We start from the raw sequence: 70,944 nt of genomic DNA, 5'->3' as shown, positions 1-70,944 counted from the left end.
ACTTCATTAAACTAGAAATCACAAAGAGAATACTATCATCACGTCAAAATATTCAGTATTACCATTGATCAAGTAATCAGCCAACAAAGTTAAAAGGAAAAAAATAAAAATAAGAAAGAAGATCAGGTAAGGTTGCAATAGAACATGACACTTCTTCTTGACCATTCCAAGCAAACTAATTAAGCAAGGCTTACAAAATAATAAATGTGTGCATAAGTAAGCAAGAGAAACGGTATATAACCATTGTCATCGACATCATCAAGTTTCATCCGATCTGGATTGGTCTTGGATACAAGAGTCATGTTTAATCACATTCAAGTTATCTGCCTATTCATGAATACATTGCCTGTTTTATGTTTTCCATTCAAAGGCTTCTGTCGGTTCAAGTTTCTTGTTATTCCTTTGATAATACTCTCCTATACCTTCTATTGGAAACAAGAAAATATTTTATCATGTGTCCTGGTCACTATATATATAATTGTCTTGGTGTTACAAGGTGTAGTTTCAGAGTGCATGAAATTATCATACTTAAGTCCCACAGAAGAAAAATGACATTTTTTTTCCATGAGTGAAAAATCCCAACAAAATTCTTACACGAGCTAATAATAAGATCTATTGATCATTTCACTACTAAAACTAATATCAGAGTGATGTTGAGCACCACAAACAATCACGGTCCAAGCATTTCACCAAGTTAAATTCACTAACCAAACTCCAGTGTATGAAAACAATTTTATCAACATTTTGCATTCATGTACAAAGTCTTATGAGACAACAATTGGTCCTTCATTAAGAGTCGCTAAATCACTAGTTATTGGAAACACGCTAAAGATTTCTCAGACAACAACAAACTAGCATATAAATGAAACTAACTATTTCCTGATTAAGATAATCATCTACCCGGTGATTAAGCTTCACCAGAAGCAACTAGTCCCGATAATATAGTAGGTACAGTGTATTATTGGCATGACATATGCATAAGAGTAATATATTGTAGAACTCTCAGCTGTTACATTGAACGCTTCAAATTAATAATACTTGTGCCAATAATAAATCAACGACTGTCAACGATAATATATTATATTTGTGAACCAAATCACGCCATGGAAGAGCTTTTTTGTTTTTTGTTCGAAACCAAGAAAAAAAAAAAAATAGCTTTAGACTTGAGACGCTCCCAGCACTGCAAATCCTCGAATAACATTTAGTAAAAAAAGAAAAATGAAATTATTTGTTTGCCCCAAAAGCAAAACAAGAAAATTTCAGACAAAAGAAAAAACAATAATCAGTATAACAAGCTGTGCACATGGTGTTGAAAGACACGTTTTGTTTTGTTGTTCGTTCTTTAAAATTTGTAAACTATATATGGAAACAGACACAGAAATCAACAATTCGAATGAGTAATATGTAACTCATCAAAAAAGAGAATCATATAATATAATCCAAAGAGATATTAAAAAAGGTTGTAACTTTAGCTTACTCTGCCATATCGATGGGTGGGATCGGTTTCCACGTATCCATATTCCGATTTGGACTCATTAGTGCGTTCTCCAATATTGGTCCTGAACATGTTTGAGCTCCCAAAGACCAAAGCACCAACCTTGTTGTTGCTGTTGTTGTTGTTGTTGTCCAAGAGAGACAAGAACTGCCCACCTAGCTAACTGAACTTTTGGTGAGAGATGTTGGGACAATTCAAATTCCCAGTCTGTTAAGGATTTCAGATTCTTACGTAAAATCTTTTAGCTAGGTAAGTAAGTAAGGAACTAGTAATTAAAATTCAAAGTAGTAATAATAAAAAAATGAAAAAACGTGGTCTAAATCCGCGGCTTTCCCTCGTGATTTTCGTAGGAGAAAACACCGAAGAGGAGCCAGAAAAGCCTGGAGTAGTCAATCCTCAGCATGATCCATGCCATTTCCACAACCGCACGTGAGAAGTCGTAGTTCTTAGCAAACATTTAGATTTATCTCTGTGTTTTTGTTTTTTTTTTTTTTTTAAGGTAAAAAAGAAAAATACTAAGTGTATTTGACAAAAGTTTGAGAGTGAAAAGGTTGGTGTAGTGGTAGGAATTTTACTAATTCGGATTAACCCGATAAAGATAAGCAGAAAGAATATGTTTTTGTTTTTTTGTTTTAAGATGCTAGGAATATTAGAATGAGGGTGAGAAGCAATTGTGGGATGTGAGGAGGGACAGTTTCGGGAGCTTGTTAAGATTGAAGGAGTGCTTGGATACGGAACTTGAAGAATCTGTGGCCATGCTTTGGAGGTAACATTTGTGGATGACAAAGAGAAAAAAATAAGAAATGGGGCTCTTAAAGCAGAGAGAGAGAGAAAGAGATTTGAAAGGTAAAAAAGCAAAGGAATTTGGAAGAGAGAAGAGCAAGAATAGAAAGACAATATGGGACTGTGTTGGTGTTGGTGGAGTGGACCAAAGTGTTGAGGTTGGCTTGTCTTAAATAAAAGAGAATGAGACGGAACTGTATGACGTTTTAGTGTACAGGGGGAGGTGTGGTCCCCACAAAAGGTAGAGCTGGCGGCCTTCCCAGGGATGATGATGATTGTGATTGTATCGTCACATTACATCAATGCTTTGGGAGATGTTTTTCTTTTCCGAAAATCTTTATATATTTTTGTCGGGCATTCTGTCTATCGAGCCTATGGGTATGTTTGAATATCATTATTAAAAATTAAAAATTTATTACTAAAAATTTTATAATATAATAATTTTTAAAGGTGTGAATAGTATTATAAAATTTAATTTTAAAATTATATTTGTCAAATTTCGTACTTATGGGTCCTATAAACAATGCATATAACCTAGAGAAACGTAATTAAAAACGCAGAAAAAGTAGTACGCAAATGCCACTATAGTTACAAAGTTTTTTTTTTTTTTTCCAAATTACTGGTTTAAAGAAAAATTTTCAATTTGTTTTATTAAATGTGAATTTTGAAAATTTAACTTTTGGATTGCATATTTTTTATATTCTTAACACATAAGTCAAATTTCGTTCGAATCGGATATTATTTACTATTCAATCAATAAACTTATTTGTTATGCATAACTTTAGACTATAAAAAGTTAAAATTTAAACATGTTATTGATGATATAGTTATTTTTTTTTTATCTTTTTGAAATTTTATAAGTATGGAAAATATAATAAAAATATGCAATCCAATTTCCTTTTAAAATCATATTTTTAGTAAAAATTATAAAATCATATTTAAATTTTACAATTTTAATTAAAGTCATTTTCTTTATAAATAATTTCAACTCATATGATAATGTGCATAAAATAAATATATAACTAAGAGTGCGTGATTATCTTTCTTAAAAAAAAAAAAAAAAAAGTGCAATATTATCATTAATCTTTTATTTATATGATAGGGAGGGGAAGTAACTTTCCAACTCCATCGACATAAAAGCAGGTTTTCTTTTTGGGATTCTACTTTTCCACCTCAGTGTGTCAAGCTTGACTGTTCTGTGATGATGAGCAAACTTTGGCTGGGCTGGCTCGACCCAGCTCTGCCACGCAGTTTATGGTTTGGTTACGTGCTTCATGCGGTTTCCAAGTGCAAATGCATACGTTTAACAGTGATTACGTATTTCCATTTTTGTTTTCTTGTTTTTACTTTCATTTAAAAATTATTATAGCAAATTGTGTCCAATTCGGATTCTTGATTAAGAGTTTCATATTTTAAGAAATTATTTCAGCTGAATATCAACTGTCAACATTGCTTCAATTTGTTAACCAACAAATAGTTTCAAGTTTTATTATATTATAATCTAATTTAGAGTTACATACGTTAGGATAACTCTATAGATAAAGTTTAGTTACAAAATTTAGTATAATCTTACTCAATAAAATAAGTATTAATACGTATCTTGAAAATCTAACTGTTAAATTGCATATTTTTTACACTTTTAATATACATGTCAAATTTTGTATCAATTAGATATTATTTACTATATAACCTATCAACTTATACTTTATACATAATTTTAAATTACAAAAACTTGCAATTTAAACAATTTATTGATTATATAGCTATTGATTTTTAAATTTATATAAATTTTGCAACTAAATAGGATATAGGAATAAGACATAATCCAATGGTGGACTTGTCAAAATTCACCTCTAATAAAAAGATATTGAGTAAGGATGTAGCTAAACTTTGCCCTAAATCTATTAACTTATTTTATTTAAAATTAAATTGAGTACTTAGTCTTTTTTCTTCTTCTTCTTTTTGCCGAGAAAATTGAGTACATGTCTAGTTGTACTTAAAAAGAGTTTAGGTATAAACTAGTGATGACAATTAATGGTTTTAGCCCTGTAAGGCTTACTTCAGTGAGTTTTTATGAAGCACAGAATTAAATTTAGATACAACAAAAATCTTATCGATTAATATTTTCCTACCAATTTGGAAGAAAGTACATGTTGTGAGCGTGAAACAGTTGTTTGTTTCTTTGTTTACCAAAAAAAAAAAGGGCAACTGAGTGAGCACAATTACAAACTCTTAGTCTAGTCTTATTAAAACCAATTTTTGCTACATAAGACATCAATGAATTTTGTAGTTCAGAATTAAATTTAGGTCTAACAAAAATTTTAACAATTAAGATTTTCTTACCAATTTGGAAGCATGTACGAGTTGCATGCAATCAATTTATAAAGACAATTTACTGTTGTTTGTTTCTTCATTTTCTAAAAAACGGGTAACTAACCAATCACAATTACAATTCTTAGTTTAATTCTATTACAAACAATTCCTCCATATAAGGCTTACTTCATTGAATTTTTATGTAGCTTGAAAATAAATTCAGGTTTAACAACACTTTTAACAACTGAGATTTTCCTACCAATTCGGAAGTACTTATTGTATGCAGTCAATGTATAAGACAATTTATTGATTTGGAAGAGCGTGAAACCATTGTTTGTCTCTCTTCTTTCCATAAAACATGTACATGCTTCTATGTAGCTCGGAATTAAATTTAGGTTTGACAAAAATCTTAATATCTAAGATTTTCCTACAAATTTGGGAGCATGTACATATATGCAATCAATGCGTAAAACAACTTATTGATTTGGAATAACATAAAATGGTTGTTTATTTGTTCATTTTTTAGAAACCAGGTGATTGACCAAGCACAATTACAAACTCTTATTCTAATCCTATTACAAACAATTTTTTGCATATGAGGCTTATTTCATTGAGTTCTCATGTAGCTTGAAATTAAATTTGGGTTTAACAAAAATATTAACGAATGAGATTTTACTACCAATTGGGAAGAATGTACATGTGGTATGCAATCAATGTATAAGATAATTTATTAATTTGGAAGAGCATGAATCTAGTGTTTGTTTGTTCGTTTTCTTAGAAAACATGTAATTGCCCATGCACAATTACAAACCCTTAGTCTAATCCTATTGTAGAAAATTTTATCCATATAAGGCTTACTTCGTTCTGTTTTTATGTAGTTTGGAATTAAATTTAGGTCTGAAAAAAAAATTTTCTTAATGGCTAAGTTTTCCTACAAATTTTGAAGCATGTACATGTTATATGCAATTAATGTATAAGATAATTTATTGATTTGGAAGAGCTTGAAATAGCTTTTTGGTTTTTCATTTTCTAGAAAACGGACGATTTACCGAACACAATTACAAACCGTACTCTAATCTTTTTTTTTTTTTTTTTTGAGAGAGTTTCAACTTATGGCGTCCACTCCTGATGATAGCTCGTTATTATCAGACCAAGACACCAATCAGTTTTTAGTGTAGGCGGGGAATGAACCCCAGATCTCTTATACAACCATCAGAGACTTTACCAATTAAGCTAACTGGAACTCACAGTACTCTAATCTTATTAAAAACGGTTTTTGCCATATAAGGCTTACTTCATTGAGTAATGTAGCTTGGAATTAAATTTAGGTCTAACAAAAATCTTAACAATTGAGATATTTCTACCAATTCGAAAAGAACGTGCATGTTGTATGCAGTCAATGTATAAGATAATTTATTGATTTGGAACAGCGTGAAACCGTTTTTTGTTCTTCATTTTCCAAAAAATGGGTGATTGACCAAGCATAATTACAAACTCCTACTTTAATCTAATTATAAGCAGTTTTTTCCACATAAGACTTACTTCATTGAGCTTTTACGTAGTTCGAAATTAAATTTAGGTTCAACAAAAATCTTAACAGTTGAGGTTTTCCCACCAATTTGGAAGCATGTACATATTGTATACAATCAATGTATTAGGGAATTTTGTTGATTTGAAATAGCGAGAAATGGTTGTTTGTTTCTTCCTTTTCTAAAAAACAAGTGACTGACCAAGCACAATTACAAATTGTTATTCTAATCCAATTACAAACGATTTTCTCCACATGAGGTATACTTCATTAAGTTTTTATGTGGATAGGAATTAAATTTAGGTCTGATAAAAATCTTAATGGTTGAGATTTTCCTACCAATTTGAAAGAATGTACATTTTGTATGTAGTCAATGTAAAAGATAATTTTTTTTTTTTTGAAAACGATAATTTATTTATATGGAAGAGCATGAAACATGTTTTTGTTTTTTCGTTTTCCAAAAAACGGGTGACTGACCAAGCACAATTACAAAACTTTATTCTTTTTTATTTTAAAGATAATTACAACATGCTGCTAACCCCACAGCTCAAACATTTTCCCTCATAAACCCCCTAAGCACTTTGTGCATGGGAATATGTCAATTTAGCTACAAAGCCTTTGGCTTACAAACCTTTATTCTAATCTTATTATAAACTATTTTTTCCATACAATACTTACTTCATTGAGATTTAATGTAGTTCACAATTAAATTTAGGTTTGACAAATATCTTAAAGAATGAAATTTTCCTACCAATTTTGAAGCATTTAAGCGTGGTATGCAATCAATGTATAACAGAATTTGTTGATTTGGAATAGCGAGAAATGGTTGCTTAATTCTTCATTTTCTAGAAAACTGGTGACTGACCAAACACAATTGCAAACCTTTAGTCCAATCCAATTACAATTTCTCCATATAAGTCTTCGTTGAGTTTTTATGTAGCTTAGAATTAAATTTAGGTCAAACAAAAATTTTAACTACTGAGATTTTCCTACCAATTTGAAAGAATGTACATGTAAGCAGTCCTTTTTTTTTTTTTTTTTTTTTGCTGGGATTGTATGCAGCTATAATGTATAAGATAATTTATTAAGTTGGAAGAGTGTGAAACAATTGTTTGTTTCTTTGTTTCCTAGAAAAGGTGACTGACCTAGCTTAATGAAAAACCTACGTTTGGTACACTGAATGTGGATTACAACATGAATGGTAATCTTTATTACGAGGAATAAAATATGTTGTAATGAAATAACTAAACCTATTCATTAGTTTGGTTGTGAGTTGTAATATTAGAATAAAACTGCTGATCTATTTTAGGAAATATCTCATTCATACAATTATATTTCCTAGAAAATAATATATTTTAAATTGTAGAGAGATGAGTTATTTTTTAATGATTTTTTATTTCCATAATTGTTAGGTAGATATGGAAAGTTTATTTATTTGGAAATATATTGGTGTTGGAAATTATTACATCTACTAAGGAATAACTATTACAACCCTTTTAGAGAGGAATAGTTATTATTCATTTTAAAGAATAGTTATTCATAAGGAATAATTATTCCCTGTAATAAAAATATAACCAAACTATTGAATAACTAAACCATAGGAATAACTATTACATTACAGTACCTATTACAACATAAATGGTAATCTTTTTTACCGGGAATAAAATGGGTTGTAATGGAATAACTAAACATATTCACTAGTTTTTTTTTTTTTTTTTTTTTTTTTTTTTGAGAATCAAAGAACATATTCATTAGTTTGGTTGTGAGTTGTAACATTAGAATAAAACTTATGATCTATTTTAGGAAATATTTCATTCATACAATTATATTTCCTAAAAAATAATATATTTTAAATTTTAGAGAAATGAGTTATTTTTTGATGATTTTTTATTTCCATAAGAAAATTTATTTATTTAGAAATATATTAATGTTAGAAATTATTACATCTACTAAGGAATAGCTATTACAACACTTTTAGAGAGGAATAGTTGTTCTTTATTTTAAAGAATGGCTATTCATAAGGAATGACTATTCTCTATAATAAAAATATAACCAAACTATTGAATAACTAAACCATAAAAATAGTTGTTACATTACAATATCTATTATAGTCTACTAAACATGTCCTTAGTCTAATCTTATTACAAATGGTTTTCTCCATATAAGGCTTACGTCATTAAGTTTTTAGGTAACCTGGAATACAATTGAGATTTTTTCTACCAATTTGGAATCATGTACATGTTGTATGCAGTCAATTTATTAGTAGACTCAACAGCATGAAATTTTATCTTTTTTTTTTTTTTTTTTTTTGGGATATGCATGAAATTTTATCTAAGCCTACAAGTAAAATTTATAATTTTTTTTTTTATGAACTAAAATTTATAACTAAATTGTTAATTTATATAAGCATTAGGTATAACTTATTTTTATTGATTTATTTTGTCTAAAAAATAAGTGAGATAAAAAATACAGCTATATAAAAAAACAATAAGATTTAAAACAACTGTACCTAATAATAAAGTTACCCGAAATAAGCTTAATACAAACATGCAGGCAAAAAATAAGCCGCCCATGAGATTTGGTTTTTAGACAATAGAGAAGACTAACGGTGGGTAGCACTGGCATAGTAGCAGGAGTGCCCACATGGGCCACATCATTCACACCCAAGCATTTTTAGTAGTGGCCTAGTGGATTGACAAAACTACAAGTCTTTCTTTGTCAATTTTCTACTCAAATATATCTTGCACTTAAAAGTTGAAAGAGTCCTTCACTTATTATATTCTTATCCTCTTTTTCTTAATATTTCCTTTTATATTCGGGACCCACTCTTTTATCAAGCTAATTTTCATCTCAATGTCATTGTCTATGCCTCTGTAGAATCCATAAATTAATTAATTAATTAATTAAATTATCAAAATTATTGTAGGTATTCAAGAATTTTCGGCTTTGGCTTTGGCTTTTTGGCTTGATTGTCTTATCTTGAATTCTTTTGTCCCATATTGGAAAGATGACTTTCCTCCTTCTACCTTACTCTTTCTCATTGGTTCATGCCTTATAAGGTAGAAGGAGGAAAGTCATCTTTCCATCTTATGTGGGACAAAAGAATTCAAGGCAAGACAATTTTAATGTGGGACAAAATAATTCAAGGCAAAGCAATCAAGCCAAAAAGTCAAAGTCAAGCCAAAAATTCTTGAGTACCTATAATTAAGTGATAATTTACCGATCTTTATTTCAAGATGACTGATAGTTTGAATAGATGCAATTCAATGAAAAGATGTCTTTAAGTTCCAAAAATCAATATTTATCATTCCCAACCCCAAAAAAGAGTTAGATAAGCAGCTTATCATAGTTTCTTCTATTCCCACCCTTTATCTCTATCGTAGTAAGTTGCATAAGAACACTTGCATTAATTAGAGAGAGAGCAGTGATCGGTTGAAATCAAAGATTTCAGTGCTTGCATTAATTAGGGTTTTGTCTTTTTGATCCTTACCTTTTACAAATCTATTTTGATCTAAGAAAAGAGAGAACAAACATTCAAATTCCAATAGGAAATACGCCCAGGATATTGATTTGAAAGCAAGAGAGCAATTTGAAAGAAAGAACAATTTGAAAAAAAAAATAGTCCCTTTGATTTTTCTGTGAACGCAAAACGAGAGAGAGAGAGAACGCAAGAGAGAAGTCCGAAGGGAGCTGCCATTTTTTTCTTCCACATGTTTTTGATTTTATGCGTTACCTGCTTGACCGGTAATTGGTATTACATTAAGAATGAATAAATAAACAAAATTATACTATAGTTGACTATCTGATTTTCGTCCCATGTCCACATCAGCTTACCCCAAAAAAAAAAAAAACCAAACTGGGATGAATCAGACAATTTTTTTTTTTTGTTTAAATTTAGTACCACAAATAAATTTACAACTTTTACAGCAACTCTATGAAAGTGATAAACAATCAATTATAGTCGACCACATAAAAGAATTGTGATAAAAATTGTGAATTTATTTGTAGTACTATAATAAGGCTGAATGCATTTGACTAAAATAATAAGGTAAAGAAGTTGATTAAATTAAATGCATAAAATGAACTCCAGATAATGATTAGGGAAATAGCCAGCGGGGATTATTATATAATATACTAAGTAGTAATAATAGTACATTGTCGCAGCATGCCCCACTGAAAAAAATAATTGAACTTTTATTTCAACGTGCGATCAAATTTAGATTCATTTGCAAAAAATAATTGAAGAACTTTCAAAGAGTGATCAATTTGGATTCATTTGAATTCTGAAATTAACTCCATTATTCAAATACGACAACAAAGTATGTTCTGTTCTTTAGTAGAAATGCGCAATACGAAAGGTTAATAATAATAATAATGCACATGTTACTTATTTTGTGAATTATTGTATTATTATATTTTAAAGTAGTGCGGATCCGCAAGCTTGGGAAATCAGTCGCCACCAGAAGGCACTAGGATCCTGCTTTGAAACTGAAACACTATAATTGCCATTTGCCACCGCCACTGATCACCTCTTTCATGTTACTTTTATGGTGTGATTAATCATTCATTAGAAGAAACTTTTTAATGAAATATTAGAAAAAAAAGTGTCAAAAAAGTGAGTTGTTTTTTCATTTTTTTTATAAAATAGTTTAGCAATATATATCTTAATGGCATATATTAATAAAATCCTACTTTTTATATGCAATATAAAACTATATGGTTACACCCTTCATGGCTCCAATGATGTGCTGCCACATCAGATTTTGTTAACTTAACCAATAGATCCTTTCACGCACAATTCTATTCTGCAAACCAACTAAATAGAGTTATAAAAAATAGGTACATCCCTCGAGTTGTTTGCCGCTGCCTGCCACCGCCATGTCCTCCGACCACCGTTGACTATCTCCTCTTGCATCCTGTAGACAACATCATCGCGTTGGTGCTCCTTTGGTGGCCTTGTGATCTCTCCTAAAACGCCATCATTTCATTAGTCGACAAAAGCAAAAGCCACAAAAGTTTTCTAGACAAAAACCCAACAACCTTTCTGTGATATCCCAAACTGCGCAGATTTAATTATTTGAGTGTGTGTTATGCGGATATGTACTAAATCTCTCATCGAGTGTTTACTAAAGTGGATCTTGAGTTTATAAATGGTTACGACTAACCCTAATTGTAACTTAACTAATCCTTTTAGGTGCAAGTGTAAATGTGGCTAGAGCTTTTCTTGGGTTTTTGTAAATAGTATTAAAGCAAACCTAGTAGCAGCATATGACTCGGGGGCACTACAACACAACGTGGGCCTTGATGAGGATGTTAGGAATTTAAGTATGAGAGATTATGAAACCTCAAATTGTACTAATTGGATTGAATTGTTTGAGTGTGGGTAGTGCAAGCGTGTGCTAAGTCCCAAATTGGGTATTTATTAAATGGATATTGGATTTTGAAGTGATTACGAAAAATCCAATTGCAACTCAACTAGACAAGTTGTTTACACTTTTGCTTCAGCTTCTTTCTCTTTCTAAGGCCATTTCCCTTCTCCCTCTCTCTCTCTCTCCACTCTCAAGTCTAAAATGTAAGGGTCATGTTTTATATAATTAGTATATCCTAAAACAAAACGCATCTTATATGTAACTAAGTATTAGTTTCTAGTGTGTTTAAGAAGTATAACAAGTGATTAAACAAGTGGTATTATTGAAGACACAAGACTACTCAAGAAAAGATAAAATTGCAGATCCTGATACCTCTTTTATACCTATTGATCTATCGAGATTTAATAAACCTCAATACATAACTCGACACCTCTCGATCTATCAAGCCTCAAGTAAATTTAATATAAAATTCTGTTCTCAATCCATAATGACTTAGCTTCCTAGGGATTCGTGTACTAGGGTTTCAGTGCATAAAAAGACATATTTTACAGCTGTCATCACAAAAACAAAGAGACACACACATAACTAGATTGACTATAACATTTGTTTGCCTAGAGTTTTATGTCAAGCTACTTCTAGGTCATCCAAGCATGGATTGAAGAACTTTCCTCATCCAAGCGTGAATTAAAGAACTTTGCAAAGCTACAACAATAAAAATGGTTGTTGTGGAGTCAGTAATGGATAGGGAGATTCATGCAAAGGAGAAGTCTTCTACAAGATCAAATCCAATTGGGGATTCGAGCTGAGACTAGTATATCTCAATAGGTTCTACTATATGTAGGTACTTCGAGATAAGGCTGTAAGGTAAGATTTCTTATACTTGTAAACGCTTTTTCTTGTTAATGGATTCTTCAAGAATGGTAACTTCAAATTCACCCGGTAGAGTTTTGTTTTTAATGGTTTTTCCCATCATGATCAAATCAAACACCTGCCAAGAAAGAGGAAAACACCTGATTTGATCCTTCTTCTATATGTAGAATTCGTAGGGCTCCATTGCTTACATGTCATAGTAAGCTCAGACTTGGCCGAGCTTATCTGTTACTGTGGATGGCCAAGTTGCCACTTCATCGATAATGAGCTACCAAACACATCCAGCCAAGGTGTTATGTCATCATCTTTCTTTGAGGTGCTACATCAGCACCATGCTCATTAATATTTATCAAATTTTATTACAATGTAGCTTGCCTAACACAAGTACATGTTTCAATACTACCTATCTTGGCAAACAATTGTTAAAGCTAAGCTTAAATAAGATATTGTTTTGGTACATTAACTATAGGGGATGACACCACTAGATGTAATAATGGAACCCTGTCTTTCTTTATGGGGGAGCCAAACATATTATTGGACTAGGAGACTTTTGTAAAGTTCGATAAGATACGAGGAAAGATAGCATTAACATATGATGTTGTCATGTTGTGTATTCTGGCTTAGGGAGCTCATTTGCTCCTTCTACCTCTAGCTCCACCGATGATAGCATACTAAAATGTCGAAATTCTGCTCAAAATCAAGAGAGTTTGAGATAATAATGCTATAAATACAAATTATTTTACAACATTTTTACAAACTATTGATGTGACAAATTCGTACTGGCTCTTATCTGAGTTCATCAATAACATTATTTTTTTTTTTACTTACCAATAATCATTCACCACATTAACCATTTATAAAAATGATTCGTGGCTTTAGCATTATCCTAAAAAAAACAAAGATACATAATGTGTAGGATATAATGAAATGGACAGATGAAATGAATTTGGTCCTTAGCAAGTAGTAGAATATACTGGTGAACAACGACATGACACGCTTTTAAAAAAGTGCTGTGGCATATGAGAGATGACCACGCCCAACGGCAAAGGCCCCATGAAAAAGACTTTATTTGCGTCTTCCCACCACAATGAGGGCAACTGGGTCATGCTTTGTTGTGACAGGTTTAAACTGTTGGCTTTAATTTTTATGCCTCACTCGTTTTGACTCAATATTTATTTAGTGGGACTTGAGTTTAATAAGAGTAATTATTCGTTGGTGAATTGGTAAAAACCTTAGCAGTAAGTCTGATTGTCAAATGATTAATAATTTATCATGGTAATCATGAAGAAACAGGGAAAAAAAAATAGAGAAAGTTAATCAAACATTTTGACAATGGTAAAAAAAATATGATTGGATGGAGGAATCAAATGCAGGAAAAAAAAAATGTGAGGGGAGGAGGTGGAAAGAAATGTTTCACGTTTCATATTTCATGCCTTCATTGTAATGATGATTTTACTATATATTTATTTTAATGATATGATTTCACCACATGAAAAATACTTGTTCTATCAGATCTCTCTACAAGGGAAGCAAAAGGTTAAAAATAGTTCATTCTCACCCCAAAAAAAAAAGGGTTAAAAGTTAAAAATAGTAACAAATACATAATAAGCAAACCCACAATGAGGGATAAATTTTAATACTGGATCAAAAAAGATGCACCAGCCGGGAATCGAACCCGGGTCTGTACCGTGGCAGGGTACTATTCTACCACTAGACCACTGGTGCTTGTTGTTCATTGGCTTATTTGTAATTATATTACTCATAAAAGTTTTTTTTTTTTTCCCCCACCTTACTAAGAGTTCAAACCGGATATTAAAATAGAAAACAATAGGATTAAGATTGGTGCTTTTTTGATAACTTCTTGAGTTGACATTAATCATCATTATTATAAAATTGTGAATCAATCACTTTCATCGAAAACATGCGAATCAATAATGTTAATATTTTTTTTTTTTTTTGGGTAAAAAAAGAATAGAACAGAAACTGTTGAATTATTGGTACATTTCATTGTCAAGAAAAGAGAAACGTAAAAAAGAAAAAAAATGTTTTGAAGCTTTATCCGTTGCTAATATTCCAGATGGAATATACTTCATCATCAATGGGAATTGAGACCTTGGTTAATTTGTGCTCTCATCTTACGTAAGAATTGGAATCACACTGATTCTGGTTCCTATGTCTCAAATATAACCTAGTGGTAAACATTAACAAATCCATGTAAATAGAGTTTCGCATTAAACATAACGATTCATGAGCTCCAAGGTATACTGTTTTATAGCAGATCAATCCAAAATGGTTTCAATTTTTTATGCACTTGCAAGTTGCAAGTTGCGAGTTGCGAGTGTCCCTTACGATTGTGCATGACCACACCAGAATAGGTGGTCTCAAAGTGAAAATACCAGAATTGGATACAATCATGATTGTAATTCAACTATCAAACATTTTTGGAATCTTCTTTTCCAGTTTTCTCATGTATATACGTTCTGGAAACGATTGTAATTCAACATAACAATCTCTAAAAATTTTCTCTGTGCTAGTTATTAAGACAACTAACTACAATCATTAAAAACTAAATTTCAAAATTCAGGCAAACATCACCTGGTATATACTCAAAAAGAAGCCAACAAAACGTGGATGAAGGAAGCTGATGCTAGATTTTTGTACACCATACCAACAACAACCACAACATAGGAGGGGAGAGGGGAGGGGAAGAAAGCAAAAGAGGAATGTCTTCCCTAAACCTTAGGTGACATTGTTAGTATCTATGGTTATTCTCACTGTCTTCATTCTATGTATTTGACTGTCCCACCATATTCATTCATATATGTGTTGACTGTGCTTTCATCTCCATTCATGAATGTATTGAGAGAGAGTTGATATTATATTTGTTTTGGTTTTTCCGTCCAACGCAGTCAGTGGGAGAGTGGGGGGAATTCATCTTCATCTTTCAAATGAAAAAACTGAACTTCAACCCTACAAGCCAAACCCACAGAGTGAACTTTAGACAACACCTTAGAGGAAAAGAAAATCTATCAATTAACAGGAAATTTCTAGGAAGTTAATCTTACCTTTCTTCATTATTTCCCAGTAATGGTTTAGGACTCTGCAGTACAGGTGCTACAGAGCTTGAAGCAGAGACCAAAGGTTGTGAAGTTTCCAACTCTGGCTGACTGCTCCGTTCCGGCAAGGGTGCTCCCCAAGGCTGGGGGCAAAGAGACACAGATTCAAATTTCTCAGATGGGTGAGAGAAGCCATTTGCATGGAAAGAACCCCATTTGGAAAGATGAGGAGGTTGGTGAGAATCTGATGATCCAGACTTCCCACGGACTAGAACTGGGAACTCATCATGCGAGAGCTCATGGCAGCCTTCATCAGATGAGTTCACCTCTCGTGGAGCTGGAGCCAATCCATTGTTATAAGTATGTCTCTGCAACTGACCGTGAGCCTCTACTGCATGATTCCTTCCTTTTTCTGAAACTGGCCTGACTTTATATGAACGGCAATTCTGCTATATTATAAGCACAAGATAATTATCAGATTATAAAGCCCATGAATAAAAAGCTCAATTGGCCGTTATCCCAAATTAAATGATTCAAGAGAAAAGAAGACAAATGTTAAGAATTCCAATTTTGAGATTACATACCAGTTTTGGCAAAAATGTCCCTGTTCCTCGTGGTTTTTTCTTTTCTTCTAAACCATAAGCAGCACAGGATGAAGTGGGATGACTTACATCGTAAAATCGTGTTCCTAAAGCAACACCATTTTTGCTCATCTGAGAGTGAACATTCTTCTTGATCTGTAAGGGGTCACAAATGGTTTCCCGTGGATTCATAATCTGTAACTGAGGCGACACTGGAGGATGGGGCAATGGAGATACAGCATACCCATGGCAAAGCTGACCATATTGCAGATTCCTAAGGTGACTATCATAATCCCCACTAAGGTCCAGAAGGCATTTTAAAGCTTCTGAGCTTCCAGAAACTCGAACAATATATCTCTCTCCATTACAACAGGAGATATTAGCAACAGAGCTGGAAATGACTGAACATGTAGATGACATACCTTCATGATTAATACATGAGCAAACTGAATTTCTACCCCCTAACTTCTCTTTGACTTCAGGACATAAGGCAGAGCCCATCTCATCGTTGGTGACAGAATTCAAAGGCATGTTTTGACAAGGATTCCGATTTTCAATCTTCTCATCGTTGACGTCAGAATTTTGAGGCATGTTCAGACAAGGATTCTGATTTTCAATCTTCTCATTCTTTCTGGACAATTGTGAATTATTAAAATGACTAGCATGATAAATGTTCCCTAAAACCAAAGAACCCAAGGTGCTATCTGGAGACAAACAATTGTGTGAGTCATTTGTACTTCTTATATCCACAGTTCCAGAAGATGCAAGCTGCTTAGCATCCCCAGCAAAACGATATTTACAAAGAGCATTTCGCTCCACAGGGTGGTCCAATTCTGGGACCAGCTCAGAGGAAACCACTTCCTGTAAGTGTCTTTCTGGTCCATTTATAATTCCAGATGTGACTTCAATGCCTGATATCTTATCATCATGGAAACCAAAACCGGATTTTAGAAACGCCTTGTCTTCAGAGCATAGTACAGGGTGTAATTTTAAGGATGAAAAGTCAGAACCTATGTCAGTCCAACAATTGCTTTGATGCCTATCCAAAGTATTTGAAAAGAACTTGTTGAGCTCATTTGCTATTCTTTCTCCTGGTAACATCAGAATCCAGCCAAGCTTGCGAGCCCCATATCTAAAAGCACTACGTATTCGATAGAAATTACCTGGCACAAAACCCATGAGTGTGCTGGAACAAAGAATTCACATAGATATGGTTGACAAGGACAGCAACGCCAACATGTGGACCAACAGCGCAATAGGTTTACAACAAGCTTTAAATCATAATAATAATAAATAATAAAAAGTGAGGCTCTTGCCTTCACGCCTTTTTCATGGGTTAAGGCGCTCACCTTTCTCTACTAGGCTCTAAAGGAAAGCATCTCAATATAGGTGCCTCGCCTTAGAACCTTAGAGACGCCTAGGTGAGCGCCCAACTTTTCTTTGACTACCATGAAATACAGTTAATTGGTGTTTCACTGGCAATGATTATATTAGCAAGAGGTGGTAACATCAGTGTAAGAAGCACTGAAGTTGAAATGATTCAGGAAGTGAAAGAACTGGTGATACTTACAGCAACAAACTGTTCTTATTTTTTCAGTTCAGATTTATGGCAATGGAGAACATAATAGATATTTGTGCCAACAGCAGTAGCATTGTACAGGTCATGTACTTAACGACCATGGTGCTATTAGCAATAATTGTGCTGCCCTGATACCCATGTTTTGGGCATGAAGAATGGCAAATTCTCTAACATCAGGGTCAATAATTCCCTACCAACAATGCCAAAGAGCTCTAGCTTAAATGGCACCTCCTACTTTTTAAGAGTAAGATAGATAGGTAACAAGCTCAAGACCATATGAATACATGTGTAATTACCCAAAAAAAAAAAAAAAAAAACCTGCCTAGAAGATCAAAATCAAATGGCACCTCCTCTCCCCTAAAAACAGGGTGGAGGCTATGGGTGCGTGCCAAGGTTCCTATGTAACTTAAATATCATAAAAGAAAAATATTCCCGCCATCCTTAGCACTTTTCCCCTACAAAGATCACCATAATTTTTAACTTCCACTTTGATACATTTCAAAATCGAGAAATTTCTATTGGAGCGGGTGCTATATGAGGACAATTAGACATTCTGGATTTGCTTTTTCTTTTTTTCTAATGGTTAGAAAAACTAGTTTTAAAGTTTACTAAGAAACAGATTTCTTTTCCTCCAGAAGGCATCAAATTGATTCCAGGAGGCTATCAAAAATTCAAATACTATGTCTACTTTAATTGTGCGCAAACCATCCTATTTACACAGTACCTAATATTCTAGCTTTTGCAATTAATTTTGCTGATTATACACATGCATGTGAAAACATATGCTCATGATGAAAATGCAAACTCATTCTGTTAAGATACAACAACAACAAGCCTAAATCCCAAATTTTTTGGGTCGGCTATGGATCTTTAACAGATTAATTAGGCTTGACCACATGCAAACTCATTCTATTAAGATATTTTGTCAAAAATTTAGTTGCCTTTATACCTAAATGAAATTATTTTTTCTATACAGAAGATATTAATTTTTTTTTTTCAAATATTTGCATATTGTTGCAATCGTACATTTTTAACTTGCAGAGAACATTTCAAAATTAAAGGTTATTGTAACAATTTTTTTGTTTGATAATTCCATAGCAGGGGTGGGGAGGTTAAAGGTGACTAGAAGCAAACATAGGAGTTTCTACCAAATGGAGTTTTTGTCAGTTTGGAACAAAGAACCTTTTAGAAACAAACCTGCACATACTCTAAAAGCATCACAATAGAAGCAAGAAGAATCATACCTCTATTGACACTACGCCCAAGGTTGTTGTTTTCTTTAAGTGGATCAATAATGTTAAGATGCTTCTGGGTGAATGCTCGTGAATTCGTCTCAGACCCCTTTGGGGACACTGAGAACATCTCGGCACAGTTTCTGAGAAATTCTTCACTTAGCAATAGATCATCTCCCCCATTTTCTTGTACCTCAGCTGAAGAGAGCAAGAGGGATTAAAAAAAAAAAAAAACAATGAAGCCATCCAACATCACAAAGAGAAAGGGATGTTACTTACCTACAATATCAGGTAGAGAAGATTTACAAACTGGTCCACTTAAACTAATACAATAACTTTCCCAATCAAATCTGCTGAAGTAATCTAAAAATCTGTAAAGAACCTATTTGGGGGGGGGAAGAGAAAATAAAATTAAGTATTCAATCTAATATATGCATCTAGTAAGCAATTCAATTTTAATTTGTAAGAGCACTCACTGCTAAAGGTGCATTTAGGGAAGAATGAAATTGATGGAAAATATAAAGGACCAATGTCTCCAAAGCATAGGTTGAAAGCAAACCATGATGGGCACCAAGAATACGACTTTCATAATAGCACCAAGCTTTTATCAAAATAATGCTGCGCTTAAAGAGATGATCTTTACCAACAAGGCGATCAACCTGCATACAGGTAGCATTAGAAATGTGAAATTTCTAGAAGGCAGCACTGAGTCAACTCCATATTCCATATTGTTTAAGGAAGTTATGGAGCCATTAGAATGTAGACGTGCCATTCTCTGAATCCTTGAAGTGTGCAGACATGCACAGAAATGCATACAATGGAATGATTTCCATGGTGTTTAAAGGTATAAATCTAAGGAATGCAGCCATAAGAATGTAAACAAGCACAGCCCAATGCACACAAATAATATATATTACATACAAAATAAATTCATTTCAAATACTACTAAAAAGAAAAGAAGTTACTAATTCAAAATGTTTTTTTTATGAAATAGGATCATATATCCTGCAAGATAAAAGATACCAAGCATGGTAATCACATTTATAATTTTAAAAGGTAGCCTTACATCATACCTGTTCAAGAAAACAAAGCGTACAAAGTCCTCCTAACTGATTGAACGATATATCTACCACGATATTCTGTACAATGCATTTCACAAGCTTAACCTGCCACCATTAAACACAGATGCAATTTAATAAATATATATATATATATATATATAACAGGTAAATATTTAGTTACATAACATGTCATCCATGCAAATAACAGAACTTCTAACAAAGAATTTCAATTTCAACAATATGAGATAACAAGGCATGAAAATGCCAGCCCACATGCATAATGACATGTGAGCCAATCCACCTAAAAAAATTTAAATTCAAAAAAGACAAGTGAATAAGGTGGGGGGAACCTCAGCATCAATGCAATGGATATCCTTCACTTCAAACCGAGCAGCTTCATTATGTTCTTCTTCCCTCAGAACAGCATGAACATCAGATACCCAGGCATCCTCAACACTTGGACAACTAAGGGTAGTCAAATCAATATCTCCATCAGGAAGATATGTTTTTAGTGGAACTGATCCATATGGGAAGACCTGTAAAAATAAGCACAAATCTGGAAACTCAACTTGTAAGAACTTCAATGAAATGGAGCAACAATCCTCCAGTGTTACTTGCTCCCCTGTAGTGATATTCTAAATTTATATTACATCCATAGATTACAATATTTTTTAGTTCATCCATAAATTATAATTGAGCAATCCTAATCTTCTAATAATAGAAGGATCTGTCAGCCTTACTCAAGATACAATATTTCAGTCCAATGATGTAGGTTATCCAAATTATTAAGATCATCTTCATGAATCCCTTTGTTTAATACTAAAATAAAATACATATTTTTCTTAGTTTATATCCTAGGAGATACTACCCGCCCTTTTGTCGAATCTAATTTAACTATTACAAATCAAAGCATAACACCACTATGTACATTTAAGCCCTCCAACCTCCAATCAGAACCTGATAAACCCTGTAACTAACAAGGCTCAAAAGACAGCCACCTGTACTGAAGAAGGCAAAACAACACAGACTACACTTGAGCTAATGCACCATGTAAAAAATGATTTGGGATTCGAGGGATACCCCAGTGGTCCCAGCACCTCCTGTGGTGTCTGGGCACTGAAGTTTGTACCCACTAGCCCCCCTCCCCCCTAACAACCTAGCCAAAAAAAAAAAAAGCAAAAATATGATGTACCCCAAAACCTTAAACTATTAGGAAATTGTGAATTTAATCATTCAACAATAATTCTAACAAATACACATAGTGACTAACATACAATTATAATCATCATAGATTTAAATATAGCCTCAACTCCTGTGTCCTTAACCAACTCCTGTATTGTTTACTCATTCCAAAATTCCATTCACTGTTGAAAACTACAGGCACATTCTTTCATTCATCCTTCAGTCTGACAATTACTACTCCCATCACTTGTATCCCGCATCTAATCGTCAAAAAAAAAATGACATCTTTGACTCTATATCAATCAATTTCCAAACACAAACAGCCAAGAACCACAATCCCCACATATCACACCAACCAAGATTTATTCAGTAATAGCTTCAACACTAGCACATGGCTCAGGAATAGTAACAGTCACAGTCACAGTCACATTACTATACACATACTAAAACAACCCAAAAAAAAGACATCAACCTAGCTCAAAGACATTATGGTTGTAACCCATTACATTACAAGCAAAACCACTCTACAATGCGAGAAAAAACTGGTTGTTCTTAAACAGAATCGCAGAAACAGGAAAATAGTGAAATACCCAGATGATAAAATTGGTTGATAAACAGAAAGCAAAGCGAATTCAGCGCGTACCTCACATCCAACACGTTTCTTAATGAGACGTTGCACATATTTAATGACCTCCTTCCTCTTACGGTCGGTAGCCAAAGTGGGCTGAATTCTCCACACTATCTCCTGAGCGGTTCGCTCGGCACTGGCCCAAGACTCCGACCCAATGGAACAAGGATCAGGGTTCGACGCCGGCAATGGCGGCGGCGGCGTCGACGACGAGTAGAGTCGATCTTCGCCACATAAAACGACGCCGTTGTGCCTCGCCGAACACACTTTAAGATCACCCATCATTTTATAAAAAAAAAAAAAAAAAGCGTTTAATTTTAAACAGTATTACCACAATTACAAGAAGAAGAAGAACGAAATTTAGAAGGCCAGAAAAAGGAAGGGAAACGACGGCGTTGGCAATGGTGGGAAGTGTGTTGGGGGAGGTGAATCAAGAAGAAGAAGCATTTTCATAACTGAATGTACTTTCTTTTTTGTTTTTGTTTTTTCAGTTTTTTATGTGTTTTGGAATTTATATTAGTAGTAAAAAAAATCATCAAAATGTTGAAACAGATAGAGAGAGAAAGATAAGGAGAGAGAGAGAGAGAGAGAGAGAGAGAGAGATATGATTAATTAGAAAGAATTGTAATAAGAAAGGAAAGAAAAAAAGGGGATCTAAAACCCATGAGGATGATGGCCGGATAGGATTTTTATCTCTATCTCTAAAACCTTGTCCTACACAACACAACACAACACAGATACTACAAAAACCATCTCTTCTAACTTAAAAAAAAAAAGGCCCTCTCTCTCTCTCTCGTCACATCCCGTGTGCGAAAAACACACAACGCAAATGAATACAAAGGACAGTGTTTTTTACATACAAAAGTACACACAGTTCAGCTTAAAACTAAAAACATGGCTTAAAAGTCACAATTTCAGTTCAAAATCTCAAGACACAGTTTCAATTCAAAAAATGATTTAAAATTAAAGAATAATTTATGTATACAATGTTCAAGACACATTCAATTCAAAAAGATGGTTTGAAATTAAAGAGTAATTTATGCAAACTATGTTCAAAACACGATTTTAGTTCAGAGAATGGTTTCATATTAAAGAGTAATTTATGTGTATGATCAATGATGTGTGAAATAAGAGTGTGTACTAACAACTAGGCAAAAATAAATAATAAAAAACCTGTCCTTTTGGGGGAAAAAAAAAAAAAAAAAAGGGGGACTTTAAAAACGCTTTTTATTTTATTGCCCCTCCAAACATCGACGTTTTATTTTATTTTTTTGGATTTTTATAATTTATTACTACAACAGTGTGTAATGCGGATACAGCCAATCTAACCATGCTGGTATAGCACACTGTTTCTCAGTTCTTCTCACTGTTATTATTATATCTTTGTCTTATCTGAAAAAAATAAAAATGTCTATACTTTTTTAGAGGTTTATACTGTTTATAAAAGACTTTATAGTACTAAGTTTTTAAGGTGGGAACCAGGACCACGGTGTTATCAGTAATATTTATAAATCATAAAATCCACAAATTCAACTCTTTATTAACTCTATTCCCTTGCCTGAAAAAAAGGGGGGTGGCGAAATTGACTACACTTTTTTAGAGGGTTATACTATTATAATACAGTACTACTTTTTTAGGTGGAAACCGTAGGGTTATCACTACTCACTAGCATTTATAAATCGCAAAATCCGGTAAATTCAACTCTCTTTTTCTTTCCGTCTTGTCTGAAAAAATGGGTGGGAAAAAATGTGTACGCTTTTTTTAGATATTTACTGTTATGGTACTAATTTTTCAGGTGGGGACAGTTAATTTTCTATCACCCTTACTTTTGAGTGAGCGTGACAAAGAATTAAATAGTGGGATCGGGGTCTAGCTTGGACTTCAGAGAGTAAATACAAGAATGATTCAGAAGATTTTTGCAATAAAATCATAAGCTAGTATTTTGTTAAATCACCGTAGTTAAGTAGAATCAAAATCATGTTAACGGATACTCTTAAGGTAATTATTAATAAACTATATTAAAAAAATTTTACCATCATTTATATGGAAAATATAAAATGCGGATAGAAAAATTAATTACTTTATCATTTTTCTAAAAATAATTCTTAAACCAATGCATGAAGATATTTATTAACATTTCCCATAAATCAAATCTTGAGTTTGATTGCGTTGATCACATTTAGTTCTAAATGCTTCCCCATCAATCATGACAAATCTCCCAATGAAGTTTGCATGCATGTTCTTAATGATTATCATGAATCCTATAACAAAGATTCAGTTGAGTTCTCCATGAGACTCTTAAAGCCTTTGTCCATAACGGAATGACCTTTTCAATGTCATGTGCTCTTTCTTCATGCCCATCTCTAATATTATTCCACAACTAGTATATGAGGAAGGTGTAGTCCTTTCAGATAGTGACATGCATTAGCTTTGATTTCTTAATTCTTAGTCAGACTGACCCTTCTTTCTTTTCTTTTTAATAGTCTAAACCCATAAACAATCAGATATATGCACTACATGGTTGCCTCCAGTTGCCACAATTATTAAAGCCAATCTTCTTTTTTATTTTTTTTTATATGTTTGGTCTAACTTTTATGACTTGTCTCGACCAACTACTTAGTTTAGTGAGAGGGGCGGCTTGATGCATTGGGCAGTATGTGAAAATTAATTATCTTATTTTAGATACAAAATTTATACTAATTAATATGAACTACGTATAATTTTTTCCTTTTTTTAGAAATTTTATCGATAAAAAATGTTTGACAAAATTTTTAATACTTCTTGTGACAGATTGATAGTGGTAAGTAAAAAAGTAGTGTTAGTTGTAGACTTAGATGAAAACTAGTAAAAGTCTGCAAACTCAACTCTTATTATTATTCTTTTTTTTTAGAAGTGTAACATTCACAATATTTTTTACAACAAATCCTAGGTTTTAAGTTGCTTTTTATTTTCTATTTGAAAATATCACTATAATTATTTTTTTTGTCATCAATAACAACTTACTACTTAACATTAGTTGTAAAAATATTGTAAAAAATATTGTAGACGTTGCATTTTTCTCTCTTTTATTTGTTTTTTTTTTCTGGTAAAAAAATATTATTTTATTTACTGATTATAAATAACCTTATTGGTTAAAATTTAGAAGTTTTTTTTCCTTAGGGTCTTAGGTAACCGCATTTTTTGCTCTCACATTTAGCCGGCACTGTTTAGTGACTAAAAGGTAAAAGCACACCGGAGATGACTATGGCTATCTGCCCATTAAGGTCACGATACAATGAATTGAGCACTAAATACTTCATAGTTTCACACAGAATATATCATAGGATGAGCAAAAGTTTACGGCACTACTTATTAATGTCCATTCTCCCACTAGGGATAAAGTCATTTTTATAGTATTCTATATGGATATGGATTCAAAAAAGTCAGATTCTTTGAAAATTTCAGTGTCTGCTATGACTTTCTGTGAATGTTAACAAAGCTTCTGGGTCATAAGAGACGTATCAAATTGTGACAAGTTACCCGTCTCCAACTTGCTGCAGAAGAATATCTGATAGACCTTAAAGCCCGGTCCTAACTTAGAAATAGCTGCCGATTGTGAGTTGCATCAAAGTTGGCTTAAAACTTGACTGGAAATTGTATAGCACCCTTATCTGCTTGACAAAATCTTAGAAGCTTCAAAGCTTTAGTAAGCATCATTATGAACTACGTACAGGTAAGCAGCTTCAAAATTTTGGTTGCTTCTGTGGTGTTTTATAGTGGCCATGGAAGCATAGCTAAGTTGCTAATTAACTAGAGCATTCCCTTTGTCTATAAAGAATAGGGCAAAGCTGAATTAGAACCTGGCTTTTAAGGTTCGTGTACTATTAACCATTAAGCTGTGACCATTCCTGGAATATTAATATTATCCATCAGATAACACCAAGTTGGTGGTGTTATAAATTTATAAGAATTTTATTAACGTGTGTCCAAGGAAAGTTGTTTACCACGTGAAAATGGAAATTAATAATGGCTGAGTAATGAGACAAGGAAAGTTGTTTACCATATACACGTGGTAGACAAACGAGCCAAGATCTGAAGTGGAGAAGCTAATAGTATGTAACAATGAGCAAGTAGAGAGGGCACAATCATCATTTAATACTTGCTTACTTGCAACCTCCGTAAATACCAAATAGCATAGGGAGGGCACCGTTAATTTTTGAAGATGAAATAGGATGGATGAAAAATTTTTGGAAAGAAAATAGAAATGAAAATCTTTTTGGAGTGTGTTTAGTTGGGTGGGAAGAAAAAAAAAATGGTATTTTCTCCTTCGGATCACCAAAAAATTTTCTCCAATAAAAGAAAACGGGGAGGAAAAATGAGCTCCTAAAAATAACCCTAATATTGGACTTCACCTCCAACTTGTTGGGTTTTTTTTTTTTTTTTTTTTTTGTACTTACGTGTTGGCTTCTTTCTTTTTTTTCATTCTCTGTACTGACGTGTTGGTATCTTTCTTTTTTTTCTTTTTTTTTTCTTTGATTTTTTATTTCTATGTACAAAATAGGGATGTGCATGGGTCGGGTTGAGGAGATTTTTTTACCCAACCCACATGGGTCGGGTTGAACCCATGAGTTTGAAATTTTTTTTATTATTATTAAATTGAGTAGAAAAAAAAATATTAATATATTAAAAAAACCTAAAAATTAGTATCAATATAACTTCTTAAAAGCAAACAACACTAATGACTAAATAATAATATTAATTTATTAGAATTTGTGTGAACTAATTGACTTTTATATAGGATAGGAAGAATTGGCTATTTAAAAAAATTTATTAATTATATATATATTAAATTAATATTAGTAGGAGGAACTGAGGAAATGCTGCTCTACATCTGTTTTTTTTTTAATTATTAAATAATATATATATATATATATATATATATATATAAGTGCCCTACAATTGATTTAAAAAAATTATTAAATATAAAAATATATATTAAATATGAGTGGGTCGGGTTGGGTTTGGTGGGTTTGTAATTTTATGACCCAAACCCAACCCAACCCGTCATAAAAATTTTTTTTGTAACCCAACCCAACCCACCAAGCCTTAAAAACCGACCCAACCCGGCGGGTCGGGTTGGGTTTGGTGGGTCGGTAGGTTTTCTGCACCCCCTTATACTAAAATGTTGGCTTCTTTTCTTTCTTTTTTCTTTGATTTTGTCTGGACGCATTAGCTTTTTTTTTTTTCTTCTTCTTCTTCTTCTTTTCTTTTGGGGTGCTCATATGTTTATTTTCTCATTAATTTTGGTTTTTTTTTTTTTTTTTAGAAAATAGTTTTAGGTTAATTTCTTATGCACATTTTTTCTAAGTATAATGTATTACTTTTTGTTTTATTTAATAGGGAAGTATAATGTATTACTTTTTGTTTCATTTAATAGGGACATGATAGTAAATTTATACAAACTTTATTTTCAACTAAACAAAAAAGTTTTTCATCCCTTCACTTTTCTATCCTTCCAACCAAAACGCAAATGAGAAAAACTAAAATCTTTTTTATCTTCCCTGTAACACCCGTCTCACTTAAATTTAATTTAATTGCTTCTAGAGTGGAGTTGACAAATTATTTAATTTATTTTGGAAGTGATATTATTTTATATTATGATATTCTACCCAAAAAAAAGAAGGTAACGTGAATAGTTATTTTGTGGATTATTCATATTTAACTTTTAGTCTCCTTATCAATTAAGGAAAAGGATAAGAGATTAAAACCTATTTGGATTAGGAGTTTAAGTGTTATTGGAATTCTTTAGAGTCCTAGCCTATGTAAACAAACTTAATATGAGTTTAAGTGGGAATTAAAGTATTGAAAGCTTATTTAAGTTTTATAGGTTTCTTAAATGCTAAAGAGATAAGTTTTAGTAGGTATTAATTTCCAGCAATGTAGGAAACAGCTTTAACGTGTAAAGCTGAAAAGTAAGTTAGGGCTTCCTGCGTGAAAAAATAAATAAATAAATAAAATAAAAAATAAAAATAAAAAATAAAAAGAGAGAGAGAGAGAAAAAAGAAAACAAAAGAAATCAGTGGTTAGTGTATAAAGGATTAGGAGTAGAGAATTAGGGTTTCTCAAAATAGAAAGGATAAAAGACCGTGGCACTACTAGGGGCAGCCAGCAAATTTGTTGTATTGAGGTAAACATCTATTTATGCAAGCCTTATTGATATCGTTGGACACATATTTGATTAAGGAACCTTCATCTCTAGGCTGCTTAAAAATATTAGAATTATAATAACAGTTGCATAGGAATAGAAGTTATCATGGAAGTGTATTTTAGACATGCATTATTTTATTTGATTTTGAAACAGATCATCATATATGTACGTGGAGTAGCATCACATCCTATATAGGTTAAACACTTGTAGATGTGCTAGGGTGGTGTTCAGATGGTCTATGTGTACTTATATATAGGTAGAACAGATTTTAGTTTTGGGGAATACATTGCAATTATATACAATCTAGAATAGGTATGATGTATATTAGAAAAATTTGTTAAATTTTATATTGCCAAATCTTCATAGTGGCTAAGGAATTGTTTTATCAGAGAACTTTTTGGTCATTCAAAATCTGCCCTTATTGAGTTATTTAATCCTTATTTAGGTTCTAGTTGACATTATTTCTGACAATTAAAGTGAAGCTTAGTTTAGTAACTAGAGGTAAATAGACTTCAGAACATAACGTCTCTCAAGACGTGTCTATTTATATATATATATATATATATTGATAAAAATATATTCATATATATACATAATTGCAAAAGTGAAGTTTCAAAAACTTATACCATTATCAATGCTTTATACATACCTGAATTTTATTATTTCTGAAATGTTACTTTGAAACTGTATATGTTAAGAATGACTCAAAACCATATTTTTGAGAAAGTATTTATTCGATATATGATTGGTATTGACAATATTGTAATTAAGTAATAATATTTTCAAACGGTCAACTAGATAATCTGCCACCTTTGCCAACACAGGGTTAAGTGTTGGTCTTCAGCCGATGTAGTGTTATTGTGGTGTGGTGTAGTGTTATTGTTTGCTCTTCAGAGCCAGTGTATTGGTTTGCACTTCAGAGCCAGTGTTGCCTCTTTGAGGATAGTGTTATTGTTCCCTCTGAGAAACACCCACCGAGTGTTTAGTAGTTTATGTTTTTGTCTGACTAATGTTTTCCATATCAAACTACCGTTTTATTGTTACTGATCTTAATAAGTGGAAAAATTGTTTATTGTTATAATATATTGTTTCTACCTATTTAGTGCATATTGGCATATTAAAATGGTTATTATTTTATTTACCGATTTCAGTGTTATAGTAAAATATTTTACTCCTAATAGTTTTACAGAATTTAATATATTACTGTTAAATCTATATGCAAGTGTTTTATAAAGATTATATTTTGTCATAGATACTATTATTTTGTTTCGAGAGGAATCCTCATGTTATGTAGTCTCTTATTGAGACTCTAGCTCAGCCCCCCCTTTTCCACCCTTTCAGTGGACCTATAGATTGAAGACTTCTTTTGGAATTATGTTAGTTGATGAACTGTTTTAGTATTTTTTTTAGGATAGCGAGTTTAACAATTGTGAAACTTTTTGAGATTGTATTTGGAGACTTTATTGTTAAAGTTTTTTTTTTTTTTTTTTTTTTGTTTTTATGGATTTCATAGGAAAGATTTTAATAGGTTGAAGTTTATTTGTGGATATTTAATTATGCTATGTTCCATTATATTATTGTCGATTATTTCTAAGACAGGTTATTCATCTAAATCATTAGTATAGGTTTGGGGTGTTACACTCCCACTTTTCCCTCTCTTTATTTTCTATCCTCCTACTTTTCGATCTTCCCAACCAAACAAACCCTAAATTCCCCAACCCCAACAAGAATTTCGTCCATCTTGAAAATGACTTACGTAAGACAATGAGCATGCCCACCAAAAATTATAGTACTATTGTAGTAAAACTTATAGAGGACATATAGTTTGGTACTTAAACCTTTACACTGTGTGTCAATTTAACCCTTAACCTTTCAATTTAGTTTTATTTTTATTTTTCTAACGAAAGCCATGTGTTTTTCTAATGAAGGCCACAAGGCGTCTTAAATGACATCCTAAGTTGCATCAAAAATATTATTTTAATATTACCGTTAATCACGCCAACTTTTTCTACATGCCACTTAAACAGCATGGACTATTTTGACACAATACCAAAAGATTAATAGTAACTAACACAAAAGATTAGAAATCAAATTGTAAGGACCAAACTAGTAAAATACGCAACTTTAATAGGCTGCAAAATTGCACCACTTCTAGCCTTTCACGACCATTAAAACCATTACAGATAAAACATTTAGTTGCATTCCCAATATCCTGAAACCAATTGGAGCAAATTGAGCCGGGACACTTGTAATCTAATTTATCGATAAGACTGCTGGGCATTTCTTAACCTTTAAACATGCAATCCAACAATCAGTCTACTAACAAATTTTGCACATCAAAACAGAACTTCAGCAGCAATCTATAATGAAGAAAAAGTTAAAGTCTAATGATAATTAATGACAATATTACTCCATAAGAAACTTAAGGGTTCTGCATCAGCTGTCGCCCCTCAAAGCCTCAAAGAAATCATGTAATACTAAAATAGGTGTAAGCCACAATCACAGTCAAAAAATAGGTTCATAGCTAACGTGCAAAAAAGATGGGCAGCTGTTGATATCAAAAGCCTCAGAGCAAAGCACATTGTACTGATTCTCAAGTACGAGCAGCAACTGGTGCTCCAGCAGGGCGTGGTCCTTGACCAGGGGCACCAGGCCTTTGGTTATCCTCCTGACATAAAAAAAAAAAAAAAAAAAAGATTATGAAACAGGCATCAAGAAAAAGGGCAGAAAACATAAAATTCCATTAAACAAGCCATTTCAAAGACATCTAACTCGTTTTCTGGTGAGTTCATCAAAGCACACAGGAATACAGCAGTGAGATATATAAATGTCACATGAAAGTGGACAAAGGACATCAACAAATAGGAATGTTGGTATGAGAAAAATTATCACTAGTCACTACCTAATTAGATGAACATTTAACACGTATTCAGTAGCTAGAAGATATTGAGTAAAGGGAAAAATAATTTTTTAAGTCTCATGATTTGATCTATCGAGATCAAAATTCAAATAAGTGACATTCTTTTCCCTCTAAGCATTTATCATCCACCTAATAGATCCTTAATCAAAATATATTCCACTCTGTGCACCCCAGCCTCTAACAATCAATTTCAATTACAATTAGCTCATAGTAAAAGTATTTCATTTAACATGGTAAATCATTTCCATTGGCAGTAGAATGAATGACCTGAAATAATATATCATCCAGAGTCCATGCTTCAAAGTTCATTAATTGGAGTTAACATAGAGGAACAGATAATGTACAATATACATAGGTACAATTAAAACAAGTTTTTATTGAAGTGATTTTACATTATAAAGTGTCAGACAAAGACTTTTTCAGTAAACACACTACTAAACTACTACTAGTATCAAATGCATGATTTGGACACAAACTTGTAAAATTCCAAATCGTAGCAATTTTATTTGCACAAGTTCACATAGCAGCCATCAGTGTGCACTCCACATGCCAAACACACAAGAGTAGGCCCATGTGACATGTGAGTGGCAAGGCAACTACCACCTCAACTTTGTTGACAAAATCAACACACAAAATTTATAGACAAGTTTAGACAGAAACCATCAATTTTGCACTCGATGCATGAAAGAGACAATGTTGAGGCATGTGATGCAAGGTGATACATATCAGCTAACGCACCACCTTATAAACAAAACTTATGCAATTGGAATTTTCTCTGGATTTCTTGTTGGTAGGTTACACATGCACTAGAGGGTCATGAGCTCATTGATAAATTTATCAGTTAGAGCTCATTGAGTGCTCACCCTCCCCCTTGAGATTACAAGGAGAGGAGGTGTCATTTGAGATAGAGCTGATTGATACATTTCTCATAATTAAAAAAAAAAAAAAAAAAAATTCTCTCTCCTATGAACAAATATGCAAATATGAACATAAAGTTCTAGTGATGCAAACAAAAGAAACCGATTTGTACACTAATGATAAAACTCAGAGAACAATGTGGGAACTTCACATACAACAACACAATCAAACAGTGAATTTCTAGACAAAATAGCAAAAACCCAACAAAGCAAAAGTTAACAGATTCATAAGATAGCCATACCCTGCGTCTAAACCGCTGTGGGGGGTCACGTTTCCTCCTATCTGTACGAGATCGGACCCTCACAACATGAGAATGGATTGCGCATGAAACACAATACTGCATCTTCACGTAAAGCTTTGGGAGAGTGTACCCTTTTAATAAATAAAAAAACAATGCACACATCAATTAAGCAGTGTCAACGAAAAAAACCCAAAAACACAGAGCTAGAATAGAATAATCACCATCAAAAACACAAGCCTCCTGGACATCTCTAACAGCAGCTTGCTCCACGATATTCCTCACCAGAAACCTCTTGATAGATTTGTCCTATTCACACAATACCCAATTCAATAAAATTCACAAACACACGCATAGACATATGAAATTGCGAAACACATTGCGAGAAAGTGTGAAAACCTTGGGGCAGCATTTGCCGCAGTTAGAGCAGCGAATGAATTTGACGTGACCACGACCGTGCTTGTTTCGGCCACCGTTTCTTCGCTTGAAGGTCATGGCGATTGATTGGGTTTGAGACCCAAACCCTAGATCTGGTGTGAGGTTTAGATGCAAAATGCTAGGGTTTTTGTCACTGGGGTTTGGGAGGAGAAGTGAGAAACGAGAAGGAAGAAGAGTATATATAGCGGTTGTTTAGGGTTATTATATTGTTATATCCAGGCCTCGTTTACGGTTCAACTGGATCCAGTCGGGTATACCAAGAGTGTGACCCATTTTGCTTTTCCTAGCTAAAATAAATCTTCCTCTTCTTTTTTGATAAATAAAAATAAATCATTTTGGACAAATTACAAAATACTACTAAATTAACACTCCAAAGTTTTTTCCATGTTTCAAATTAAAACATGAAGGATAAAGATTGGCAGTTTCTCCGCACACAAAAAAATAATAAAAATTAAGATTGTCTACAAACTTCTTTTTTTTTTTTTTTTTTTTTGAGTAAACTGATTGTCTACAAACGGATTGTCCACCATTAGATTATATTTTCTTCTTATATCCTCCATACTCGCAAAATTTTCAAAATATCAAAAATTAATAATTATTTTATTTATCAAATGTTTAAATTTCAAGTTTTTGTAGTCTAAATTATGTTAAATAAATAAATGAGTTTATGGATCGAATAGCAAGTAACATCTAGTTGGCACGAAAATTTGACTGTGTGTTAAAAACATAACAAGCATGCAGTTTAACGGTTGGATTTTCAAAATATATAGCCATGTTAATTTTTTTTAATATAATTTGTAGCCAAACTTTGTCGATACATGAATTTTTCTCAAGAAAAATTAATATAATTTTTTTATAGATATGATAGTATTTTAATCTTATGGCATTCGTTCCATAATGACTACTCTTTATCATTAGATTAAGATATCAATTGATTTTTAATATAATCGGAGATTTAATCTTACATCTCTTTTTTAACGATAAGAGATTTTACCGGTTGATAAAACTAGGATTTCATCTTTGATGTACCAAAGCATGACCCACCCCCCATGCCACCTCTGCCACCGTAAAGGATTCGAGAACGAGAAAATAAAATACATATAATAAATGTTTTTCAAATACATCTCAACTCAATGTTGGTTTCCCATGAGTTTTTTTCATTTAGTCTTTAACTTATTTTGTTTATGTACTATTATTTTTTAAATCTTACTTTTTTCAAGTACAAATATATGTTAACTCACTTTTAGAATAAAGAACAATAAAAAGGCAAATAAGTTTATTCCAAACGACAGTCAATCATTATCAAAATGGAACTTAATGTTCTTTTAACTACTAAAAATCATCTATAATTGATTATTTAAAAATGTTCATAGTAGTTTCCCTTTTAATGTATGAAATTAATAATCCATAAAAAATCATATTTCATTTTGTTGTGAAGCCTAGTTTTGGCAATATTCATGAATAATTGCAATAAAACTAGAATAGTACACATAAGTACAACCACTTTATAAAACAAGTTGAAATTAAGCTTCAGCATAAGAACAACCACTTTATAAATGAGTTGAAATTAAGCTTCGACACTTCTAGAAATTGCAAGAACTCTAACCATTAAAACTATGTCAAATTCAAGCCCTATAGTACCAAAGAACTTCGATCCACAAATCTTCAAATATGAACATTCAAAGAAGGTGAATAATGGAAAGAATGAAAAGTCTATAAGATGCACAAAACTAGAGATTTGTCATAATACCATTGTAAATGCAGTTTAATCTGTTTTGCAACAAAAAAGAAGAAGATATTGTGTTCAAAACAAAAGCACATTGGCACAACTCTTGCATTGAAAACTTTTCAAGGAAATTAAATCAATAATGAATGATTATTTGGTAATGCAATACAAATACAAAGAAATATACCCATTTATTAATTAAGGGTTGTGTTAACTAGCACCATAAGGTGCCCGTTAATACCCAACTTTATGGCAGTCTTTTTACCAGCCTTATAACCTGCCAGGTTAGTTTTATAGAAAGAAAGAAAAATTAACAAAGAGACCAAAATACCCTTTTTCACATCTCTCACCAACTCAAGCCTTTAGTCATATTTTTGTCGTTTATCCTTAAAAAAAATTAAAAAAAAAAAGGCAAAATTTGAAAACTCAAGTGTCTCTCACAGGAAAACAACACCAAACATCTTACCAAAAAAAACAAAAACAAAACAAAACAAACAAACAAGCAAACAAACCATAAGAACATATAAGAAGTGTCTGAGATGCTGCCAAAATTAGTGGCAACGCCACGTTGAAGGGAGGGGCTTAGAATCAAGGTTTTAAATACTAGAATTGAGGGAGACGAACTAAGTTGATGGTGGGGAAATCAATGAGGAGACAAATTAGGTTAGAAAAGAAAGTTGTGAAAAAAAAAATTAAAGGACAGAGAAGTTGAGCCAAGAGTTTCATATGGGGGAACATAAAAATTTTAAAAGATGAGAAGGAGTTACAAATCTGGAAAAAGGATGAGAAGTGAAATAGATAAGTTTGAGAGAGAGAGAGAGAGAGAGAGAGAGAGAGAGAGAGAAAAGAGTAAAAAAAAAATGATATTTACGTGGGAAAGGAGATAGGAAATTTTAGAAACATCTAGAGAGTCATGGAAGCAGAGTACAGTAACAAACCACCAAAATCGAGTGAGGAGGAAGATGAATTGGGTCCTAGTGTGAAGAAGTTTAAGGAAATTTCAGAAGTAAGGCAATTTTCTACCTCCCGTGGCCTGGTCAGTTATAAAGATAGCTTGATTGGTGATATTCCAGGTGCTTATGAGCAAGCTTTCAAGCTTGATAATGTATGGGATGATGGAGAAGAGTCTAATACGGAAATTGAACCACTGGTTGAAGGTATGGCTGAGATTAAGTTATCCAAAGAAACAAAGGCTCGTATTGGAGCACCATGGGCTAAGGCTTTGATAGTGAAAGTGTTTGGTAAAACTGTGGGTTTCAACTATCTCACTTTCAAAATCAATGCCTTATGGAGACCCATTGCCAAGATGGATTGTGTTAATCTAGGGAAAGACTATTTTCTCATTAAGTTTCATAGTCCTGATGATTATGATAATGTTCTTAGAGGATGCCCTTGGTTTGTTGGAGAGCATTTTCTAGCCATTAAGCCTTGGGAGCCTTATTTTAAAGCTTCTGGAGACAACCTAACTTCAATTGCAATTTGGGTGAGATTTCCAAAGTTGCCAATAGAGTTCTATGATTTGGAAGTACTGAAGGAAATTGGAAGTGCTATAGGGTTTGTTCTTAGAATAGACTCTTACACGGCCAATGGCTCAAGTGGAAGCTATGCAAGACTCTGCATTCAAGTATATATTGATAAGCCTTAATTAAGTCAATCTGTATAGGTAGGATGGTCCAGCAAGTGTTGTATGAGGGAATTTCTTCTTTATGCTTTTGCTGTGGACGATTGGAGCATAAGCAAGAAAATTGTTGTTATCAAATAAAGCAACAAGAAAGGCGCAACAGTAGTCCATCAAAAAGTCTGGAGCAAGAAAAAGTTAAGGAAAAAGCTTCGGACCAAAATTATGGGCCTTGGATGTTAGTAACAAGGAAAAAGAATCTAGTTCAGAATGGACGAGCCAAGTTAGCTTTTAAAGAAAGTCAAGACAATGAGGTAAGCACAAAGGGTAAAATGGTCTTTAAGGGGGTTAATAGGGAAGAAAAGGAGGTTGATGTGATGTTGAAATCTCCAAAAGCAGATTTTCCTCACAGCAAACAAGGGCAATCACGTGTTAGACTTGATGTGTCTAACCAAAGTGTTGCCGTTGAGGAGCAATACCTCATGGATTCACGCCAAGAAGCCTCGGGAAGTGGCATGGAGATAATGAGCTTTCAAAGTGAGGGCATAAGGAGTAATTTTTCTCGAGGTACTAATAACAAGAGTAAAAAAAATCTGGGCATTAAGGGTACAAAATCCCTTAAACAGCAACATCCAACATCAAACCCCAAAACTCCATCTCACCACCTTTCTCTTACTAGTGAGCATGGAAGCCTTTTTTTCAGGAAAGGAGCTCTCTACTCCGAACTGGGTGGGCGATTTGGCATCAAGGAAGACCAGTAAAAGTGTCAGACGAGACCATCCTTCAGATCAAGGTGGCACCAACAAACATGTTGGGTTGGTGCGACGAGGAACTGGGAAGGGCATGGAAGAAAATATTTCCTATCACTCATACCAATATCAGAGCGGGTTTTCTTCCACTAGACCATCCTGCATGGGGTCAGGCTCCCAACCCCTGGTGGATTTCCATCTCACCACCTTTCTCTTACTAGTGAGCATGGAAGCCTTTTTTCAGGAAAGGAGCTCTCTAACCTCGGACTGGGTGGGTGATTTGGCATCAAGGAAGACCAGTAAAAGTGTCCGACAAGACCATCCTTCAGATCAGGGTGGCACCGATGAACACGTTGGGTTGGTGCAACGAGGAATTGGGAAGGGCGTGGAAGAAAATATTTCCTATCACTCCTACCAGTATCAGAACGGGTTTTCTTCCACTGGACCATCCTGCATGGGGTCAGACCCCCAACCCCTAGTGGATTTTCATCACAGACACACCGGTTTTGTCTTGGGAGGAGACGGAGGAATTGAGCAAGCAGAGAAGGCCATCTGTGATGCCCCACTTCGACGAATCCGGGTGGATAATCCGAGAAAGGAAGTTGGTGGATTTCAGGGGAATGGCAACAGCCCACATATGGAATCACCCAATGCTAAAGCTAGTGCATATTCTAGCTCCGGTGAATATATGCGACATGCTAATCTGTTGTAGGGAGGATGTAAAGGGAATCCTGAAGTATATGATGGTCTGGAAACCAAAATGGAAGAATTCCAAGGAACTATTGAGGAGGTTAGGATGAAGTATGGTGGAAGCAGCCGCAATGAATCCTAGTCAAGTTGAAGTTCCTATTGGTCAGTTTGTGCAAATGAATATCCTAATGTGGAATTGCAAAGGTGCTCTGAACCTGGATTTTAAGAGGCGGATTTTTGAAATGACTGTGAATCACCGCCCTTCGATCATGGTAATTACGAAGACTAGAGTAAGAGGTGATAAAGTTGAGGATATCATAAGTGGTTTACCCTTTGATGGTTTTATCACTACTGATACGATCGGGTATGCCAATGGTTTGTGGGTTCTGTGGAACAAAGATGATGTTGATATTTCCCTTTTGGCTTCGATGGAGCAGGAGATTCATGCTACTGTAAAGGTATGTGCCTCAAACCTTTCTTGGTTATTTACAACTATTTATGCAAGTCCTCGTATTGCTGAAAGACGTATTTTGTGGTCTAATATTGAGGAAGTTGGTCACTTGCACACACTGCCTTGGCTAATGATTGGTGATTTTAATGAAGTCCTTTGTGGTGAAGATAAATTTGGGGGTAACCAAATAAATATTAATAGGGCGTTGGAGTTTAAAGCTGTACTGGACTCTTGTAATTTTGTGAATTTGGGGTTTGCTAGACCCAACTATACCTGGACTAATAAAAGGCAGCTAGCGGATTTGATTTTGGAAAGAATAGATAGATGTTTTGCTAACCTATTGTGGAGAGTTCTTTATCCAGAAGCAGTTGTCACTCACTTACCCATAACATATTCGGATCACCACCCGATCCTAATTGAGTTATGTAAGCCCAATCCTGATAGGGCTAACAGACCGTTTCGCTTTCAAAGCATGTGGTTGTTACACCCGGATTTTTCTAGGGTGGTGAGAGAAGCTTGGCTTGAAGGAAGACAGTTGCATTTGGCCAAAGAGGAGTTCACTAGAAAGGTGAAGAAATGGAATGTTGAAGTCTTTAGGAACCTTTTTACTCGGAAGAGGAGGGTTTTAGCTCGACTAAATGGGATTCAAAAAGCTTTGGCTAACAATCCCAGTGAGTCTCTTATTAGATTAGAGAAATACTTGATTGATGAATACTCTTCCATTCTTCTTCAGGAAGAGGAATACTGGGCTCTTAAGTCCAGAATAAATGCTACTGCCTTTGGGGACCGTAATGCTTCCTATTTCCACATTACAATTGTGGTTAGGAGACAGAGGAATAAGATTAGATGTTTAAAGAATAGTGTGGGGGAGTGGATTATAGATACAGACGCAGTGAAAAAACACATTTTGATGGGGTTTGAAAAACTTTATACTACTGAGTTGAGTCTATCTCACTGGCAATCACCAATCTCAAGATTCTCTTACTATTTTCCGTCAGAAGAGGAAAGTGCTTGGATAGGTAGAGAAGTGGTAGAAGAAGATGTCAAAAATGGATTATGGAGTCTAAAGCCTTTCAAAGCTCCAGGAGTTGATGGATTGCATGCGGGGTTTTATCAACAGTTTTGGCATGAGGTGGGAAAATCTATTAGTGAAGTGGTTATGGATGTTTTTGTGAAAAGCGTTGTTCCTGAATATCTCAATGATACCCTCATCACCCTAATTCCAAAATGTTCAAGTCCAGAAACCTTAAATAATTATAGGCCAATAAGTCTGTGCAACTCGGTCTATAAGGTTATATCCAAGATTATAGTTAGCAAGATCAGACCCTTTATTGGTAAGCTTATTGCCCCTGTTCAAACTGCTTTTGTGCCTGGAAGGAAGGGTATTGACAATGTTTTGATTGCCCAAGAACTCTTCTTTTCCTTGGATAGAAAGAAAGGTAAGGAAGGCTACATGGCCATCAAAGTGGATTTAGAGAAAGCCTATGATCGACTAGAGTGGAGTTTCATTTATAAAGTTCTTCAAGCTTTCCACTTTCCTCAGAATATAATCAAGGTGATTATGGTTTGTGTTACATCCACTAGGATCTCAATTTTGTTTAATGGAGGTTCCTTAGACCCCTTTATTCCAACAAGGGGACTAAGGCAAGGGGACCCGATTTCCCCATATTTGTTTATTTTGTGCATGGAGTTTCTCGGACATTTGTTTGAACAAAAGTGTGTGGCTGGAGATTGGAAGCCTTTAAAAGCCTCCCGTGGGAACATAGATATTTCCCATTTGTTTTTTGCGGATGACTTAATCTTGTTTGCTAAGGTGGAGGAGCATACATGTGAGGTTATTTCAGAAGTTTTGAGCAAATTTTGTAAGGAATCTGGACAGAAGGTGAGTCTTGAGAAATCGAGGATTTATTTTTCTCCAAATGTCCAAGAGGGAGTCAAAGAGGAGATATGCACTAAACTGGGAATCCAAGCTACGACAAACATTGGTAAATATCTTGGGTTTCCTATAAAGCATAGAGGGGCAGCAAGAAATAGATTGAATTTTGTTGTGGAGAGGGTGATGAACAAACTTTCTAGATGGAAAGCAAAGTTTCTGTCCTTTGCTAGGAGGTCTGTTCTAGTGAAATCGGTAATGTTTGCAATACCGAACTATGTGATGCAAGGAGAAGCATTGCCAGTGCATTTATGTGAGAAGTTAGATAAAATTAATCGGGATTTCTTTTGGGGTTCAACTAGGGAAAAGAAGAAGTTGCATTTAGTTGGCTGGAATAAAATCATCCAACCAAAGGAAGAGGGTGGCCTCGGTATTCAGGCAGCAAGGGCAAAGAATGTTGCGCTCCTTGCCAAGCTAAATTCAAGAATGTACCAAGAAATGGACTCTCTCTGGGCCAAAGTCATTCTAAATAAATATTGCTCCTTGGATAGGAGAAGAGCTAGAAACCCTAATAAACTTCCAGCTTCTTCCAGTTGGACGGCCATAAAGGTAGCCTTTGAAAAAGGTATTGGTTGGAGTGTGGGAGATGGTAGGAAAATTAAAGTTTGGTCAGAGTGCTGGATTAGAGATGTTTCACTTCGAGATTTGATTGTTGGGCCTCTAACTCAAAATGAGAGTGATTTGTTCCTTTTTTATTTACTCCTCGAGCAAGGGCAGGGGTGGAGATGGGAGGTTCTATCATTTGAGCTTCCTTAGGATGTTAAAGATAAAATCAGGGCGATACCACATATTTAGTTTGGGAGAAAGGAAGATTCAATTCTATGGAAACTCTCCAAGGATGGAGATTTTTCTTCGAGGACAGCTTATGCTTTAGCTAATTCCTCTCATATCCTAAGCAATACTTTCCAAGGGGTGTGGATTTGGAAGCTTGATATTTTGCCAAAAATCATCAATTTCCTTTGGCTATGTATGCATAGGAGTGTTCCAGTGAAAAACACTTTTTTTTCAAGGGGTATCATTGAGGAAGATTCTTGTCCGTTATGAAAGAGAATGCCTAAAATGATTGGGCACCTATTAAGGGAATGTATTTATGCCCGTGATTTCTGGTCTAAAGTAAATATTCCCCCTATGGTTGCTCCCTCATTTCAAGCCACTGATGATTTTAATGATAGGCTTCGGGTCAACTGCTTGAGTAAAGCAATGCACCAATCCTCAGTTCCTTGGAGCTATATATTTCCTTTTACTGTATGGGAACTGTGGAAGCATAGAAATAAGGTTGTTTTTGAGAATATTCCCCTAAACATCAATTTGTACAGAACATGTATAAGCCAGGCAATGGAATTTTATTATTGTGTGGGGAAAATAAACAAACAGAGGAGATTGGCTACCATTCAAGTGCATTGGGAAAAGCCTTCTTCTAACTGGTTCAAATTGAACACAGATGGGGCTTCTAGTGGCAATCCGGGAAGGGCTGGAGGTGGTGGAGTGATAAGGGACAGTGCTAGTGAGTGGGTCAAGGGGTTTGCAAGGAGTATTGGGTTAACTACAAGCATTATAACAGAGTTTTGAGCTCTAAGAGATGGTCTACAATTGGCCATTCAGCTTGGTGTTCAATATTTGGAAGTGGAACTTGATATAAACCAACTACATGTTTGTTAGAGAGCATATCCTATTTTGTCATAACTTGAAACCATTGATTGTCAAACTTTTCACATGACTCTAACTTATATAACTTATAGAAGTCCATGTACCAATTTAAATATTGATTATGAAGAATTGATGTAAACCAACTGCTAAATTTAGCGGTAATATGCCATATACAAAAGGCATGTTTTGTAGTTGGCAATTCTTTTGATATTGTCTTTGTAATCAATGGATCTGGGTCCGTCAAAATTGCCTTAGGTTGATTATTCATTAAGCATGCAAAAGTTTGCTAATCAAATACAAATTTACTAAAACATGAAAATATTTCAAATGATATTGGTTACTATTCTACTAATTAATCAAATAAAGTTTAAAAATAATTGCACAAATTTATGAGACAAAGAATGTACCCTCATTAACCATCAAAAGACACTTGTTGTTTCATTTTGAAGAAGTGTACAACTAAAGAGAATTGTCTTTCCATTATTATTGATACCAACAAAAATATCAAAAGGCATATCATAAGCATTCACTTTATAAGTAGTATAAAAAACAACCACATCTTCATATTTTTTGTACCAATCAAAATAATTAGTAGGTGACCAAATAATATATTCCAATCTATTTTCTTCATCGGTTGTAAATGCATATTGAAACCTAGAATTCTCTTCTTTAACAACTTTGCAAAATTGTAGAAGATCCATGACATCATTCTTTGCATTCTTCCTTCTCATTTTCACATAAAGATTATGAACATCCCTTTAAAAAAATAGAAGTTGTCCATGTTTCAAATGCCTCTTAATATCCATAACACGCATTACTTCTCTAATTGAAAAGTGCAACTTCTTTCAACAAGAAAATGTGTTTTCATCATCTATAGTGATAACTCAATTGGCTGGAAGAAATCGCACTTCCGAATGGGAGAACAAATCATGATTGTGGTCTACAACAAACTTAGTGACATGCCATTCTCAAGGAAATATATCAAATGACTTTCGTAAAATGATACTTAGATAGATCCACTATTTTTAGTGGTTGTTTACCTTGTTGATAACAAAAGAAATCACATCTTGCTATTTCTCCTTTTTTTTTTTTCTCAATACGACATTTTCGAATTGTAAAACCATATCGATTTGCATAATTTCTATAGAAAATGAAAGCTTATTCTTCACTAGGAAAAAATTGACCAACAAAAGGCTCAAACTCATTTTCTATTGAATTTATATCTTTATGTTCTTCAATAACTCCCACTTCATCTATTGGACATTCATTCCAATCAATTATTTTCTCTCCATAAGTTTTTTTTTTTTTTTTTTTTCCATCATTTGGAAGCTCATTTAATTCAATACAATTCTTCAAAACACTTCCATGAACCTCACCTACAATCAAATAATCATCAACTTGTGCTATATTAAAACAAAAATTAAAAAAACAATCAACATCATATTATATGATAAATGAATTATATATTACAAATAAAATGAAAATAGTAATACCTTCTTGAGACAATTCATTTAAGTCAAAACAATTCATTGAAACAAATTGATGAGTCTCACTTGCATCTACATTGTCATTCATTGGTGCTATATTAAAACAAGAGTTTAAAATATAAACATCATATTCTATGATAAATGAAATGTAAATTACAAACAAAATAAAATTACAATACCTTCTTGAATTGGTTCATTTAAGTCAAAACAATTTTTTTGAGTAAAGTAGCAAGTTTCACTTGCAACTACATTCTCATCCATTGATGCTATAATATAAATGTATTAGAAATAAAAATTAACATCATATTAATTTTGGTACTATATTAAACAAGAGTTTAAAAAATAAACATCATGTTCTATGATAAATGAAATGTAAATCATAAATAAAATGAAATTATAATAACTTCTTGAAGTGGTTCATTTAAGTCAAAACAATCTTTTAGAGCAAAGTATTGAGTCTCACTTGCGACTACATTCCCATCCATTAGTGCTATAATATATATTTATTAAAAATAAAAATTAACATCATATTAATTTTAACCTATTTTTAAAAAATAACTATGAATCAAATAAAATACAATAGTGGTACATTGTTTAATAATTTCTCAATCCTTTATCAAGATTTCTTTATCTCTTCTTCTCTTTATTAAGATTTCTTTATCTCTTCTTCTCTTTGATATTGGTAAAAGGGAAGAAATTGAGTTTGATATTGGTAAAGTAAAAGAAAGTGGATAGTAAAATATTGGTAAAATAAGATTTAGTGGGAAATAAAAAGTGAAATGGAGGGAAATGTGCTAAGAGAGTAATTTTGTCCAAAAAAGAAAAATTCTTCTTGCCAAGCCATGTCTTCTTTAAGAGGGCAATTTTGTCCAAAGAAAAAAAACTCTTTTTGCTAACCGTATTTCGTATATCCCTTCTCTCATTTATCCAATTTTTTTTATTAAATAAGACTCACATTATTTTAACCTTAACAACTACCGTGCCATTAATTAATAGGAAAATGTCTAGTACACATCACTCGATACACACAGTACCCATACTTTCCAAAAACAAGAGAAAATTGGAACTTCAAAATAGTGACTTGAAGTCACAATTTTCCTTATTTTTGGGGAGTGTGTATACAATGTGTGCAAGTGTTTTTAATAGACACTCCCCTTGTTAATATAAGTTACATTTGTGAATCAATTTCAACTATTTGAGTCCTAAAGTTGAAATTTTGCGTTAACAATAAATTCTTCTTTAAAAGATCAAAATTTAGCGGTTAAAATTATATGGTGTTCATGTGGACACCATATACAGACCCCGTTCACATGGATGGACCATGGAGGCCTACTACCAATTGGGCCTTATTTATATATATTAGATCTTATTTAATTTAAGAATTCATTTTGTAAATGATTAAAAGCTATTTCCTTCCCCAAAAAAAAAAAAAAAAAAAAAGAAGGAAGTTATTTCCTTCCTATAGGTTTATAACTTATTTACTTTTGTTTGGTAAGGAAGTATTTGTTTTTTATTTCCTTTTCTTCCTTTGATAGAATCTAAAGAAGTTGAAGTTCAGTATTTAATGCTTCATTGGTTAATAAAATTTCTGCTAGCATTCTTCTAACAAGAATTCTAGGACCACACTGCCACAACTATTTGTCACAATTTTCCTGAGTGTTAAACTTGTGATTGGATTTACACTCGAGACCACTGTCAATACCTGATGAAAAACAATCCAATCACCGGTTGACACTCAAGCAAGTTGTGACAATTGCGTGGTCTTAGAATTGTTGTTCTCCTAATAACTTGAGTTTGATTCCAAGTAATCCAAAGTGCTTATTTCTAGGCTTGTTTTCTTTTTCTAGCTTGGTAATGATTCCAAGCAACCATAAAAAAATGCTAGTAAATTATAAGTTTATCCCCCTTTTTTAAGGCTTTTCTATTCTTAAATTCATTTGAGAATTTTGTACTGCATCAACTTTTGGTATCAGAACGTCATTTGGCATGGGTCTGGTTCCTCTCTAGCAATGTTTCATACAATAATATCAAACAATCATAAGAAAGGGCCACCTAATTTGGAAAAGAAGATTAGACAACAAGCAAAACCAAAAGAAAGTAAATCTTATGAGTTATGACAGGCAAATCATCCGATACTTGGAAAGATTACCAAAAGACAGCAACTCTCATTACAAACTTCCCAACTCCCATTTTCACTGACGTTTATTTTTCTTACAGAAACATCGTCAGACCCTGCATTCGGTAAAAACCTATTCACAGAAATATGCTCTTATTGTCTCAAGGATTCTCTTTCTCATAAACTTCACTCACATATTTCCAGTTTATAACCTTCCATATGTTCTTCAGATAATCTGCTTTCACATTTTTGTACTGCACAAGGACAGCAATTTTAATTGCAAGTTACAAACAATGTCAAGGGAGAAAACTGCAGATCATTTTATATTTTACTTCCAAGATGGCTTTAGAAGGCTGCTTAATATATTCAGAGGAAGCGTGACAGGTGTAGGAAGAAGCATTAATCATCAATGCCACATTATGGGCAAAAAGAAAACTACATTTGAAACAATAGACAATATGAAAAGGCAACCAGGTTTGGATGGATTGGGATGATTATGGCAGGGCACCCTTCCCCAACTGAATATCCATTCACAGCAGCGCAGGTCTCTAATAAACCTAGATGAGGTGCCCTTTTGACATACTCATAAGGTTTAATTCCCAGACCAAAGTCGTGTGCCATTATTCAGCTCTAGGTCAAATAAGGTCAGACTTCATGAACAATATAGTGAAATTTCATGTGGACCTATCATAATGGCAGTTTCATTTATCCAAATGCAAGCGCCCTCAATATCCTTTAGAGAGTTTGCTTTTCCTGCAACTACATCATTCAAGAATTTCTCTCTCTCTCTCTCTCTCTCTCTCTCTCTCTCTCTCTCTGTATACAATATTATAATGAACTTCCACTGGGTAAAATTTGAAATCATTTAAGAAATTTCAAAGATACCATGTAATTGGATGCCTGGGAATTATCCTGTAATTATGAAAACAACCAAATTCAATCTATCACTTGCATATAATTAAACCAAAAACAGTAAATTCACCTGTAAGTAGTATGCGTGCTCCCAAACATCTATGCCAAACAATGGAACCAAAGCTGATCCTTTAGTTACAAGTGGATCCTATAAAAAATTTATGTTAGAAAAAATTTCAGATGTCATTTATCAAGGAAAAAAGAGAATGAATTCTAGACATGTAAAATATAAAATAAACAAGATTTTAAAAAATAAAAAATTCTGGAGCATCTTAAAGTCTTCAAAAAGTAAGACTACCATCAAGAAAATACTTTCAACAAACAAAAAATCTATCATTTTATTACAAAGTTGAGAGCACCCTCACAGTTATCAACAAGATACACTACAATGTCCACATTAAATAAACTGTAGGAGATACTAGCAACTGCAGAAGACAAAGTTCCTAAATTAACTAATAAAAGCAATCAATTTTTCACAGCAATTTTATCCTAAGTTTGGAGCGAGGAAAAGAAGAGCAAAGGAGAGGGGAAGATGACCAGAATATACTCCTCTCACCTCATCTCCCTCTGTCCACAACATATCCTTAGATTCCCCCACCCCCCCCCCTAAATATAGGTTAATGCAATCACACACCCATATGGCATCAAACTTGTGATCTCACTCAGCCTCCAGTCCTTGTTTCTAAGGGAGGAGATGCAATTTGATCCAAATACCATTGGTTTTATTGTTTAGGAATTTCCCACAATGAAAACAATAATGGAAACAGATCATTTTTATGTTTTATACTTTATCCAGTAAACTTCATACCACCTAATTTTTTTGTTATTTTATTGTTGCAAATCCTAAAACAAACGATTAAGGTTGAACCATTGAACTAGTAATTTGATAGTACCTTCACACTAGGGAAAATGTGCATAAAATTTCAACTACAAGAAGCATCAACCACCCATGCACAAACATTTTTTACTTTAAAACAGAAGCAAACATTGTTATCGCCAGCCCAGAGAGGCATTCAATTTTATTGAGGACAATACAATGAACCTTGTCTAGATAAAACAATCTTACAGACAGTATGAATATCTCAGTTACAAAAATCAGGCTGGTTTACGCCAATCAGAAGGCTGAATGGTCTCTAGTGACTTAAAAATAGTAAAGCTCTGATCACCATACCTGATTTGCAGTGGTTTGAACATAAAGCTTCTTCAGCTCTTTATCCAGAGCAAGCCACTGTCAAGATTTCAAATAAACGCATAGCTATTAAGTAATAGAGTTCTGATATCCATTCAAAGAAACTCATGGAATTAACACAACTGCTCAAAGAAGCTTCAGAAACTCACCACCCATCCAGAGCCTTGCAAAGCCGCACCTTCCGCATTGATTCTTTGAATTAATGTTTCAAGAGAGCCAAACTGTGTGTCAATGGCCCAGCCTAGGGAAGCCTTTGGAGGTTCGCCACCTCCTTCCTGCCATAACATTCAGAATGTGATCAAAGTCCTAAAAAGGATGACATTTAACGAAACTATAAATAATCAAGAGCTTGCACAAGAAACCCAGAAAAAAGAAAAAAGAAAAAAAAAAAAAAAAAACTTACTTTAATGGGTGCAAGATTCTTCCAAAAAATCGAGTGATTTATATGACCTGGTACAGGAAAGTATTAGTTACTGGTTAAACAAAGAAGTGTCATTTGAGCCTAGGCTCATAGGCACTTGACTTTTTCATATTTTAACTTTTCAAACTTTTGGTTGAGGTGGGGATTGCCACAAATTACATGAAACATTTGTATTGGCAGTGGATTCAATTTTTGAGAAACAAAAGCAGAGGAAATGTACTTTGGATTTGGAATTTGGAGGTCCCCTCAAAAGAATGTCTAATATACTTGCTCTGTTTTTATCTATAAAGAAGCTTCCTGAGTTAAATTGAACGTATCAGAGATTCTTTCTTAATTTGATCATCAATGAATGAAATGAATTCCAACAACCTTCATGCCATGAGAGAAGAAGAGAGAGAGAGTGAAACCTCCGCCGTTGAATTTGATGGCGCTCTGCAATTGGACGATGGAAGAGGAATCGGCCTTGGCGAGGGCCTGGTCCAGCTGCTCGAGCGCCTTGTTGTAGTTGGTGATGTAGGTCTGGTGGTGCTTCTGATGGTGGAGTTGCATGATCTCTCCGCTAATCACTGGCTCCAGAGCACCATAGTCGTAAGGCAGCTCTGGCAGCGAGAAGCTCTGCAACCCACGAACGTGGCCAACCGCTAGCCTTAGAGATAGGGATTTTCTGCTCACACTTCGAAGAGCCATCCAGAATCTCTCTCTCTCTCTCTCTCTGCTTGTGTGAAGTGTAACAACTAAACAAACTATACCAACTCCAAGGAACCTAAAGTAGCAGTGGAGTGATACCTCGTACGAGTCTTTTTTTTTTTTTTTTTTTTGGTAAAAGGGAAATATTATTAAACACAAAAGAAAAAACTACACATCAACAGAAGCCATACCGGCAGCAACAAGTCTATAATAGTACAAACCATTACTGTTCTTAGCTAATAAAGTTTCTAGTTCAGCAGTGAAAGGAAAATCAAAGGAAGCAAAGTCCTCCTGCATAGAACAGTCCCATTTTGCCAGCCAATCCGCACATTTATTGGCTTCTCTAAACACGTGAACCACCCGCACTTGAGGAAACTTGTCCAGGAGGTATCTGCAATCAAATAACAGAGGAGCATAAGCTGAGTTAGGATTCTTTTTTGAGTTTAGCAGCCCAACAATCACCACAACATCTAGTTCTACTTCCAGTTGCCAAATTCCAAGGTGCTCCGTAAGTCTCAACCCATCTCTCAAAGCCCATAGTTCAGCCATGATGCTTGAGGTAAAGCCAATTGATCTTGCATAGCCCTTAACCATGCTCCTTGACTATCTCTAATGATCCCACCACCCCCTGCCTTACCCGGATTTCCAAATGATGCACCATCTGAATTAAGTTTGTACCATCCCTCTCTTGGCTTATTACAACCAACAGGTATTACAATCTTTGCATTAGTTTTCTTTCCTTTACTCACACAAAAGTGGTACTCTCTAGCTTGATTAATACAATCATTAGGCAGTTTCGGGTTGGGAATAGAATTGTCAAACACAATCTTGTTTCTATTTTTCCAAACAGCCCAAATAGTGAATAAAAAGACCGTGCTCCATGGAATACCAGATCTGTGTAGAACAGTATTCACACTATTTGAGTGCAGCCAACCCTCTTAACTACCAGTGAAAGTGTTAACACAGTCTGGAGAGACCTCAATACTTCTCCAATAATTGTGAGTTAACTCGCAGTCACGGAGAAGATGAATAATGGATTCATCATGGGACCTGCAGATAGGACACTTGCCATCACAATATATACCCCTTGCTGCTAGAATACTCTTAACAGGAACACTATTGTGGAAACACAACCAAAGAAACATAATAATTTTGGGCAATATATCAATTTTCCATATCCATTGTCCCATAAAAGGGACTCCAGTGGGCTCATTCTCAATGCTTAGTAAGTAGGCTGAATTTGTGGAGAACTCCCCATCTCTAGTAAATTTCCACATAAGAGAATCCAAATTCCTGCCAAGGAAGAGCTTTAATTTTATTCTTAATGGTATCTGGCAATTCAAAGGATATTAAATCCCATTTCCAGCCACCCACATCTCTTAACTCTTCAACAGTAAGTGAGTTATCCCTTAAGCTTAGAGGCCCCTAAATCATTTCTCTTAGGGATTCTCCCTTCAGCCACCTATCTAGCCAAACTTTAGTCCTTGCTCCAGTCCCTACACACCAGCAGATTCCACTAGAGAAAATAGTGAATCCCGCTTTAATGGCCTTCCAGTTAGGGGAAGAGAGGAGAGCATCTGGATCCCTTCCAGCTTGGTCGGAGTATTTCTTTGGTTGTCACTTGCCTTAGGTTGTGTTTGGTTGGGGTGAAAATAGGGACAATGAAAAATAAAGAGAGGAAAATAGGATAGAAAATGTTGTTTTCTATTGTTTGGTTGAGAAAAGAAAATAGGAGAGACAGAAAATAGGGGAGAAAGTTTTCCCTCCTGAGCCCACTTTTTTTATCCTCCCAAATTGGGAGGAAAATGAGGAAGGAAAAGTGATGAGAAATGCATTTTACACAAATACTCCTACTTTATTACACTCACCTACCCCTCTCACTTTCCCACTATTATATTCCTATTTATATAAACTACATTTTCCATCCTCCAATTTTTCTTTCCAACCAAACAAATAAGTTTTCCACCCCTCCAACCAAACACACATAAGGAAAAACCAATTATTTTCTATCTTCTCACTTTTCCATCCTCCCACTAATTTTCCCTCCTCTCATTTTTCCACTCCTCCAACCAAATGGATCCTAAAGTCTATTGAATCTTTGCTTAGGCTTTTTATTGCATGATTAATTGTCTTCTGGGTTGTGTAAATGGCCTAAATTAATCTCACAATGAGTGTTCTTTAGGTTAATTTAATTGACAAACTACAGTAATTAAAGGAGCATGCAGCAGTAGGTATTGGCTATTTTTCTTTATATATTTCTTTGCCAATTGTGTGATTGGTTTCAAAAATATTTAGATCGACTTTAGAAATCAAATTATATCCAATATCTTAGATTTTGACTACTATCACATATGGCCAGACGTTTTCTTTCACTACTCAGTCTTCTCAATAGGGAGACCAATGACTCCAATTAACTTGTTAGAAATCAAATTATACCCAATATCTTATATTTTGACTACTATCACATATGGCTAGATGTTTCCTTTCACTACTCAGTCTTCTCTATAGGGAGACCAATGACTCCAATTAACTTGCTCGTGATTTGGGTTTGGTGGGATACATAATGCTTGTCAATTCCTTCATATTCAATGGACATGTGGAGCATAAAATTCAAAGCGTGCTAATGCAGGCTGAGATGTGCCAAGGTTTCTTGGACATTTCTGAAGATAATGGCAGACATGCCTCTATTACGTTAAAAATATATGAATAATTTGTTACGACCTATAACTTTCTTGGCAAAGCGAAAAATCAGACCTCCCAAAAGACTAATGTGTATTATAATTTTTTCATTGATATTATTTTGCAAAGCATTGTGTCATTTATAGAGTTATAGACTGCAAACTGAAAAAAACAACTGATCAACCTAAGCATTTTGCCTATAATTATAAACTCCTACCCAAAGACTTTTTTAACTAATAAGGATAATTTTCCTTATTATTCAAAGACTCAAAACAAATAACAGATAAATAAACAACAAATGATAGATGTTTAAATGATAATCCACGACTGAATCCTTCAATTTTAATGACGAAATTGGCTGTCACTAGCAGTAGCGGCACCACATTTAGTTCAGGGTGTTCCCAAGAACACCCTGACCTGAAAAAAAAATATAAATAATAAATAATAATAATAATAATTAAAAAAATTATTTTTTTACCCTTTAAAAAAAATTAGGAACACCCTCAAATAAATAAATAAATAATTATTTGTTCTACTTTCAACCAAAAAAAAAAAAAAAAAAAGCCCAAAAAAAATTTGTAACAGAGCAAGCCCATCAGGAAAAAAAGCCCAACATCAATCCTAAACAACAGATTACAAACCCAATCTAAAGAAAAAAAAAAAACAAGGTAAAGCAAACCCAACATGGTAGCAAACTCATGGATTCTCAAAAAAAATAAAAAGCCAAAACCCAATATAAGCGATTACAACCTAACCTAGAAGAATCTCCAATGGCTTCTTTAAAGCCAATTTTAGAGAGAAAACATCCCAAAAACTCACTCCAACAGCTTCTCCATCTCCCTTTTTGTTTTAGAATTGCTACACTGCTTCTCTACAAGTAGAGAACATTGTAGCGTTTCTTGTTCACACTTTTCTTGGGCGAAGCAAGCTTTAAATTCCGCCACTACCATCTTCAACATCATAGCTTTAACTCCTGGCTTTGTTCTCCGCCGGTAATGTGTTTGTGATAGGGTGAGGGTATGAGAGAAAGAGAAAGAGAAAGAGAGAGCTAGAGATGAAGAAAGAAAAATAAAAGTAGAGAGGACACGTTGTGTGGAGGAGGAGTTCTAGAAAAATAAAAACAAGATGAGAGGAGTGGGGATGGGGATACATGTGTGGAGGAGAAAAAAAAAAAAAAAAAAAAAAGAAACGTAAGGATGCAAGGAAAGAAAGGAAAAATAATAAAAAGAATAGAAAATCACAATTGATAAATGTTACCACAATATTTTCACAATATTTCATAATAAATTTTAAGTAACAGATTGTTATTAATTAATATTGGTGAGTAAAAAAATAAACAATAAAATTTTAATTGGGGGAAGCAACTAACAAACAATAATTAATAATTTAATAAACCAATACATTATAAAAGACAAGCAAATTAAATTATATTAGGCTAAATAATAATTAATAATTTTATAATTAATGAAACAACAATATAACAAATTATAGTTTATAAAAGACAAACAAATTAATAAAACAACTAAACAACAATAATTAATAATTTTATTAATATTTCAAATGAACTTATAATTTAATTTTTATTCTTTTGCTAGAATTATGGACAAATATTTGATAAGAAAACCACGTAGAAGGCAATTGTAAATTTTATGTATTTGCGTATTTTTTTATTGTCGTTATTATCAATATAATTTTTTTCTTTTTATTAGATTATGTAATTTATACTTGTTGAAGAACATCCTAAAAAAAATGCTAGAGCCACCACTAGTCACTAGTTAAAATTTTATTTTCTTGTTTTAAATTAATGGCCGATTATCAAATTGATTTTTAGTTGACCTGGGAAACTAATGAGGTGACACCCCCTAATTGATAATTACATATAAAACTTGTGATATATAATTCTAATTATTTATTGTCACATTGTTGAAAGGTGATGATGTAATTTGATCAATAGAGTTTGTAAGTACGTAAAAGTATAACAAAGAGAGACTGGATTAGGGTTTTTTTGTGAAGATAACTCTCTTGAGATTGCAGTCATGTGTATTTATACTAAGATTACTCTCCAAGCATACAATACCAACCAAGAAAAAACTCCATTCCTTCATTGTTTCATTCACAATATATTCCCATTAAAAAAAAGGACATTATATATGCCATTCCTTTAGTACTATTTATTATTGTGCATACTGATTCTTCAATGTCCCGTCTAAAGAGTCTGTGAAAATGAATAGAAATACATAACAAATTTTGAAAAGAGAGTGAGAAAGAGATTTTGATATATGTTTGTACATACATACCCGCTTGGAGGAGTTTGAGTGAAGAACTCAAAAACAGTCTCAACTTCTAGAGCCAAATCATTCCTCAAGTAAAATAAAATAAATCGTAAAAAATTTCATTGAATTTCTAGGGAGCCAAATATGAAGTAAGTAAGGATGAAATATAATGTAAATTTACATATTTTTGTACATATTGTACATATTTTTGTGTCTACAATGTAAATTTACATTGATAGTACAATGTAAACTTATAAAAGCTTCTTCTTTTTTCTTTTTTCTTTTTTTCTTTTTTCTTTTTTTGTCTTTTTACAACTACCAGTTTATGATATGGAATACCAATCACAAATAAATTATATAAATTAATGTTTGATATTTTCAACGGGAGACATATGTTCAAATCCTTTTTCTCTCTCATTGTAACTATCCAATTGGAATAAAATCAGCTAATGTAAAAAATGTTGTATCCTAAGCTTATTATTTCAGTTGACCCCATGCATATTATTTGCATAAACCGACCATTACATCAAACTTAAAAAAGGTGAACCGTCTTGGAACACATGTATGCATGAGCAAGTAGTGTTTCTATTCATTATCCTTCCAAACACTTTCGAGTTATTATTGGGATTTCAAGTCTTAATGGAGTGGCCAATTAGATTACAATGAGCAGGGTATAGATATATTCCTTTGATGTTGGCACTTTTCTGTCTGTCAAACCAGGCAGAGAAAATTATTACTCTTTAAGAAAATAATTGCCACTAACATTACTGCTATTCTGTATTCTCATATCATTTGGATTGCAAATAGGCTTTCGTTTACCATTAGGACGAGTGCGAAACAGTGAATGATAAAAGCCATAGTATTTAGAGCTTAAAATGTCTTCCCATTCAATTTGCTCTGGAGACAACGATACTTGGAACTGACCTGTATGATTCATTACGCTTAAAAAAGCTGGGTAAGGGCAGCATATAAAATTGGTAAAGGTTTTAATAGTCTTTAGATATTAAAAATAAATAAAATAAAAATTTTAAACTGTGAGAAATAAAGAAATTTTTTAGCATTTGGAAGTAAAAGTATACAATTGACATATTAATTCTGGTATGAGTTCCATTAAGAAGCCTGATCATAACGAACTATTAACCAAAACTGCTATATAAGAAGGCACTATTTCTTTTTAACTCTGAAAATTCGACACGGTCCTCAGCTAGCCAAATCAATCATCGCTAGGCAGCACATGGATGGCCTTTCCAGCAACATCTTCATCGCTGGACTATTTTATCCACCAATTTTGATCTATGGAAAAATAATAATCAATGATTGCAAAGGCTTTACGCATGTAGGTCCTTGTTTGATTTCCATACAGGGGCTTTTGGAACAACACCATCAGCTAAAATCCCTGTTCCATTTTCTACGGTTAAAAGAGGATCAGCTTCACTTTCCTTTGCCTGCAACAGAAAATAAAGAGGTTTAGCATATTCATTACACATGCAAATAGTATTACAGGGTGGGTTGCAAGAACAAAGAGAGAGAAGAAATGTATGATGAAATAATGGAACCAATAAATATGGAGTTTACTGAGAAAAGTAGAAACAAAGACTTTGGGGAGGTGGGGAGATCCACCTTTTGCTTAATTCTTTAACCAATTTATCCAGGAAAATCTTTAACCAATAATTATCTAAAGAAAAATTATATGAAAGCCATATATATATATATATATATATATATATATATTATGCGGTAAGGAAAGAAGTTGAGTTACCTGGGTCAATGGTGCAGATGCTTCAGCAGCCTTCTGCTGGCTCTCGAGGGTACAGCAGTAAGAATAGACTACCATCCCAACTACAGCAATCAAAATCCCTAAAATATTGCGCCAGCTAAATGGGTCATGAAGTAGAACATAGCCAAAGGCCAAAACTAGGCAAGTTTTCAGATGTCCAAGGACCTGATAGGTGACTGCAGATGTCTTTCCAATAACCAGAAATGTACTGAAGTTTACAGAGACAGAAATCATGCAGGATAGAACAATGAAGAACTGCAATAAAGACCACACATAGGATAGTTAAATTAAAAAGGAAAACAAAGTTACAAAAAGGGGTGAAGAAGCTTTTTTTTTGGGGGAGGGGGTTGGGGAGTTTCTGGTGAGTGTTTTAATTCTTACCAGCACTTGAGGGGTATACTTGAAAGCAAAAACGTTTTTATTAGTCAAAAGCCCATCTAGAAATGGGCCAATGACGAACAAAGTTATTGCCTGATAGGGGCAAGACTGATAAAGAAGTTGGGTTGAAGATACTTTGAACTTCTTTTGGATGGTATTAGTCATCTGTAAATAACTGGTTAAGTTCTTACAAAACAAGGACAGATTCACCAACCACAACAAAATATTGGGCCCTACAGTAACACACATGACAATTAATCGTGCAATGCAGAATCAAAAGCAAGCATTACACATAAAACACAGACACGCATATATACATGCATGCATATCTTTCTTCCTTTTGCTAGTTACATGAATGCATATCAAAGGTACAAAAAAATCCAACATAGTAAAAAGTCAGTTCAGTTTAGGATACAATCTGAGCAACGCAGGTTGTGATAACTGCAAGAAAAGACAAGAAGGAGCCGAGGGCATTGAGTTGAAGATCAGTCACAGTTGCAATCCCAACGCCCAGAAGAAGGATGGCAAGGGAAAACTGGATGCTCCTACTGTAATAGAGGTAAAGAAGCATCAGTACACATTTGTAAATAAATATTAATATACATAAACAGTAAATCCAAGGCAGAATAGCCCCACCAAGAATTATGAAAGTGGAAAACCACTTTATATGGATAAACCATCACAGATGAACACAATCACAAAGGCAGGCAGGCATGCATTAGTCAATAAACATGCACAAGCTACCTAAGAAATACATAGATTTTCACCCAAGAAAAAAGAAATAAAAAGGAAATAAAACAAAGATATGTTAAGGATTAGATATCATGACCAAGAAACTGTGTATGTCTGCATTCTAGAAGTACTACAGAAGTATTTCATGGCTGACTTCTTCACTCCCAAGCTAAAATTGTCCATTGGTAGCAAAATGTGTTCAAGCCAGTTGGTCTACTATAACCCAACTCTTAGCAACTTGTGCAAAGGCCATTTTCTCCAGGCCAAGCAATGTCAATGATAAAAAATGTTTCATAGTCAGATTAGGTATTTTCCAAGAGGCCGAAGGTCACTAATACCAATTTCTTTACTACAAAATATTTGGGGTTTTTTAATCTACATTAGAGATTCTATTGTACCAAATTCAACCTTTTCTCTGTGCACCAATTGTTTCCTCTCAGCATAATTAATACACGTCCCTAACGTGTTTTGCAAAGTCAAGGCTCTTTCTTGGCTGTTGCTTCAAGACCCAGAATTCTGCCCCCTAAAGAGAACCAACCACAAGGCATCTTTTTCTCGAATTTGTTTCCATTGAGAAAATGAAATTATATCAATCAGCTCTTTACACTTTCTCTTTCACATATGAGCATGTTTAACATTTTTCACAAGGAGATTGCATAAAAATGCATAAAATCAAGCACATGCATTTCGACATGTGCAAGCGTGTCTATATGCCTGTGTTCACAAGTGTAATAACACCACCTAAATATCAGGCTGCACAAGAAACTTGAAACTCTACATACCAGATACAAAACAAAGAAAAACAGTTCAAGAAACAAGAACAAATTAACAGGGCATTAATAAACACAATTGACAACCCCATTAAGTAGGATGATGCGCTTTCCAAACAAATTTTTACTAGTGAGCTACAAGGTCAAGTTAAAAAGAGGAGCTTTAAAAGCAGATGTATAAATATCAAAACAAATAATTAGGAATACATTGGGCTAACAAAGTCAAATTCACCCCAAAGCAGATAGCTTAAAGCGATTGTTTTTAAAATTAGGTAGAAGTCATATATACATTTGAAGAATGTTGAACAAAGCACAAAAAATCTATCACATCATGTGCCGAACTTACCTGAATATCTTCCTAAAGAAAATAATCTCCAAAAGAACAGTACAGGGAATGATCGCCAGTTTTGTCATCTAATATACAAAACCAAGAGAGATAAATATTCAGAAATCAATGTCCAAATTAGTATTTAAAATTGAAGAAACAGTAGTGTGACAGATTTAGGAATATAAAAAGTGTGGCAGAGTAAAGCAATAGACAGGACAAAAGCATGCTACTGCACTACATAATATATCAAGACACAACGAGTTAGAAGTCTGTATCCATAAGGATCAAATTTTGAGATACGGCAGAGTTTGAGCACAAGAAAGATTGATCTCAACGAATTTAGACTGCATGGATCACATAGCAAATATGCACATTCCATGAAACAAATAAAACAAAACCTTTGTAATTTGACATATCTCATGCAACTAATCTATTGAAACACAAACACTACCAACACATAAATTTTTATACTGATTTAGAATGGGATCACCACATTATGGGAAACCAATCATGAAATCATCCCATTGATAAAAGAACGATGTTAAATCTTAAAACCACAGAATTAATCACCATAAGCTAGAGTAGGTTACCTGATAAAATCCAACAGAATTGAAACCCAAGCTAAGATTTAAAAGTCCAATGGAGATTCCATTTAGTATGCCAAAACCCATTACAGCTCTTGCATCAAAAGGTTTGTGTTCAAACAAGTTCAAACATAATGCCACATGAAGAGAACAAAACGTGACAAGAAGGTGCCAACTTGTCAAGGTTGTGGCTGCACCAAGCCATATCATTGGTTAGTATTCTCAACTATACATCAAGACCCAAATGGTAAGCAAATACAGATGACAACACTAAAAATTGATAGCAACCACCACTTTTGAGAAATGAATATCTACTTCGTAAAACATTCCCTGATACAAATTCAATGACCCCACACCCACATGGTGGTTTTGGAAACCTCGACAACCATTGAAACCACAAAATTATTAATTAAAAAATAAGTAATACAAATAAAGTGGCAACACCAACACATTTTCGAATAAACAAAAGCCTTATTGGGGCAAATCTTTTTTTCTTTTTTGTTATTGACAAGCTACACACACACCCAGTGGATCTTGAGCCCGTGACCTCAACCTCCACCTAGCACTTGCACCGGGAGGTGGTGTCAATTGAGCCACAAGCAGAGCTCATGGTTCTTTCAAAGACAAGGCTGCATCGACCAGTATAACACAAACAATTAAATTCAACCATGCACTTTACTGGCCAACACACCCACATGGTAGAAACTATACCCAAGTTTTGTTCTTATTACCCTACCAAAGGCATCAATTCAAACAATTGTTTTTGTGATTAAAAAACATAGATCTAAGCACCAATGATCAACGCTATATTGATTGCAAAATCACAAAACAAAAGAGTAAATTCCATGGGTGTGGCAGAACTCACCAAAACTGAAATTAAGCGTGCTAATGAGGGCCTTGTTGCAAATCACAATAGAGACCGACGACACCACTGACAAGCTCAAAGCCCCAATGGTCCCAAGATGAAACCTCTGGCTCTCACTCATCTTCGCTTTCTCTCTTCAATCTGATATCTGGATCTATAAATATATATATATCAATCAAAATGGTGAAATACCAATCCCAACATTTTTGTACGTAAAAAAAAAAAAAGATGTACAAAAATAAACCTACGAATCCTTACCTTATTTGGACATAATTTTATCCGAGGTTGTTGACGCACAAGGCAGCTGAACTGTGACAATTCCAAACACCAAAAATAATAAAAAGATTTGAAACCCTAGATCTGATAACACGTTTGGATTTCAGGATATAGAGCGAAAGGAAAAGTGAAAAGAGAGAAAGTGTCACCGTTTGGGAATGTGGAAAGCGAAGTCCGTGAAAGGCCTTTTCCTGGGAAGAACACTCTGGTGGGATTTATATAATTCTTATGAACCCTCGGGCATTTATGGTTAAGTGGTTACAAGCCCCCAGTTCGGTTTTAAGGGAAATTTGGAACGAAAATGACCCGAGTAAACGCAACCAAAAAGATCATTGATTGCATCGGATCCGTCGTCGTTTTCTCCTCTCCCCCATTTCCCAAATTACAAAATGTCGTTCTCAGTTTGTTTTTTTGCTTTTTTTTCTTAAGTAGTTGCAGTGGCGAAATTATCGGGGCACTAGTTCAGAGGAATACAAATTATTCCACAATTTTAACGCGGTAAATTGTGAGTGATTATATGTTACTTGTACATAAGCTTTATAAGTTTTAGTTAGTTTAATTGGTAAGTTTATTATGGTCAAATAAGAGATATGAAGTTCGATTCCCGCTTACACCAAAACCAATTAGAGTGTTGATTTGATGATAAAGAGTAATTATTTGAAGCATACGTCAAAAGTTAAAACTCTCTAAAAAAAACTTACACATAGACTATCATTTTCTCTTCACCACTCATAATCGATCACATCAAAGTTGTAATAAAAAAGTTATGTTAAAAAAGTTATGTAATAGCTTTTTGTACTAAATTTTTTCCAACTAAAAACACCTCAATTTGTGAAGTTTATGGAGAAAGTTTATGATAAATAATTTGACACTTATTGACGTGGCTAATCATTATTAATAGGTAAAAAAGTTATATTAGTAGTAGGTCTAGATGAGAACTAGTAAAAACTTGACAACTCAACTTGTGCGAAAAATATTGTCAAAATTTTTGTGTATAATTATCCTAGGTGACAAATTGATAAAGGTTCTAATCTAGACTCACTAATAAAATTACTTTTTTACCTACTAGTAATACTCAATACATAAAATTTATTGTGAAAAAATTGTATACATAACATTTCTTTTATCAATCATGTGAGTAGGAATTTTAATTTGCCTGAGGGCCAATCATGTTGCCACAACAAATGTAAACTTATCTCACAAATAAAGAATGTCATTACCGTCGGATTATTAGTAAGCAGTTTAACTCCATTTATGCACAAATTTGAATTTATTGTGAGGAAAATATATACTAAGAGTTGATAAAATGCATTTAATACTCATATCTTAAGAGGCATGCCTTCTATGTTTTTTTCTTTTTTCAAAATTCAGATTTCATAGATGGTTCCATGTTGGAGCCGGATGTGAATTGACAACCAACTATAGGCTACAGAGACAGAAGGCCCCCACTCTGCTCAATGAGGCTGTTCCCATGATTTTGATTCTAATTGCAAGATTAGCCAATTTAACGTAGCTGCGAAGTGATTGTCTTACCTAAACTAAATTACTGATGTGTCACGCTATGGTAGGTGTGAAGTGTGAGCTTTGACCGGTTTACCTTCTTCTTTTTTTCTTTTCTTTTTTTTTTTTAAGTCAAACCGGTTTACCTAGTGTGAATTAGCCTATGTATGCATTATCAGAATTTATCAGATGGATTTTGCACTTAATATATTACCATAGAAAAGTGTCTTTGAAAAATCTATTACTATTAACAGCTTAACAGGAAGTATTCCTTTGGGTGCCCAGGATATTCTTTTTTCTTTTTCTTTTTTTTTTCTTTTATGGGAATTTTTCATTTTTATTCATTAACGGAAGCAAAAATTACATCATTGAGATAAAAGTTCCTCTTCAATTCAAGTAACGCCCAAAATATTCTTTGATAATACATTTTGACTAGTCAATAATAGGTAATTCAATGTGTTATTATTATGTTTTTTTAATTTTGGAAATTGATAATTACCGTGGTTATTAACCGACATTTATTATAATTCTAATTATATAGTAACTATTTATTCTATCTAATCTCTTTTTTTTAGAAGAATTTATTCTATCTAATCTAAAATGAAAAAAAAAATATATATATATATATATATATATATTCTATCCTTCAAAGAAAATATGATAGATAAGACTCCAAAAGAACGTTTGGTTCGTCGTGATATTACATTATACCGTAATATTATATTATTATAATCTTACATTAATGTTGTAAGGATCAGATTTGAGTCCTTAGCCCAAAAGATGGATAGACTCAGGCCCAAAAAACCCAAAACAATGAATTTGTAGAGAATGGATTGGAAAACTGGGCTAGAATGAGTTGGACAACAAATAAAGTGGGTTCCAATGACAAGAATAGGAAGATAAATTGATTTAAACTAAAGAAAATCGTCATCGGCACAGTCCAATGAGATCAGTTCTTATATATTTCTCACAAGTTCTTAACACTTCGGCATACGAGACGCACATTCATTAAATTTTTACGGCTTTCTGCTCCCCACGTTCTATGGTGCGATGCGGATCCAACAGTTGAGGGTTTTGTTGGGAACCAGCGGGAATTTTCCCGCTTCTGACTCCCTCTTCGATATAAATACCACTCAAATCAATCACTCACCTCACTTTAGCATTTATTTCATTTTAACGCACATACACTGAACCTGCAAACCTTCCCAACTCACTCGTGCCCTTACAAATACCAAAAGTCTGTCCAAGGATACTTTTCTTCTTTCTGTAAGTCTTCATAAATCTCTACACTTTATTTTTCTATACACTTTTCTTTTCTTTGTGTCTTTTTTTCCTCTGCTCTTCTTTCCTCTCTTTATCTTCTTAGCACATCCAAGTCTTTCTTAGGAATGGGTAGATTTGCTCATTTAGTAGACTCCGAGGAAGGAATAGAGAGTTTTAGAGCTCTGTATAGGATTCTTCCAAGAGCGTTCATTAGGTACTGTAAGGAGGGAGAGTGGCACGAAAAAAGGCAAGAAGGAGAAGTAGTGATCCTAATGATTGCCTTCATAGAGGGCAGGATGAGAATTCTTATGGGCACTATAACTAGGAATTACCTTAGGGCCCATAGGTTAGCTCCTACCCAATGTGCCCCAAACATATTTAGGATTCTAGGGAGTGTATATGCCCTTGATGAAAGGATGGGCTTAGGGTTTACCCACCATGATATCAATTGGGTCTACAACCTCCATCACTTAAAGGGGCAGTGGTATTACCTGAAATCTAGGTACCTCGAGGTTAGGCTCATTCAGTGCCTATCCGAATCCAACAAAGGCCTGAATAAAGATGATGAACTCTGGGATATCAGTGGACTGAAAATGCCGGGCCTTGATAAACTTGCGACTGAATCCTGAGAAAACAAGTAAAAACTCAGAGGAAACCGGTGGAAGCCGGCCAAGAACCCTCCGATGGTGAAGTTAGTCTCTGAATGAAGGAATGTAAACTTAGTTTCTCAAGAACAGAATGCCTTACTTATTCATTGGCGTATGCTTATATAGTATGTGGGAAGCGGTTACTTATTTAGTAACCGCTCCTACAGTTGAGGAATCCAACAGGCTCGGAAGTAACTGATGTAGAAGTTTGTATTTTACAACGGTTGGCCTTGACTGGCGACGGTTCGTTCTTCCACTTGGTGGAGAAGTCCTCCCTTGTCCTTAGTGAACGAGGGGGTGGTGGCAAGCTCGTCCGTCTGTAAAGGACGGACGAATGCTAAAACTCTCGTCCGTCCTCCAGGAGAGACGGGCGATAGTGAGCTCGTCTGTCCTTAAGGACAGACGGACGAGTTAGCAAAGACTTACCTATCCTTTGGACGACGCATATGGACGGGAGATGACTAAGTGAATTCTCGTTGCACATCAGTTGCCCCCTCGTTCATATGGGTCGTCTGAGGAGACGAACAACCACGCGTTGTACCTAGAAAGCCCATGTGTCGAGATGCCACGTGTCACGTTCTCATTGGTGATGAGCTTCGTCGCTTCATTTTTCGAGGTGAGTGTCACGTGTCACTTCCTGATTGGTTGTGTCGTTTTGTATGCCCAGGTCAATTCCCTATAAATAGAGGAATTCCTCCGTTGCCCTCTGCATTTCTAAGATTTTCGTTCTTTGACATTCCTCGTCTAAGGCCTCGTCTAGGAATTTCCTCGCGTCCGTAGACTTCACTCGTCTTAGAGCCAGGTATTCCCTCTTCTCTTGTCTTTTAGGTCTTTTGATTTTTTCTAAAAATGTCGTCTAGCGACAATATAGAAAAAGCCATAGACGAGTACCAATCTGTGTCTAGTACTAGTTCTACTGGTTCTAGTAGTAGTGACGAGGGGAACTCTACGGACGAGGAATACGTTTCTGGCATCCCTGGGTTTCCCTTAGAGGCTATACAAGAAGAAATTAGGAAGGCCTCTGGGTCCCAGGCAGGCACCTCGTCCAGGGTTTCCTCGTCTGTCCCTCCGTCTATTCCTTTGGACGAGGAGGAAGTCACTGTCTTCAGCTGTGCCATAGACATACCTTCTAAAACAGACGAACAAAGGTTAGATAATATGAGGGCATGGTACCAGATCCCAGACGAGCTTAACCCTAGGTTGCCCGTCCGTGGAGAATGGTGTTGTGATCCTCGTTTTGGGATAGGCGTCTATGAGGCCTATCTTCTGGGGGGTTTAAGATTTCCTTTAAACGCTTTCATTAGGGAATTACTAGTTAGGTTAGGTTTAGGGGTGTGTTAGTTTAATCCTAACGCATGGAGATTGGTTATCTCTATGCAAGTCCTATGGAGAGAGGTGTTTGGGGGGGACCGTCCTCTTACTGTGGACGAGTTCCTCTACTGTTATAAACCCTCCGAAATTCATCAATCCCTTGGCTTTTATCAGTTTACTGCCAGGGGTAAAGATTGTAGAATAATTAAGTCCCTACCTTCGTCTGACAGAAAGTGGAAGACGGAGTTTTTCTTCGTCTCCGGGAATTGGGCTGGGAACCCTTCAGACGTTGGACGGGACACTTTTGGTCATTATACTGGGGACCTAGGGAACCTTCGTCCTCAAGGTAAGTTTGTTTTTTTTTTTTGTTGTTTTGTTTTTTTTTATTATTATTTTTTGTGTTCTAACTCACTACTTTACAGCTGTTGGGCGTCCTTCCCTTAGCAAGTTTCACCGTGACCGCGTCCACAGAGCTCGTCTATACGCAGATAGGAGCTTCCACTCTCTAGTGACGCTTAGACGACTTGCCAAGTGGGGACTTGGTCCTAATCCTTCCGACGAAGCACTCGCGCACGAGATAACAGTAAGGAGAAGTAAGCCTCTTACTCTAGACGTCTTTTACCCTTTCTTTTCATGTTAGCTCTAAAATTAAACCTTTTTATTTTTATTTTTAGGAATGGCAACAATGAAAGGCAACAAGGGAAAAGAGGCAGTGGGCGAGGGGGATCGTCCTGAGGCTGGGGACGCTCGTCCTGAGGCTGGGGACGCTCGTCCTGACTCCGTACCTCATATTCGTCCGTCTGCTGGGGACAAAAGGAAGTCCTTACCAAGGAATTTGGACTTAGGGAGCCTTCCCAGCCGTCGTGACAAAAGAATGAAACAGTCATCATCTAAGGTGGTCAAGCCTGTCCTGCCCCAGCCCAGTCTCTCCGTCCAAACAATTGATGTGGACGTATCTCCACCTGTGGAGACGACCTCGTCCAAGACCCCTCCTAGGACGATTACACCTACCTCGTCTCAGCTCCCGTCGAGAGTGTCTTCAAACATAGTTGAAAACGAAGATTTGGCTTGGCAACGTTTTCAAGAAGCTGTGAAGGACGAGGACATACATGCATGTTATGACATGTCTTTAAAAGATTTTGAACATTCTGGTGTTCATGATCTTTTTAAGGTAAATTTCCTTTCGTCTTGACTTTATCGTTTCACCATCTTTTGGGTGTCTTAACCAAACATATTCCTTTTGTAGGCCATGTCCAAGTTCATCGCAGCGTCTAGGCAAGCCACAGAGTTGGACAAGACGAGGATTTTGCTAGAGACGACCATAAAAAACGTGAGGGAAGAGAGTAAGAAATGGGCTGGGGTTGCTGCTGAGGCTAAGGAGAAGGAAGTGGAGCAGCTAAATTTGATCGCAGAGTTGAAGGCCGCTGTGGTGGAGAAAGATTCCCGTCTTGACCACCTTCAAGCGAAGAATGACGAGCTGAGTACTTCCCTCTCCAAGGCTAAGGACGATGCCATTGCGGAGTTCAAAGCGTCCAAGGAATTCACAGACTTGTTGGACCGCAACTATGCAGCGGGTTTTGAAGACTTTGGGATGGACGCTGTTGAAAACTTCCCTGAGGTGGACTTCAACTCTATCAAACTTAACCTGAATGCTGCTACCAGCTCTCTTCTCCAAACCAGCTCTGAGGACGTCAATATTGAAGACGATGCCTCTACCCAGCCACCCACTGCTCCTCCTGCTTAAGAACGTGTTTTCTTTGTTTTTTTCTCTGATCCTTTGTTTTTGGATCTTTTGATGTAATTCAAGTACACTAAACTCGTCCAAAGTTTTTAGGACGAGGTATTGAAACTTTTTTTTTTACAAGGGTGTTTGGACGTTGTTTGTCCGCCCTTCAAACAGTTGGTGAATTTTATTTCTTTTATGTATGGACGAGATTTTTCATTTTTATGCATGCATTCATACTTTACTCGTCCTTGTTCAGTGTGTTTAAACCATCTATTAAAATTTGAAGGGTTATTTCTCGTCCTTAGGCTGAAATTTCTTTCATGTACCCTGACCGTCCAGACTTTGGGACCTTGCTCGTCCATAGGCCTTACTATCTCGGGCCTGGATGCGCATTATGCCTCGTCCTTTGTCTAATTGTTTTAAGGCTTGGACGCACATTTTGTCTTGTACAGATGAGTGCCAAGTTGGGTTCTCCCTCGTCCTTTGTCAAAGACGAGGGTACCTCATCTTTGCTCTGCCCTCATGGACGAATATTTTGGGCTTATTTCAGGGTCTACCTCGTCCTTTGATTAGGATGGGGTGCCTTGATCTTGCTTTTCCTTTAGGAAAGCTTTAGACGTTACATCTCCGCGTCCAGAGAATTTATTCGTCTCATTGACAATTAAAAAATATTTTGTTTTGTTCTCAGCCACCCTGTAGGTTAGCTTTGAACGAGAATGCCATGGAAATCTGAAATTCACACAACATTTTGTACATTACATAAATATCGTTTACAGATAAGGCACATATATGCTAATGCCTTTTATTTAGTAAGCATTCCATAACTTCGTCCATAATCATGATAAATAACCACAACACAAATAACAAAGTGATAGTATCAAACACAGCATAAAACATAAGTAGAATGTAAATAGGGTAGCAAGCTTCAAGCTCGTCCATAGTGAACCTCATTTCGGCCCGCTTCTACTGGTAGTACCTCCTCAGGTGCTCCACGTTCCAAGGATGTTCTAGCTTTCTCCCGTCCAGGGCCTCCAGGTAATAGGATCCTTGTCTTTTGAAGTTGATGACTCTATAGGGTCCTTCCCAATTGGGGCCCAATTTCCCATGAGCTGAGTTCTTGGTTGCTAAAGAGACCTTCCTCAGGACAAGATCTCCTATGTTGAAACGTCTTGGTTTCACCCTTGCATCATATTGCCTAGCCATGAGGTTCTTGTACTTCGCTATCCTGTGCTCTGCTTCTGTCCTTACTTCGTCTATAAGATCGAGGTTCAAGCGGAGTTGCTCCTCGTTATCCTTCTCCTCATATGACATCACCCTATGGTTAGCCATGTGCACTTCCGCAGGTATAACTGCTTCACTTCCATAGGCTAGTTTAAAAGGGGTCTCCCCTGTAGGGGTCCTCACTATCGTCCTGTATGCCCATAGGACACCAGGTAACTCATTCGGCCATACTCCCTTTGCCCCCTCAAGTCGAGTCTTGATGATTTTCAGCAAGGATCGGTTTTTAACCTCAGCCTGACCGTTTGCCTGTGGATGGGCAGGGGAGGAATAATGATTTTGGATTCCAAAGTGTAGACAGAAGTCCCTGAAAAGGGTGTTGTCAAACTGTCGTCCGTTGTCGGAAACTAGTACCCTGGGTACTCCAAACCTGCACACTATATTCTTCCAAACGAAGTTCTTTACGTTTTGCTGTGTAATGTGTGCCAATGGTTCTGCCTCCACCCACTTAGTGAAATAGTCAATCCCTACCACCAAGAATTTCATCTGTCTAGTTCCAAGTGGAAATGGACCCAGGATATCTAGGCCCCATTGAGCAAAGGGCCACGGGGCCATCATTGGGGTAAGATACTCTGATGGTTGTCTGGGGATATTACTGAATCGTTGGCATTTGTCGCATGCCTTGACATAAGCTTTTGCATCCACTTGAACAGTTGGCCAATAGTACCCTGCACGGACGACTTTGTGGATGAGCGACCTTGCTCCTGAATGGTTTCCACAGGATCCTTCATGAACTTCCCTCAGTACATAGTTCGCCTTATCTGGGGCCAGACACCTGAGATAAGGTTGAGAGAAGCCCCTCTTGTAAAGAACTTCGTCCATGAGGACATACCTGGCTGCTTTTATCCTGAGTTTTTTAGCTTCGTCTCTTGCTTCCGGAAGTCTCCAGTCCTTTAGATACGAAACGATAGGTGTCATCCAATTTTCTTCATTCCCTATTTGCTGCACTTCCGGGAGATCTACATTCGGGACGTACTGAATTTCATCATACTCGTCAGTTGTTCCAATTGCTGAGGCTTCCTTCGCTAATGTATCTGCTTCCGCATTCTCTTCCCTCGGGATTTGAATGAAGTTAGCTTTCTTGAATTTTTTCACAAGCTGTAATACCCTCTCCAAGTACTTTTTCATTCGCTCTTCTTTCGCCTCATATGTCCCATTTATTTGGCCCATTACCAACGAAGAGTCTCCCAGGACGAGAACTGACTCCGCGTCTAAAGACTTAGCCAATTCTAGCCCTTTAAGCAGAGCTTCATACTCCACCTCATTGTTAGTTGGCCGATATTGCAGACGGACTCTATGCTTCAACTTGTCTCCTTCAGGGGATTGCAAAACTACCCCTATTCCTCCTGCATGCTGCGTGGACGATCCATCTACATGGACCACCCACTTTTTATCCTCTTGCACTTCATCGTTGCATCTTGGGGTAAACTCCGCAATAAAGTCTGCCAGGGCTTGAGCCTTAATAACATGTCTTGGTTGGTATCGGATATCAAACTCGCTAAGTTCGACCGCCCATTGGATTAGACGTCTCGCGGCTTCCAACTTGTTCATAACTTTCTTAAGTGGGTGATCTGTCATAACATTGATTACATGGGCTTGGAAGTAGTGTCTTAACTTCCTGGAAGCCGTGATGAGCGCGAAGGCCAGCTTTTCTATTAGCGGATATCGCCCTTCCGCCCCCCTCAATGCCCTACTGGTGTAATACACTGGCTTTTGCATTTTTGCTTCCTCTCTTATCAGTGCTGAGCTCACAGCATGCGGGGTCACCGCTAGGTATAAAAACAGTTCCTCTCCTTCCACGGACGGACTTAGCAGCGGGGGCATGACAAGATACGTCTTCAAATCTTGGAAGGCTCTTTGGCACTCGTCCGTCCATTCGAATGCTTTCTTTAGAACCTTGAAAAATGGCAAACATTTGTCAGTAGCTTTGGAGACAAACCTGTTGAGGGCGGCAACTCGCCCGGTGAGAGATTGAACTTCTTTAATATTCTGCGGAGGCTTCATTTCTAGGATTGCCTTGATCTTTTTTGGATTGGCCTCGATCCCCCTGTGTGAGACCATGAATCCAAGAAATTTTCCCGAAGCCACTCCGAAAGCACATTTACTGGGGTTCAACTTCATACTGTATCGCCTGAGTGTGTTGAAGGTTTCTTGCAAGTCGTCTAAATGCTTACCCTCTTCCAGACTTTTCACTAACATATCATCCACATACACTTCGACATTTCGCCCAATCTGAGGACGGAACATGTGATTGACCAGTCGCTGATACGTTGCTCCAGCGTTCTTCAATCCGAAGGGCATTACTTCATAACAGAACAAGCCCTGACTAGTAACAAATGAGGTCTTCTCCTGGTCAACCTCGTCCATCCGTATCTGGTTGTATCCTGAGAAAGCGTCCATAAAACTAAGCAGTTTATGGCCCGCGGTGGAGTCCACCAGCTGATCAATTCGTGGTAATGGATAGCTATCTTTGGGGCAAGCTTTATTCAGATCAGTAAAATCCACACACATCCTCCACTTGCCGTTCGCCTTTTTGACCATTACTACGTTGGCCAACCAATCCGGATAGTACACCTCTCGGATAAACTTTGCTGCCATCAATTTTTGAACCTCGTCTTTAATAGCATTTTCTCTCTCAGGAGCAAACACCCTTTTCTTTTGTCGTATTGGCTTCGAGGATGGACATACGTTCAGGCGATGGGTGATGACATTAGGATCTATTCCAGGCATATCCTCATGACTCCATGCGAACACATCTACGTTCTTCCTCAAAAACTGGACAAGGTTTTCTTTAACTCCTCTTTCTAGATCTGCCCCCACCCTGGTACATCTCTCAGGGTTCCTTTCGTCTAAGGGAACATCTTCCAGCACTTCAATAGGTTCTACCACGACCCTTTTCTCTTCAATAGTCATTGTCTGCACTTGCTCGTTCGTGGCCAACATAGCCAAGTAACACTCTCTCGCTGCCAGTTGATCTCCTTGCACTTGTCCTACTCCATAGTCTGTTGGGAACTTGACTGATAGGTGGTAGGTGGACGTAACTGCTCTCCAACTATTCAAAGTTGGCCTCCCAATTATGGCATTATAAGAGGACGAACAGTCTACTACCAGGAAACTCACGTCCTTTGTGACTTGTTGTGGATATGCCCCTACTACCACTGGTAATGTAACAGTACCCACGGGCTGCACCCTCATCCCACCAAAACCTACTAACGGAGAATTCACCGGACGAAGACGGTCTCGTCCTAACTTCATCTGCTGAAAAGCTGGAAGATACAGGATATCTGCCGAACTTCCATTATCAACGAGTACCCTTCTGGTTGTGTAGTCAGCGATGAGCAAGGTTATGACAATAGCATCATCATGAGGATGGTGGATTCTTTCAGCTTCTTCTTCGGTGAATGTGATTGCCTGTTCGTCCATATCTCTAGGTGGTCGTCCAGAGAGTTGGACGCTTTGCACCACCTTCAGGTATGTTTTCCTGGACCTGGACGACTGAACTGTTGAGCTCCCTCCGACGATAACCCTGATTTCTCCGAGAGGTGGCCGTGACGACTCTTCAGCTTTTCCCTTGAGTTTTTCGTCCTTGTGGTCTCGTCCTAGGAAACTTCTTAGCTTCCCCTGCCTTATAAGATTCTCAATCTGCTGCTTTAGATCAAAACATTCGTCCGTATCATGCCCATGGTCTCTATGGAAGCGACAATACTTGTTTCTATTGCGCTTATTCGGATCTTCCTTCATTTTTTCTGGCCACTTCAAGGAAGGATCATCCTTGATTTGCATTAGGACCTGATCAAGTGGCATGTTCAATGGCGTATACTGCTGACTTCGTGCTGAGGGGCCTGCCTTCCTGTCACGATCCTTTTTGTCTTCCGTTCGTCCTTTCTTGAGACGAGGACCCTGCTCTGAGTGACGAGTGGAGTTAGCATCCATTTTCTCAATTCTCTTCCTCTTCTTGGCTATGATAGCATCCTCCGCATTCATAAAATTCTGGGCTGAGTGGACGAGTTCGGCCATGGTCTGAGGCTCTTGCTCATATAGCTTGTGGATGAACAAATCAGAGTGAACCCCATTGTGGAAAGCCGCCAGGAGCAGCTTGTCATCCATCTCGTCCACCTCTAAAGCTTCCCTATTGAACCGCGTAATGAACGACCGCAAACTTTCATTCTCCCCTTGTTCTATGGTCAGCAAACTAGATGAGGAACGCTTGTGCCTCTGTCCTCCGATGAAGTTGTTGACAAACAACTTACTTAATTCTTCGAAGGACGTTACCGTGCTGGGAGGAATTTTGCTGAACCACACTCGTGCGGGTCCTTTAAGGGTAGTAGGGAAAGCTCTGCACATTATTTCATCCGGAACCCCTTGAAGATGCATAGTAGTTTTGAAGGTGGCAATGTGGTCAAATGGATCTCGCGTCCCATCGTACAAATCTAAGGAAGGCATCTTGAATTTAGGTGGCAAAGGGTGAGCATTGATAGGAGGCACAAACGGGGAGTCAGTCCTGTGAACCAAGTCCTCTACGGGGTTGGTCCTCTTCATATTTTCCTTCATCT

The 70,944-nt window shown here is 35.3% G+C and overlaps 6 protein-coding genes and 1 non-coding gene across 11 annotated transcripts in view; 1 reads left to right on the top strand and 6 right to left on the bottom strand.

The window, feature by feature from the left end:
* Nucleotides 1–2,432, bottom strand: part of LOC126727210 (probable serine/threonine-protein kinase WNK4) — a 6,449-nt gene extending 4,017 nt beyond the window's left edge. For both annotated transcript variants that reach the window (XM_050432779.1, XM_050432787.1), the window contains exons 1-2: nucleotides 1,478–2,432; nucleotides 1–11 (exon numbers count right to left, since the gene is read on the bottom strand). The exon at nucleotides 1–11 is cut by the window's left edge and continues 255 nt beyond it. In XM_050432779.1, coding sequence (XP_050288736.1) covers nucleotides 1–11; nucleotides 1,478–1,567 — 101 coding nt within the window. In that variant the 5' untranslated portion in view covers nucleotides 1,568–2,432. The remainder of the gene's footprint in view (nucleotides 12–1,477) is intronic.
* Nucleotides 2,433–14,012: 11,580 nt separating this feature from the next.
* TRNAG-GCC (transfer RNA glycine (anticodon GCC)) lies at nucleotides 14,013–14,083 on the bottom strand. Its single transcript has one exon. It is a non-coding gene; the product is annotated as a tRNA-Gly (tRNA).
* Nucleotides 14,084–14,869: 786 nt separating this feature from the next.
* Nucleotides 14,870–22,383, bottom strand: LOC126727194 (uncharacterized). Of its 3 annotated transcripts, none has more exons than XM_050432757.1 (9): nucleotides 21,693–22,383; nucleotides 20,218–20,403; nucleotides 19,880–19,972; nucleotides 19,283–19,465; nucleotides 19,086–19,188; nucleotides 18,819–19,004; nucleotides 15,999–17,158; nucleotides 15,424–15,860; nucleotides 14,870–15,328 (listed from the first exon to the last, which is right to left on the bottom strand). In XM_050432757.1, exons 1-9 carry the CDS (start codon nucleotides 21,960–21,962, stop codon nucleotides 15,268–15,270), a joined length of 2,679 nt encoding a protein of 892 aa, XP_050288714.1. In that variant the 5' UTR covers nucleotides 21,963–22,383; the 3' UTR covers nucleotides 14,870–15,267. The 3 variants fall into 3 exon arrangements, with proteins under 3 accessions (XP_050288714.1, XP_050288707.1, XP_050288724.1); XM_050432750.1 differs by having other exon boundaries at nucleotides 15,424–15,863; nucleotides 21,693–22,381; XM_050432767.1 differs by lacking the exon at nucleotides 20,218–20,403 and having other exon boundaries at nucleotides 15,424–15,863; nucleotides 21,693–22,382.
* Nucleotides 22,384–30,191: 7,808 nt separating this feature from the next.
* On the bottom strand, nucleotides 30,192–32,558 carry LOC126727189 (40S ribosomal protein S26-3-like). The gene is made up of 4 exons (XM_050432740.1): nucleotides 32,340–32,558; nucleotides 32,165–32,249; nucleotides 31,944–32,074; nucleotides 30,192–30,532 (listed from the first exon to the last, which is right to left on the bottom strand). Exons 1-4 carry the CDS (start codon nucleotides 32,433–32,435, stop codon nucleotides 30,458–30,460), a joined length of 387 nt encoding a protein of 128 aa, XP_050288697.1. The 5' UTR covers nucleotides 32,436–32,558; the 3' UTR covers nucleotides 30,192–30,457.
* Nucleotides 32,559–44,756: 12,198 nt separating this feature from the next.
* Nucleotides 44,757–50,887, bottom strand: LOC126727180 (superoxide dismutase [Mn], mitochondrial-like). The gene is made up of 6 exons (XM_050432730.1): nucleotides 47,725–50,887; nucleotides 47,300–47,346; nucleotides 47,046–47,171; nucleotides 46,879–46,935; nucleotides 45,778–45,855; nucleotides 44,757–45,049 (listed from the first exon to the last, which is right to left on the bottom strand). The coding sequence occupies exons 1-6, from the start codon at nucleotides 48,002–48,004 to the stop codon at nucleotides 44,957–44,959; spliced, it is 681 nt and encodes a 226-aa protein (XP_050288687.1). The 5' UTR covers nucleotides 48,005–50,887; the 3' UTR covers nucleotides 44,757–44,956.
* A 3,102-nt stretch (nucleotides 50,888–53,989) lies between these two features.
* Nucleotides 53,990–59,060, bottom strand: LOC126727167 (UDP-xylose transporter 3-like). Of its 2 annotated transcripts, none has more exons than XM_050432712.1 (9): nucleotides 58,816–59,060; nucleotides 58,649–58,699; nucleotides 58,391–58,544; nucleotides 57,532–57,716; nucleotides 56,960–57,027; nucleotides 55,527–55,659; nucleotides 55,115–55,276; nucleotides 54,716–54,988; nucleotides 53,990–54,401 (listed from the first exon to the last, which is right to left on the bottom strand). In XM_050432712.1, the coding sequence occupies exons 3-9, from the start codon at nucleotides 58,509–58,511 to the stop codon at nucleotides 54,285–54,287; spliced, it is 1,059 nt and encodes a 352-aa protein (XP_050288669.1). In that variant the 5' UTR covers nucleotides 58,512–58,544; nucleotides 58,649–58,699; nucleotides 58,816–59,060; the 3' UTR covers nucleotides 53,990–54,284. The 2 variants fall into 2 exon arrangements, with proteins under 2 accessions (XP_050288669.1, XP_050288676.1); XM_050432719.1 differs by having other exon boundaries at nucleotides 58,649–58,694.
* A 5,100-nt stretch (nucleotides 59,061–64,160) lies between these two features.
* On the top strand, nucleotides 64,161–65,331 carry LOC126713878 (uncharacterized). The gene is made up of 2 exons (XM_050413808.1): nucleotides 64,161–64,558; nucleotides 64,634–65,331. Exons 1-2 carry the CDS (start codon nucleotides 64,262–64,264, stop codon nucleotides 65,129–65,131), a joined length of 795 nt encoding a protein of 264 aa, XP_050269765.1. The 5' UTR covers nucleotides 64,161–64,261; the 3' UTR covers nucleotides 65,132–65,331.
* Nucleotides 65,332–70,944: the final 5,613 nt, after the last annotated feature.

The sequence above is a fragment of the Quercus robur genome, chromosome 1 (genome assembly GCF_932294415.1).
Source record: "Quercus robur chromosome 1, dhQueRobu3.1, whole genome shotgun sequence".
Lineage (NCBI taxonomy): Eukaryota > Viridiplantae > Streptophyta > Magnoliopsida > Fagales > Fagaceae > Quercus > Quercus robur.
Note: the sequence above shows the minus strand (reverse complement) of the source record. Positions and strands in the feature narration are given on the sequence as shown.

Excerpts from the sequence above, each read along its gene's own strand:
- LOC126727194 (XM_050432750.1), bottom strand. The coding sequence starts at position 21,962 with ATGATGGGTGATCTTAAAGTGTGTTCGGCGAGGCACAACGGCGTCGTT. Across the intron at positions 17,159-18,818 it reads TGGGCGTAGTGTCAATAGAG|GTAATTTCTATCGAATACGT; the intron begins GTATGATTCTTC and ends GTTTTGTGCCAG. Across the intron at positions 15,864-15,998 it reads GGACATTTTTGCCAAAACTG|CAGAATTGCCGTTCATATAA; the intron begins GTATGTAATCTC and ends CTTATAATATAG.
- LOC126727189 (XM_050432740.1), bottom strand. The coding sequence starts at position 32,435 with ATGACCTTCAAGCGAAGAAACGGTGGCCGAAACAAGCACGGTCGTGGT. Across the intron at positions 32,075-32,164 it reads GGAGGCTTGTGTTTTTGATG|GGTACACTCTCCCAAAGCTT; the intron begins GTGATTATTCTA and ends ATTTATTAAAAG. Across the intron at positions 30,533-31,943 it reads CACAGCGGTTTAGACGCAGG|GAGGATAACCAAAGGCCTGG; the intron begins GTATGGCTATCT and ends TTTTTATGTCAG.
- LOC126727180 (XM_050432730.1), bottom strand. The coding sequence starts at position 48,004 with ATGGCTCTTCGAAGTGTGAGCAGAAAATCCCTATCTCTAAGGCTAGCG. Across the intron at positions 47,347-47,724 it reads CATCAAATTCAACGGCGGAG|GTCATATAAATCACTCGATT; the intron begins GTTTCACTCTCT and ends TTCCTGTACCAG. Across the intron at positions 46,936-47,045 it reads TGCAAGGCTCTGGATGGGTG|TGGCTTGCTCTGGATAAAGA; the intron begins GTGAGTTTCTGA and ends AAATCTTGACAG.
- LOC126727167 (XM_050432712.1), bottom strand. The coding sequence starts at position 58,511 with ATGAGTGAGAGCCAGAGGTTTCATCTTGGGACCATTGGGGCTTTGAGC. Across the intron at positions 55,277-55,526 it reads CAACCTGCGTTGCTCAGATT|ATGACTAATACCATCCAAAA; the intron begins GTATCCTAAACT and ends AGTTATTTACAG. Across the intron at positions 54,402-54,715 it reads CATCTGCACCATTGACCCAG|GCAAAGGAAAGTGAAGCTGA; the intron begins GTAACTCAACTT and ends TTTCTGTTGCAG.
- LOC126713878 (XM_050413808.1), top strand. The coding sequence starts at position 64,262 with ATGAAACAGTCATCATCTAAGGTGGTCAAGCCTGTCCTGCCCCAGCCC. Across the intron at positions 64,559-64,633 it reads GTGTTCATGATCTTTTTAAG|GCCATGTCCAAGTTCATCGC; the intron begins GTAAATTTCCTT and ends TTCCTTTTGTAG.